This window comes from Podarcis vaucheri (assembly GCF_965113315.1).
Source record: "Podarcis vaucheri genome assembly, chromosome: 12".
Classification (NCBI taxonomy): Eukaryota; Metazoa; Chordata; class Lepidosauria; order Squamata; family Lacertidae; genus Podarcis; species Podarcis vaucheri.
Genome location: NC_138750.1, coordinates 11,424,537 through 11,484,485, shown reverse-complemented (window position 1 = coordinate 11,484,485; position 59,949 = coordinate 11,424,537). Strand labels below are relative to the sequence as shown.

Below are 59,949 nucleotides of genomic sequence, written 5' to 3'. Positions count from 1 at the left end.
GGGTCACCTTCAAAGTTGCCCCCACGTAGAGCGCATTGCAGTAGTCCAAGCGGGAGATAACCAGAGCATGCACCACTCTGGCAAGGCAGTCCGCAGATAGGGTCTCAGCCTGCATACCAATGCATAGGGTCAGTCTGAGGAGTTTGAGGCGGCGTTCGTCAGTCTGAGGAGTTTGAGGCGGTGCATGTTTTAGTACAAAGCACCTAGAACAGAGATATCTCGTAATCAAAAAGATTATTTCGCTGTTGCTTCATGTGTGAAGGGTGGTATAGAAATTTAATAAATAAAAAAATGCTGGCTCCACTGAAGTGTGTTATTGTCGTGCGGAGGAAAAACTTAAACACGTTGCAAGATTCCCAAACCGTGGACCAGAGGGAGAGGCCATTGTATTTCATCCAGCAGAGCTTTAGTGCTACTGAAGGCAAATGAGCATAATGGTCACAAATCCAATACATTCAGGATTGGCACTGTCCATAAGAAATCCAGTTGCAGTAGACTTAACTTAAACGTAAAGGGACCCCTGACCATTAGGTCCAGTCATTACCGACTCTGGGGTTGCGGCGCTCATCTCGCTTTATTGGCTGAGGGAGCCGGTGTTTGTCTGCAGACAGCTTCCGGGTCATGTGCCAAGCATGACTAAGCCGCTTCTGGCGAACCAGAGCAGCGCACAGAAACACTGTTTACCTTTCTGCCGGAGCAGTACCTATTTATCTACTTGCACTATGACGTGCTTTCGAACTGCTAGGTTGGCAGGAGCTGGGACCGAACAACAGGAGCTCACCCCATCGCAGGGATTCGAACCACCGACCTTCTGATTGGCAAGTCCTAGGCTCTGTGGTTTAACCCACTGCGCCACCCACGTCCCTAACTTAAACTTACAGTAACTTATAATAAGACTAAAACCTTAACACTAAGCAATACAGAACGTCACACCAGAGCAAAGAGATAGAAAGAGCAAGTGTGAAGACCCAGGCTCCTTCTGGCCTTACTATTATAGCCAGCATTACCTTGATAGAAAGAGATAACAGAACCAGTTTAGACCAGCTGTAGTCAGCTTCCCAGAAAGAATAACCCAAACATCAGAAACCTTCTGCTGGTTTCTTTCACACAGAAAGAAACCTTCCAGAACCCTCTTGATCTAAGCAGAATAGGAAAGATCACTGCACATCAGATCAATACTTTCTGCACTAAGAAATGCAAACTGCCAGTTACATGAGTAAGAGGAGCCAACAGTGAACTGTGACATACAGTAAACTCCACTGAATAAATGCTCTGTGTTTATTTTAACAGACTGACAAAAATGGATAGACTCTCCGGGTTGCCTTATTGTTTCTCTCTCCAAGTGCCAAGCTATAGTTGGCATCCAGGTGATGCAAACAGTTCCTACATATTTTACAGGGGCTCACCAGTCAAAAGGAATTCAACAGCCATAAGATGAAGCATGCCGATTCTGTGTAAACTCTCATGCTTCCTATTCCTCAGGCAGTGGTAGAAAGCTCTGAGCAACCTTCGCAGAGTGTTTTGCCTTCGGAGGAAGAGTGCCCAGGGGACTTTTGCCGCTTTTGATTGAACTGTTTATCTGCAAACCTTCGAGCTGATCAGGTGCAAAGAAGCAGGCATGTTCGAAGTTTCATAGCAGAAAGCATGCGTCCATCCATATGTTATTGAATACCATAAACACTTTTTTTGATGTATAAGGGTTTATGCATGCAGATAAAAGGGGTGTGCTGGTTAATTTTGAGTGTGTTTGTCCTGCACCTGCTACTAGTTAAGCATGTGAGAGGGAGTCAGCAAACATGTGAGAGTGACTCAGCACAATCTTAAGTCTGAAGCAAGTTTGCTCTTGACCCCGGCCCTTGGCTAGAGTCTAGTCTGTGTTGGAACCCTGCAAGTATGCTGCTGGAAGGAGTGTACTGTCATACCTCAGGTTACAGCCGCTTCAGGTTGCATTTTTCGGGTTGCGGACCGCCGAAACCTGGAAGTACCGTAACAGGTTACTTCTGGGTTTCGGCGGTCGTGCATGTGCAGAAGCACCGAATCGTGCTTTGCGCATGCGCAAAAGCACTGAATCGCAACCCATGCGCGCGCAGATGCAGGTTGCGAACACTGCGGGTTGCGAACGTGCATCCCGCACAGATCACGTTCGCAACCCGAGCATCCGCTGTATATTACAACTGTATGTAACCTATAAGCTGTGGGGCTGCTTTCTGCTATCAGTAAAGGCACTGACCCTACCTAGAACTGTCTGGTGTTTTTCTGTTCCATTGCCACACTTCACTGGCGTGTTGAATAGGAACTGTGCAAACACCCTGAGATTGTGAGCATGCTTAATTGATGTGCAGAAACAAGCCCACAGGCAGAAGGTATTAGTCCCCCAATCACGAGTGTCTTGGAATTTCCAGACCTGCTTCCGCCTGCATCTGGAGCACTTTCTCTGGACAAAGCTGCTTTTAAACCCCTCCTTTGGCAGGCAGCAGGGCCTTGTTTTTCCATGTGCTCAGAACAGCCAACTGTTATTTAGTGTGTCCATGGTCTACTCGTGAGACGCTGCCAATCTAGGGATTAGATTTTGGTTACAATAACACAGCTGCACTCATTGCAATATAACCTGCCTTCCAAAATATATTATGGTAGATGGAAACACTTGTTAGCATGGTAATGAACTGTCTTGCAGCAGCAAAAATTACCGTATTTTTCGCCCTATAAGCGCTCCGTCTCCCTCTTCTAGCTTGGGGATGGCTGCGCAAACCTGGGGGGGAAATAAATTTTTCCCCTTTATTCCCCCCCCCCCAAAAAAATAGGTGCGTCCTATGGGCCGGTGCGTCCTATAGGGCGAAAAATACGGTACTACTGCAGGAAGGAGATTGCTCCACCTTCGGAATAATTATTTTATGTGACATGAAAGATTGGCATATCAGCGAAATCAACTTCTTATTCAAGGCTTCACGAGGGTTACATGTCTGGTGCCCCTTTTATTCAGCATAAGCCTTAGTTTATCAGACTTTATTCTTCCAAAACATTGTGAACTAACACATAGTGGGTGGCATCTAATAAAGTTTTACTTAGAATAGATCTATTGAAATTAATGGGCCTACCTTAGTCATGTCCATTAATTTCAGTGGGTCTACTCTGAGTAAAACTTCATTGAATACCACCCCATGCTGTGTTCTCTCTCTTGTAGCAGAATTAAGGAATTTGCAGTAAATATTTATAACAAAAAGGGGGGAAGCAGTAGCTGCACTCAACATTCCAAAGAACTGCCAAGTATTTCCCAGGACAGACAAAATTATGCTTTTTGTTGTTTTTTTAGACACCTCCCTGCATCTTCCTGAAATGGAGAAGCTCACATCAGTAATTTCGGCCACTGAGAGACTTGTGAGGAAAGTGCCATAAGCAATCTCCGTTGGGCTTTCTCGCTCTCTCTGTAGATAAAGAGATAGATCAGAATCTGTTGCTACGACCACAGCGTAATGTAGACACCTGCTTAGCTTGGTTAACACACAAAATCTATTGGTCATGGTAATTTGAATTCAATTAAACTGCCTCCATTCCTAGTCCTTCAGGGAATCTGCCTGTTTTGAAAGCTTTTAGCTCACTAGATCGCTTAATCACAGACCATCTGCATACTCTGCCTGAAGTAGAATGCCTTCCATATCATCACAGAAATAATCACAACAAACTAGATTTCTAAATGTAACAAGGGCTCTTGCTCTCTCAGGGGTGTGTGTGTTTAAAGCATACGTCATCACTACTCAAAATAGACCAGTGGTCAGCAATCTTTTTCAGGCATGGTCCAGTTCACTGTCCCTTAGACCATGTGGTGGGCTGGACTATATGGGGGGGGGGATGAACGAATTCCTATGTCCCACAAATAACCCAGAGATGCATTTTAAATAAAAGCACACATTCTACTCATGTAAAAACACCAGGCAGACCCCACAAATAACCCAGAGATGCATTTGAAATAAATGGACACATTCTACTCAAGTAATAACACACTGATTCCCGCAGTGGCGTAGCGTGGGTTGTCAGCACCCGGGGCAAGGCAAGTAATTTGCGCCCCCTAACCCGTGGATTTGCGCCCCCTAACCCCCAGATGTTGCGCCCGGTGCGGCCGGCCCCCCCTGCACCCCCCACGCTACGCCACTGAATTCCCGGACCGTCCACAGGCGATTGGGCCGCATCCGGCCCCCAGGCCTTAGGTTGCCTACCCCTGAAATAGACCACGTCCCCTGGAAATCACCTCAACTTAGAGGAAAGAGTGAAATGAGACATTACAAGGAAAACACCTTGGCTCCAATTTCATCTTTCTCTCTTAAAGCAAATAGCCAGAAAGCATATTGAGGGAACAATTTACAGGTGAAAGGAGGGGCCTAATCCTTCCCTCACCTGCCCTGGCAAATGCCTCTGGTTGTAAAATCCAGTGATGTGACCTCATTTAATGCCACAGGTACCTGGGAGCAGCAGGATCTGGCTTCATTTTACACCTGGATGATGTGCCAAGTAGAACACAGCTCGGTCCATGCCTTTCAATTCAAAATTATATGTGCATAAAATTAAAACCACTGTATAGAATGATAAGGGACCATAATGACCATTAGGTATTGGGGGTTAATTCTCAGCTCCTTATTTAATTATTGTTGTACTTCATATTGATCAGGGTAATGAAAGGGGGAACAAATATATAATCCAAGCAACAGGTTAAAGGGTAGAAAACTCACTGTATATGGTGACAAAGTTCAAATTCTTGTCTCTTATTCCAATGATTAGACACTTAGAAATCATAGGTAGCCATGAACTAGGCTAAGGTCAAAGCGCCAAATTCAAAGTCCGATGGTCGATCCACACAAGAGAAGCAAAAAGCCTGAAGGTCAGGAAGGGAGGTTCGGGGTCAATCCAAGTAGCCAAGTCCAAAGTCCTGCAGTCAGCATACAGTCCAGAGTCAAACCCAAAGCAATCCTGTGGAGATCTAGAAGTATCCAAGCCAAGGTCCATCAACATGGGCAGTTGAGCCAACACAGCCCCTCAGCTCTGCTTCCAGTTTGTCCTTTTCCTGCTGGTTGCAGCTTCTGGGCTTGATGAGGCAGGTGACCCTCACCTGTGGTGAGCCTACTCCAGCTGAGGAATCACCACCCAGAGCTAGCGAGCCACACCTGGCAGGCTAGGGAGATGGGCTGTGGGCCCTTGCCTGTCTCAGCCTCCTGGAATACCCTGCCCACTGCTGCCTATGCCCCAGAGCCCACCACATTTGTGGAAGCAGGGGTCCCTCTGGCTCTGGTGATGGGTCCTGCTGCTCTTGTTCCTGTGCACTGACCCCCCCCCCACTGCCTCACCATCCTCCATCACCCCATGAGTACTTCCTACACCAGCCTCTCCTTCCCCATCCCCAGCTTGCCCCAGTGTGTCCCAGTCCCGGCTACACCCCTCACCGGGATCCTCTTCCTCCTCCCCGTTGCCCTTCCGGTTCACAACAAGTGCCAGCATATCTGAAATGATATGTCACCTTTTATATAGCCAACCGATCACTGTGTTCTGTAAGGAGAGGGCCTCCTGCAGATACCACCCTATCTTCTGAGGAAAGGTAGTATATAAATGAAAAGCAGCCTTTAGTGTGACGGCATCTACCCTTTGGAACTCCCTCCCACTAGATTATCAGACAGGCATCATCTGTGTTGTCTTTGTGGCGCCTACTGAAGACCTTTCTAAGTGAAGGTTTTCAGCACAGTTAGTATCTGTGTTGAATTTGACATTGTTTTGGTCTATGAAATTGCTTCAATGGGTTTTGCATGCTTCACTGTGGATGTTTTTATTGTCTTTACTCTTTGTCGTGAAATTGTTTTGAGATGCTTGATAGGAGGCGGTTCATAAATGAAATAAATAAAATTAATAACACGTTTCCGGAATAAGTGTCTTCAGGAGTGCCAATAAACTGTTCATATTTACCAGGTACCCAGTAAAGAACACTCCACAGCAGGTGATTTATATAAGATTTGGGAAACAATCCAGATGCTTGAACTAAGCAATACAGAAGTCTGTTTCTTGGCAAATGTCCTCATGACCATCTGGCAGAAGCTGCTGCCGCAAAGGAGATGCTGGCCTTGACAGAGCATTGATATAACTCGTGATTGTTTCTGTGCTCTTGATAAAACAGGAGCTGTATCTGACAAGGTTTCCCTCTCCCCACTTGATTAGATGACCACGGATGAAGTGAATCCCATCAGAAACCTGAAGCTTTTCTTTCAGGGATTATAGGGACAGAAGTTCCAAAAAAGATGATTAGTCAAAAAACAGTGTTTGGAATGAGTTATAAACATGTAACACCAGATGGCGCTGGAGAGCACACAAAAAAGTAAGCAATTTTCCATAGCGTTTTTTCCCTTTAGTTATAATGATTTAATTTCTGACTTATTTATAGTGGGGGGTTTTCCTGTGTGTAGATCTACCCTAAGTTGTTTACAGTGGTGCCTCGCAAGACGAAATTAATTCGTTCTGCAAGTTTTTTCTTCTTGCGAGTTTTTCGTCTTGTGAAGCACGGTTTCCCATAGGAATGCATTGAAAATCAATCAATGCGTTCCTATGGAGACCGTCCGGGGACAGAGGGGAAGCGCCGCGCGCCTTCCCCTCTGTCCCCGGACCTGTTTTAAAGCAAGGGAAGGGGCAGCGGGGAGAATCGCTTCTCCCCGTTGCCGCCCCTTGGTTCAAAAGGGGTCCGGGGAGAGAGGGGCTGGCAACGGGGAGAAGCGATCTTCTCCCCGTCGCCCCTTGCTTCAAAAGAGGTCGCCCCTTGCTTCAAAAGACGCACTGCGCTTCCCCGCTATCCCCGGAGCTTGCGGGGCAAGCTTCGTTTTGCGAAGCAAGCCCATAGGGAAACACGTCTTGCGAAGCAGCTAAGAAAACGAAAAATTCCTTCGTCTAGCGAGTTTTTCGTCTTCCGAGGCATTCGTCTTGCGGGGCACCACTGTATGTATGTTACAACTGCAGCTAGGACTATGCACAAAAATGGAAAGAAGCAGAAATTCCTAAAAAAGAATGGATAAGTAAGGTGATGGATTATGCAGAATTGGCAGAATTAATTGCTAAAATAAGAGAGAACTAATAATGAAAGTTTTGTGGAAGAATGAAACCCTTTTCAGATTATTTAAAGAAATATTATAGGACTAACACGTGATCAGGATTTGAGCTATGAGCAACAGAATGGATTAAAGATTCTAATAGTTTTGTTAAGGTTTAAGAGATAGAAGATGGGGAGCAGAACTGGGAAAGAAACAAAAACACCATGGAAAAGGGGGTGGGAAGTCGGGAAAAGGTTTTTGTTATTTATCGAAATGCCTGTGTGAAATTTTGGAAAACTTGATTTTTAAAACTTCACACACAGAGAAATGAAGTGAATCCCATCAAGTCCTTTGCTCTCTGGTTAACTGAAACCTGTGTAATTGCAGCATTGTGAGAAAACCGTACAACTTCAATTAGGACAGAATCGGTGTCAGACAACACAGCCCACTAATTGGCCACCAGAGTCTATCCCAGTTGAAACTTGAACCTGGATCCGTGAATCCCAAAATGAAAGGCCGCAAGCACTTGAAACAAAAGAAGAATTCTCACTAGCTTTGTTGTTCGTTTTTATAGCATTTCCCTCTTCCCGAGCCTCCAGATTTAGGGTGACCTAATGTACAGGCACCAATATCTGTATGCCCCCCACCCCACCCCTCAGGAGGAATCAAACTCATGACCTCTGGCACCAGAAAGACCAGTCCCTGTTCTGCAAGAGCAACAGCTTTAGCAACACACTCCATAGAGAGAAGCAATTAATTAGCAGAACAGATGGGAGATTCAGACTAAGTAGCTAGGGCCACACAAGGTCATATCCCAGTGGAACTGACTCAGCCTTTTACCCTTCTGAGATAAAATGAACTCTTTACAGGCTTCTGTGCGTAGATCATTCAGAGAAGGCTCTTGAGAGCTAAAAAGGCACACACCAAATTCTGCACACACTTCTGTACCTCAACAGCCACTCAGCTGATGGTTCAAAGGCCAATTTGGTGAACTCCGTTGTGTATCCTCTCCTCCTCCTCCTCCTCCTCCTCCTCCTCCTCCTCCTCTTCTTCTTCTTCTTCTTCTTCTTCTTCTTCTTGCACCCAGCAACTTCAAAAAAATTAACCACAGTGGTACCTCGGGTTACATACACTTCAGGTTAAATACGCTTCAGGATACAGACTCCGCTAACCCTGAAATAGTGCTTCAGGTTAAGAACTTTGCTTCAGGATAAGAACAGAAATCGGGCTCCGGCGGCACAGCGGCAGCAGGAGGCCCCATTAGCTAAAGTGGTGCTTCAGGTTAAGAACAGTTTCAGGTTAAGTATGGACCTCCGGAACGACTTAAGTACTTAACCCGAGGTACCACTGTAATCCATTCCATAGTCAGAAGTATCTTTTAGAATCATAGAATCATAGAGTTGGAAGAGACCACAAGGGCCATCGAGTCCAACCCCCTGCCAAGCAGGAAACACCATCAGAGCACTCCTGACATATGGTTGTCAAGCCTCTGCTTAAAGACCTCCAAAAGAGGAGACTCCACCACACTCCTTGGCAGCAAATTCCACTGTCGAACAGCTCTTACTGTCAGGAAGTTCTTCCTAATGTTTAGGTGGAATCTTCTTTCTTCTAGTTTGGATCCATTGCTCCGTGTCCGCTTCTCTGGAGCAGCAGAAAACAACCTTTCTCCCTCCTCTATGTGACATCCTTTTATATATTTGAACATGGCTATCATATCACCCCTTAACCTCCTCTTCTCCAGGCTAAACATGCCCAGCTCCCTTAGCCGTTCCTCATAAGGCATCGTTTCCAGGCCTTTGACCATTTTGGTTGCCCTCCTCTGGACACATTCCAGTTTGTCAGTGTCCTTCTTGAACTGTGGTGCCCAGAACTGGACACAGTACTCCAGGTGTGGTCTGACCAGAGCAGAATACAGTGGCACTATTATTTCCCTTGATCTAGATGCTATACTCCTATTGATGCAGCCCAGAATTGCATTGGCTTTTTTAGCTGCCGCGTCACACTGTTGGCTCATGTCAAGTTTGTGGTCAACCAAGACTCCTAGATCCCTTTCACATGTACTGCTTTTTGAAAAGTAAGTTATTGTAAAAGGATGTTTCCTAAGTTTGTTGCCCCATCTCATAAAGGAAACACACTGCTTCGTCTTGCCAAGCAATAATGTAGGGTGGTTGAGTCAGACCACCCATCGGGTCCGAGCAACTGAGCATCATCTACTAGAGCAGATACATCAGAGTCCAAGTGAGTATCCCATCATGCTACTCGACAAACGAGGTGTTATATAACATCTGCAGCATTTTTAAGCCTTTTTAGTAAGCAATCCAGATTCTGAACTTCAGGCTCATTCTCAAACATCACATTCATTGCAAAAAATTTTTGTCAACGGAAATACAGTGGTGCCTCGCAAGATGAAATTAATTCGTTCCGCAAGTTTTTTCTTCTTGCGAGTTTTTCGTCTTGCGAAGCACGGTTTCCCATAGGAATGCATTTAAAATCAATTAATGCATTCCTATGGAAACCGCTTGCCAGACTAGCGGTGCGGGGAAGGGCTTTTCTCCCCACTGCAAGCCTTCAGGACAGGTACGGGAACAGAGGGGAAGGGGCGCAGCGCTTCTCCTCTGTTCCCGGGGCTTGCGGTGGGAGGAGGGTTTTTCCTCCCCACTGCCAACATTCAGAACAGCATTCTGAATGTTGGCGGTGGGAAGGAAAACCCTCCTCCCACCCCAAGTCTTCAGGACAGCCATCCGAAGGCTGGCGGCGGGAGGAGGTCTTTCCGCCCCACCGCCAGGCTTTGGAGCAGGCTTCCGAAGGCTGGCGGCGGGAGGAGGTCTCTCCGCCCCACCGCCAGCCTTCGGAGGAGGTCCGAGGACAGTGGGGAAGACGCGCTGCGCTTCCCCGCTGTCCCAGAGATTTCCCTATGGGCTTTCGTCTGGCGAAGCAAGCCCATAGGGAAATTCGTTTTGCGAAGCGCCTCCAAAACGGAAAACCCTTTCGTCTAGCGGGTTTTCCGTCTTGCGAGGCGTTCGTCTTGCGGGGTACCACTGTAATCCAAGTCAAATCCACAATGGATTTGAGCAGAATTTCTTCAATTTATTTGTCAGGATCCCAGGGGAGTTGGGAAAAGAACATGAGGCTTGTTGTTGCTGTTCCTTAGATTAGTTGCTTGTTACCCAAAAGTCTTCAAGTGTCTTACAACACTGTTAAACACACGCACACAGCATAAAACAGAACAAAGGCAGCCCCAGTAAAGCGCATTGCAGCAAGGATACCAGTGTTATCCCTGTGCAGATAAGGAGCTCCAGCCTAAGCTGATGGAAAGCTCACTGCACCATCGAGGCCACTTAAATCGCAAACCGCTCACCCCCAGGCTGGCTGAAGGCTCCAGCAACGTTAAGCCATGGGGAGCAGAAAAACAGGAATACAGAAAGATCTTCCTGAAGTGGTAAAGGGGGAAAAAGAGTCCAGACTGGATAGATGGATGGAAGAAGAAGAGGAAGAAGAAGAAGCTGGACCATAAAGAAGGCTGATCGCCGAAGAATTGATGCTTTTGAATTATGATGCTAGAGGAGACTCTTGAGAGTCCCATGGACTGCAAGAAGATCAAACCTCTCCATTCTTAAGGAAATCAGCCCTGAGTGCTCACTGGAAGGACAGATCCTGAAGCTGAAGTTCCAAGACTTTGGCCACCTCATGAGAAGAGAAGACTCCCTGGAAAAGACCCTGATGTTGGGAAAGATGGAGGGCACAAGGAGAAGGGGACGACAGAGGACGAGATGGTTGGACAGTGTTCTCGAAGCTACCAGCACGAGTCTGACCAAACTGCGGGAGGCAGTGGAAGACAGAAGTGCCTGGCGTGCTCTGGTCCAGGGGGTCACCAAGAGTCGGACACGACTAAACGACTAAACAGCAACAACAAAGGAGTCTCAAAGCGGCTAACAATCCCCCACAACAAACACTCTGTGAGGTGAGTGAGGCTGAGAGACCTCAGAGAAGTGTGACTAGCCCAAGGTCACCCAGCAGTTGCATGTGGAGGAGCGGGGAAGCGAACCCGGTTCACCAGATTACGAGTCCCCTGCTCTTAACCACTACACCACACTGGAAGCCAACACTAAGTTAACAGGACTTCTTTGTCTTAGAAAGGGGTGGGGCATCTATGTACCTACAGATCTTCCTGGATTATAAATCCCATAAACCCTGGCCACTGACTAAAGGCATCCCACTCTGGTAAAATGTTAGCCCTGTTTGCCTAGAGAGGGTTTTATTTTACTTTTATTTTATTTTTTATAAGCATTCTGACGATTTGATGAATATTATGTTCGGAGAGCTGTTTACCACAGCCTCACATTTTGAACTCCAAAATGCAAAACTAGTATTAGTTAAAGCCACTTCCCTGTTTGTGAATCCCATATGGCTCAGCCTCATCAACGACCATATGGTGGCAGCAAGATCTGCTATGCAAAAGCTGCCATGGGATGCCCTTGCAGGTTAGTTATGGTCCTTCTTTTTAAAAATTAAATAATTATTATAACAGTATTCCTGTCAGGTGGCAGTGACCTGCCTCTGAGAGTCTCCATCTGGATTTCAACATGTTCCGGCCTTTTAATTCCCGAGGCTTGTAAAGCAAATTAAATTTTACATGTAGTTTTCATCCCTATTGTATGCATGTATTCACAAAGGCCTCTCTTCTAAGACATTCTCAGGGATGCAGCCTCATCGACCAAGACATTTCTTTGTTTTAAAAACTATTTTGTGATCTTCCAACTCATCCACATCACATTCAAGCTTCTCAGGCACCAGCCCCCTGCCCCCCAAAATAAAAAGGCGGTTTTAATTAAAAAGAACCGCATGGATACACCCATTATGCAGCCCAAAGAATCCCCCTTCATGGTTATATTTGTTTTCCCGTTACAGCCAAATAAAATTAAATTAATAGGAATTGGCAATTTTTGATATTAATTTATTGGTTATCTTTTTATCTCCTCACCTTTCCCGCATCCCCCTAAGGTTCAGTCATCCACCACTAGGGACCAAGACTTTACTGTGGCAGTCTCTGCCCTGTGGAACTCCCTGCCACTAGAAGTTTGGCAGCAACCACCCCTCCCTCCCTTCAGATGTCTTTTGAAAACTTTGTGTGTTCAGACAGGCCTTCCTTTACAACATGGTTTCTTCTCTTTAAATGTATCACTATTTATTGATATTGGTGTTTTATTGACATTTTTAGAGGTGTTTTTCTGGATCTTTTCTCGATTTTATCCTTATATGCTATACTCCACCTTGCTATATTTTTTTAATGAAAGTGTATTATAAGTTCATAAATGAAATAAAGGATTTAGATGTGGCATACATTCATTACTCCATTTTGTCATGACAACAGCCCTGTGAGGTTGAGAGATAATGACTGGCCCAAAGACACCCCGAAGAAGCTAGCACGAATGTACAAAAATGTGTCAAACAAATGTTGGAAATGTGAGGACTGTAAGGGGTCATTTTATTATATGTGGTGGACCTGCAGGAAGGCAAAGGCCTTTGGGGACATGATCTATAATGAAATTTGGGGGGGGGATTAAAAGTGACTTTCCCCAAGAGTCCAGAATCTTTCCTGCTGGGGATACTGGACAGCAAAATCCCAAAAGAATCCTCAACGGTATTTCTGTATGTGGCTAGAAAAGGATGCACAGAAATGGAAGGGGGAGAGAACACCCTCAAAGGAAGAAGAATGGTAGATGGAAATCTTGGCATAAGCAGAGATGGCAAAACTGACAGCACTGATGAAAAAATACAAATGTAGAACCTTTTAAAGAAGACTGAAAACCCTTTCTTGTCTATATAAAGAGTTATGTCCCTTATGCGAAGACCACAGTGGGGTTGGAAATGTAAGAAAACACTGTAGCATAATATATTAAGAAACGTGTTCAAGAGGATGAAATTAGATAGGACTATTAGAATGATGATATGGTTTTATTTGTAGATGTGTGTTTTTGTTTTTTGTTGTTCTTTTTTCTTTTGTGTTTTTTGTTGTTGTTTGTACTGACTGTTTTATTTTGGATTCAATGTTTGTAATTTTTGTGGTAATTTTGCATCGAAAATAAAAAATTAAAAAAAGAAAAGAAATTAGATAAGACGGAACTTTAAAGCTCAATTGTATGTAATTTGGGTTATAAACATGGGTGTCGGGTGAGCGGAAAATCATGAGTTTTGTTGAACTGGAATATAACCGTTGAGTAACACATATGGAAAAAAGAATAAAATGTTATTATTTTGAAAGAACCCTAACATTAGGAGGCAAGTAACATAGATAAATGAATAACCTAGGCAATATGTGACAGAAAGCAGGAAAGACATTTTGGAGTCTCTCTCTCTCTCTCACACACACACACACACACACACTTCTATATGAATTCATGCCCGAGGGCTGTCTAAAACCCATGCAGGACAACAATACGATGCTACTGCCACGAAAAGATAAGTACTTGCAACACATGTACATTGTTAGAAGGTGAAGGCCTCGAATCCATTACAGCGAAGTGCTATTGTCCAGGCCTGTCAGGCGCTGGCAGCTGAGTATTTATTTGGAGGACAACAGAGCCTGCTTCAGACAAAAGCCATATAGGCAGCACGGTGTTCTCGCAGTGCTGGCTGTCTCCTTATTCTAGCCTCATTCATTTCACAGGCATTGGCATGAATGTCCATTCAAGGTATGGCTGCTGGCCTAACGCATTCTCGGCAACAAACCGACAGCAGGGGACGTCAAGGGGTTAGAACTGAAGGCGGAGCGAATGTTGGGGAAAGCGTGCTCAAAACAGGCTTTCGGTCAGCATTGCTAAGCCTTTGCACCGGTTTGCCAGCTGACGTCTCAGAGCATTTGCCGACACTTTGCACCATAATCCTAAAGTAACATTCTCACCTGGCCAAAAGATATGCGAACCTGTTTGCTTGCCTGCGTCTACCAGGTCCACTTTGCTTTCTCCTGAATTGTATTCGGGGGAGGCCTGCCGGCTGCAGCCAGCGTTTTGCAGAGAAGCAACATGGCTACAAAACCGACATAGAAACGTTGTACCTATTGAAAAGCAACTGAATGTTTTCTCCAACAGCAACCAACTGGTTCAGTAAAGGACAGCATTTTTTGGAGAAAATGCAACTTACATTGTACAGTGGTAAAGGTACCCCTGCCTGTACGGGCCAGTCTTGACAGACTCTAGGGTTGTGCGCTCATCTCACTTTATAGGCCGGGAGCCAGTGCTGTCCGCAGACACTTCCGGGTCACGTGGCCAGCGTGACGAAGCTGCATCTGGCGAGCCAGCGCAGCACACGGAAACGCCGTTTACCTTCCCGCTGGTAAGCGGTCCCTATTTATCTACTTGCACCCGGGGGTGCTTTCGAACTGCTAGGTTGGCAGGCGCTGGGACCGAACGGCGGGAGCGCACCCCGCCGTGGGGATTCGAACCGCCGACCTTTCGATCGGCAAGCCCTAGGCGCTGAGGCTTTAGCCCACAGTGCCACCCGCGCCCCACCCGCGTTCCTGTTATATTACTTTTTATTACCGTATTTTTCGCTCTATAACACGCAGATTTTTTCTCCTAAAAAGGAAGGGGAAATGTCTGTGCGTGTTATGCAGCGAATGTGTGGTCCCTGGAGCCGAAAAATAAGGCAAAAATCAAACCGCGCTTCAGGGAGAAGGGAGCTCCGTGAGACAGGAAGTTGCTGCTTTCCTGCATTCTGCCTCAGGGTCTTACTGCCCACCCGCTCTGTTACGTTGCTGTGTTTGCTCAAACGGAACAAAGAGCAGGGAAAGCCCCTCCCCTCCAGGCAAGCAGAGGGGAAAAGCAGACTGTCGCTCCTTCCTCTCTGTGCTCCGCTCCTTCCTCTCTGTGCTCCGGTGCTGCTGAAAACATGCAGGTGGGAGAGAGAGAGAGAGAGAGAGAGAGAGAGAGAGAGAGAGAGAGCTGGCTGGCTTGGGTGGGTGCGTGGGGGAAACTTTTGCCTTCCTTTCCTCCCTCCCGTTATACCCCACTCCTGCATTCTTAGCCCTTCTGTGTTTTTCCTTCCCTCCCCACTTAAAATGTGGTTAAAAAGCATGGATCCACATGGATCCTAAGGATTTTTGCACTGGGTCACCCCAAATTCACCATCAGAGCACATAGCATGTCCATGGCTACAGCCTGCCCCCCAAAAATCATGCACCCACTGTTGCCTGGGGCTGCAATGGTGCAAAAATGTGGTTAAAAAGCATGGATCCACATGGATCTTTGCATTGGGTCACCCCCAAATTCACCACCAGAGAACATAGCATGTCCATGGCTGCAGCCTGCCCCCCCAAATCATGCACCCACTGTTGCCTGGGGCTGCAACGGTGCAAAAATGTGGTTAAAAAGCATGGATCCTCAGGATCTTTGCATTGGGTCACCCCCAAATTCACCACCAGAGAACATAGCATGTCCATGGCTACAGCCTGCCCCCCCCCCAAATCACGCACCCACTGTTGTCTGGGGCTGCAATGGTGCAAAAACGTGGTTACAAAGCATGGATCCACATGGATCCTCAGGATCTTTGCATTGGGTCAGCCCAAATTCACCATCAGATCACATGTCTGTGGCCACAGCATGAAGCACAAAAATGATACATCCACTGTTTCGTTCAGAATATTTTTTCCCTTGTTTTCCTCCTCTAAAAACGATGTGCGTGTTATGGTCAGGTGCGTGTTATAGAGCGAAAAATACGGTAAATTTCTATGCTTCCCCTCATCCCACAGGAGTCCAGTGTGGCCAACAACGAAGTGGTAAAAGAATACAGTTAAATGTACAGTGGTACCTCGGGTTAAGAACTTAATTCGTTCTGGGGGTCTGTTCCTAACCTGAAACTGTTCTTAACCCATAGCTGTCAACCTTCCCTTTTTTTGCGGGAAATTCCCTTATTCCAGCACCGTTTCCCGCTGCTTCCTGCTGTTATCCCAGATTGTTAGATATCGCGTAGACCAGGGGTCTGCAACCTTTAAGACAAAAAGAGCCACTTGGACCCGTTTCCGAAGGAAAAAAAACTGGGAGCCACAAAACTCGTCATTATAAAAATAACTTTTTTGTCACTTTTTTATTATTTCTTTGTTTGACCCCTCAGAATTACTCCTCCTCATAGAAATAAACGTTAAATTAACAAGTTACCTTTTTGTGTGTGTGTGTTCTTCACTCCCCTTCAAAACAGTGACCAGCGTACATGCCCCCTTTCAATGCAGTGACCAGCGTACATGCCCCTTACAATGTAGCGGGTGGGTGGGAAGGTGACGTCGGGACGGTGCATGACTAACGCACACACCGCCCCCATGCGACGTCACAGCCAGTACAGCGCCCACCACAGTGGGGAGTGTCGGGGCGCACAATGCGCTTCCTCCCCTCGCTAGTATCCGCCCCGCAGCCGCGGCAAAGGTGTAAAAGAGCCACATGCGGCTCCGGAACCGCGGGTTGCAGACCCCTGGCGTAGACTGTCCCCGGGACAGGTGAGGCTGCTGATCCCTTATTTTCAAATCTGAAAGAGGAAAATGTCTGTCTTTCCCCCTTTTGGGGGGGGGTCAATCAGTTTTTCTCCATATTGCTTGCTGGACTAGGAGGAGCATCAGGCTGTTCACTACATATGAGGCAGCCAAGAGCCATGGACGATGTGATTTGTAGTCCACAATGTCCCTAGATAAGGATCATGCAGTGCAGGGGTATTCAGAATGAATCTTGGGAATATCCCCCCAATGTGGATTCAGTAAATATAAGGTAGAGGGGTTGGTGAGTAATCGTGCCAAGCAGTAGCAGACTGGGAGGGAAACGGCAGTGAATAGGCTTTGGGAGAAAGTGAACATCATAACCATTCGGAGAGTTTCAGTGACATACTGAATGCTAGAGAGAAAGTACAGTTTTCTCCCCAGAAATCAAAATGGGAGCCGCATTCATAAACACCAAGCCTACGATAGAAAAGCAATTTTGTTCTCAGAAATACCCAGCTAGAAAAGCAAGTTTTCTTTTCCTTTGCCAACGGCTCCATCTGCCGGAAATAACTGAGAACTGAGAGTGAGTTTCACCAGCAAGAAACCGTCAGATAAATCGAGAGAGGGTGAAAGCCTTCACCAATAGCAAGGGCAATCGCTGTGCTACAACTCCTACTCTGACCGCTTATCCTTGTCCCACCACCAATCCCTGGACTCTGAGCCTTCTTCCCTTGGGAGTTCCCCGGCTAGTGCCTGACACCATTCCTGCATCCAGCCAGTCCTTGACAACTGATACAGAATAAATGGGAGAAAATGGCAAGTGTGCGTGAAGTGGGCAGAGGGGACGTTGTGATAGGAATTTTGAGGTCTTAGATATATGGTAATGTTCATAAGCGTACCAACCAAGCACGGACATAGATCAGCACAGGAAGACAAACCTGGAACCATTTTGATTCCTAAACTGAGCCAATGTTTTCTCTGCAAGGTCAAAGTGGAAAACCTCCCCATTGTCTCTTTCCTCACAAATCCTGTCTTAAGGGCACATTTAAGATATGAATAGGGTGTGAGCCTGTGACATGGCCCAGGAACTAAGTATTTATAATTACAGAAGACTAGCCAGGCTACCCAGGCAATCCAATCAAGTAACCTGCCAGACAGGAGATAAACGACAGGAGAAAAACAACATTCAAATTTCTGTTCTAAGACTGCCTTTTCTGTGACGTAGGTATGATGTATCTGAGGGGTGGTCTTAAGTTACACCCCTTCTGTGATGTATGTATGATGTTTCTGTCAGTATATGGAAACATCACCACTGCGGACACACAGATTGTTGACATCAAATGATGCGCCTATCTGTGGGAAAGAAGAATTTCCCAGGACGTTCACAGGCTGGATAAGTCTCTGTGAAGAGTGTAATCTGAAACCTTCCATTTGCGCATGTTCAGGAAGTTTGTCAGACTTGCTAGAAGAACTGAACTGAAAGGATGCGTTTTTCTCTAGTGCTGTAATGTCAGAAATAAACATCATGTAAATAGATTTCTGACTTATTTTCTTTCCCCCGCGGAAGCAGGAGAGAGGGGTTGTGCATTTTACCCACTCTTGGGAAAATTATTATTATTATTATTATTATTATTATTATTATTATTATTATTATTATTATTTAAACCCCTCCCATCTGGCTGGGCTTCCCCAGCCACTCTGGGCGGCTTCCAAAAGAATATTAAAATACTATAATACATCAAACATTAAAAGCTTCCCGAAACAGGGCTGCCTTCAGATGTCTTCTAAAAGCCTGGTAGTTGTTGTTCTCTTTGACATCTGGTGGGAGGGTGTTCCACAGGGAAGGCGCCACCACCGAGAAGGCCCTCTGCCTGGTTCCCTGTAACCTCACCTCTCGCAATGAGGGAACTGCCAAAAGGCCCTCAGCACTGGACCTCAGTGTCCGGGTAGAACGATGGAGGTGGAGACGCTCCTCCAGGTATACTGGGCCAAGGCCGTTTAGGGCTTTAAAGGTCAGCACCAGCACTTTGAATTGTGCTCGGAAACGTACTGGGAGCCAATGTAGGTCTTTCAAGACCGGTGTTATGTGGTCTCTGCGGCCGCTCCCAGTCACCAGTCTAGCTGCCGTGTTCTGGATTAGTTGTAGTTTCCAGGTCACCTTCAAAGGTAGCCCCATGTAGAACGCATTGCAGTAATCCAATGTCGCCTATCAAAATCTCCCTGGTCTGTCTGGATATCAGCCAGAGGAGGTTACTGGTAAGCAAGCTCCGAGGACAGTGAGAGGAGCCAGCCTCTATGGAGGGGGCCTGCAAACTAACAGTTTCTGGGGGTGGTCTTGATCTACAGGGTGGTAATTTCAAAAGTCTTTATAAGGCCTTGCACGCCATTTTTCTGGGTTCCTCCTCCTCTCCTGCAGGTAAGGGGAGCACCCTGTTGCAACAGATCAATAAAGATCAAGCTTACTAGCTGCTTTGCATCTCAGTATTCTCTAGTTGGCCTCTGTTATTCTCTCCTACCAATAGGGAACTTATGTAAGGACTCTATATGGGCTCTTGGATACCCCATAAGGGAAAAGGGAAGATTTTTGTTTACAACAAGGTTCAGGATCTGGCTTCCTGGATCTGGCCCCCTTTATTCTAGACCTTGGTATTCAGAAGCATTTATCTAGAATCATAGAATTGTAGTTGGAAGGGACAACAGGATCATCTAGTTTCAACCCCCTGCGAGGCAGGAATCTTTTGCCCACAACCCTGTGATTAAGAGACACATCCTCTACCTTCAGAGCTATCCTTCATTAACAGGACAGTAATCAAAGCAACGGGGATGCGGGTGGCGCTGTGGGTTAAACCACAGAGCCTAGGACTTGCCAATCAGAAGGTCGGGGTTTGAATCCCCGTGACAGGGTGAGCTCCCATTGCTCGGTCCCTGCTCCTGCCAACCTAGCAGTTCGAAAGCACGTCAAAGTGCAAGTAGATAAATAGGTACCATTCCAGCGGGAAGGTAAACGGCGTTTCCGTGCATTGCTCTGGTTGGCCAGAAGCAGCTTAGTCATGCTGGCCACATGACCCAGAAGCTGTACGCCGGCTCCCTCAGCCAATTAAGCAAGATGAGCACCGCAACCCCAGAGTCGGTCATGACTGGACCTAATGGTCAGGGGTCCCTTTACCCTTTTTAATCAAAGCAACACTGAAGCCTCTCTCATTTTCTAGCAGTTTTCTTTCTAGCTTTGGTCCATTCTCCCAAGTGTTCCTTTTCTATCCATCACCAAACATCCAAATACAGCATCCAGCAAATTATACGTTCCCCGCCCCCATTTTCAGAGCCAGAGGAACTTCTATATCACATTCTGCTCCTTTTGTCTGGCATACCAGCCCTTTGAGAATTAAAAGTGACAATCTTGCAGGCACTTAGAAATAAATGTCAATGGAATTATTGCTCGGCTGAATCTTTATTCATTTATTTATGTGGTAGGGCAGTGGCAGTTTTATTTTTGATAAAGTGGGGTTGTCTTCCCCTCTCCCTACCTCACATTTAGGAAGCAATGATCTCCAAGGAGTAATGCCAGGGTTATTAAGAGTGTTTACGCAAAACCACCCTTTTCCCCAAAGCCCGCACAGCAAGAACTGGCAAATGGCAACTGGAATCTTAACCGTGCAAAAGAAAACATTCTTTTATCTCACCCGCTAAAGACTCGCTTCAGTTGTTTACAGCATCGATTAACGCAAGAAATTAATGGCGTCATGGGGAAAAGAAAAGGCCACTTGCCTAATTACTTAGACTTTGATCTCTTCCGCTTGGTGTTGTCAATTGTCTTCAGATGCCTCTTCAAATTTATATTTTAAAGCGCAGTAATCATACATCATACCAAAGTGCTTACTTGTGAATGTCTGCCATGGTTCATATATTTGCTAGAGCAGGGGGGCATCTTTGCATGCTGGTGAAGGAATGAATCTACCACTCTCCCCTCCACCATTCAGATCCAAATGTGGTAGAAAAATGGCCCCTGTTATTTCAGTCTGTAGGTACCATTTTTGAGCACAGTGCGGCACATTAAAACATGAGAAAGTGGGGGGTTTAACTAGGGATATGCGCGCATCAGATTTGGCCGAATGCTGAATCCAGAACCAGGCCAATTCAGGGGAATCTGGGCTTCAGCCAGGTTGGTGGAAACATCCCTGGATCAACCCTGTTGTATCAGGTGTCGTAGAACAACTCCGGGAATGTCAGGGAGCAGCATGTTGGGTGGGAAGAAGCTTGGCTGCCCAACATTCACACATGCAGACAAACTGAGAAAGATTGGGGAGAACTGCAGGATTAACTGGGATCACCATCATTGTGTCTGTGGCTTCCTCTTCTGCCTCAAACAGAAACCTAGCGCACAGAAATTAAGCAAGAAAAGCTTGACCTGGTTATCTTATGTGTAGCAGGGTGTTGTTAAAGGCACAGGAGCAGCCAGTAGATGCTAACCCACGCCACCTACCGGTAATTTACAGACTAGTGCATGGCTCATCCTTGAGATTTTGCACCTCTCCAAAGATTGAGGTGCGGTTGTCAGCTGAAAATAGAATACCAAAAATGCACATCAAAATGCTTATTTTTAGAAATGCATTATGAGACTATATACTTTTAGAATTCATGTTTTGTCGTTAGAAAACAAGTTTAGCACAAAAGATGCAGAAACAGGACAAAATAGATTTATAAAGGAGCATATGCAAAATTGACACAGTCTGAAAACAGACTGATGTGTCCACCGCAGTGTGGCTGCTGAGTTTCATTAACCAAGGGCTTGTTTGCTTCCCTCCTGTTTCTTTTAATCAAAAGTGGAGCTTCTATAACCGTCAGCATTAAAGATTATACTACTTTCTCTTTGCAGGGAGCAAAGAGACTGGTGGGACAGCTTTATATCAAGGTTCAAAACCCCACTCTTGAGTACATAGTCAAGATTGTTAGTGCAGTCCTATAAATCAGGGCAAAGAACTGCAGGATTGCTGTCCTGTTTGTTTGTTTGTTAAATCTGTATGCCACACGTCATCTGTAGATCTTGGGGAGGTTCACAAAAACAAAAAAGCACAAAATTAGACCCGCAAGACCTCTCCATTTGGCCCACCAAGCCATTTCATCCAGATCACACCCACGTGTTTTACACCTGATGTCATATGAACAGCCTGCTGGATCAGGCCAATAGCTCATCTAGGCCAGCATCCTGTTCTCACAGTGGCCAACCAGGTGCCAGTGGGAACCCCACAAGAGAAGAAAAGTTTGGATTTGATATCCCGCTTTATCACTACCCTAAGGAGTCTCAGTCCTTGCCGCTCTGATTCACCAGAAGCGGCTTAGTCATGACCCGGAAGCTGTACGCCGGCTCCTTCGGCCAGTAAAGCGAGATGAGCGCCACAACCCCAGAGTCGGCCACGACTGGACCCAACAGTCAGGGGTCACTTTACCTCACTTTAAGGAGTCTCAAAACAGCTAACATTCTCCTTTCCCTTCCTCCCCCACAACAAACACTCTCTGTGAGGTGAGTGGGGCTGAGAGACTTCAAAGAAGTGTGACTGGCCCAAGGTCACCCAGCAGCTGCATGTGGAGGAGCGGGGAAGTGAACCCGGTTCACCAGATTACGAGTCCACCACTATTAATCACTATACCACACTGGCTCTCAACACAGGAGCACTCCCCACTCCTGTTATTTCCAGTAACTCTAGGGCTGCCATACATCTGGATCTTCCCGGACATTAACAGGATTTCAAAAGTGGAACTGACATCTCGGGGGGGGGGGTCCAAAAGGTGGTGCTTTGTCCAGGATTTTAGGCAAGTCAAATGAAAAATCACAGGTGTTGTAGGGGAGGGGGTTGGCATTTTTTCAAAAAGAAAACACCTCTACAATTTCGGTGGTTTCCTTAGAAAAAGCTCAACAATTTTGGGATGTTCCTAAAAAAGAAAAAGAGGCTGAGCAACTGGTATTATGTGGCACCAGGTGTGGGGCTCGGCCAAAAGCAGGTTTGCAGAGATCACCAAACAGTGGTGCCATAAGATACCACTTTGGAAAGGGCTCACAAAGGCCGTAACCCCTTTGCAAAGGACAAGCTAGTGAACCTTTTTGAACCTGGCTAGTGGAAGGGTGGTGGACATAGCAGCCTGGCCGACTTACCAGATCCAAGACTACAGCCCTGCTATATGTGTTTATGCAAAATATTGCGTTCACTGGAGTTTAAAGGTAAAGGTAAAGGGACCCCTGACCATTCGGTCCAGTCGTGACCGACTCTGGGGTTGCGGTGCTCATCTCGCTTTATTGGCTGAGGGAGCCGGCGTACAGCTTCCAGGTCATGTGGCCAGCATGACTAAGCCACTTCTGGCGAATCAGAGCAGTGCACAGAAACGCCATTTACCTTCCCGCCGGAGCGGTGCCTATTTATCTACTTGCACTTTGACGTGCTTTCGAACTGGTAGGTTGGCAGGAGCAGGGACCGAGCAACGGGAGCTCACCCCGTTGCGGGGATTCGAACCACCGACCTTCTGATCAGCAAGTCCTAGGCTCTGTGGTTTAACCCATAACGCCACCCACTTACGCTCAAGTAAATGTGCAGAGAATTGCACCCTAAAAAAAGAGTGTATTTTAAGAACCGTTACTGACTGGCAGTCTCTGTTGATAAGAGTGACTATACTTACTATGACGACGACAGTGTTACTGAGAAATCATCCCATCTGATCTGAAACCCTTCTTTGAGAGATGTCGAAACTGACCCTGTAGAAATTATTTTTCACAGCAAAAGACTAAATTTCATAAATTGCTTCAATGGTTCAGAAGCGTCTAAAGCTTCTGTCTTCACCAAAGCAAGCTTGCTACCCTCCTGTTTAGCTGTATCCTCATTTCATTTATGGTGGTCGCCACCAGCTCATACATATTTAGACCCAGTCTTAACATCCAAATTGTTGCACTGTTCTGTGCGTTTGAGAAGTGGGAGCAAAAATAACACATTGCATTGTGAAATCACCCTGCTCAGGGTTCTAGACAGCCACACTATTTTCCAAGATAGTCCGTTCCACCAGTGTTAAGTTGTGGGTGAACATATCAGACGACACAGCAATTCTTCAAACTGCTCTTGTTTATTCACAGGCCAGAACTGAACTGAACTGAAGGGTTCAATCAGTCTGCTTATATAGAGCTCCACTACAATGCAACAGTAACTATCCAATCACTGAACGTCACTTTCAATCCCTTATTTGCATATGTGGACCTGAGTGAAAACAGTATCCCCCTGCTGGCCCAGGGTGAGAACTTCAGTACATAACAGCCAGCACCTTCCCCACCTGGCAGTCCACATTCTGTGGCCTCATTGTGACAGTCTAGAAACCCCTCCCTACAAATTAGGGGTCGTCCCCCCAGGTTTTTGTACTTCTGCAAATTTCAGGGTTCTCCCAAGACTGCCACTACTCTGTTGTGCATAAATGACCTTTTTGCTACACTCAAACAATGAGTTCACTAGCTAGAGAGAGTTAACAGGAGCTGCAGGAATCAAGAGAAGCATTGGCTGGCTGGCTTCAGTTTTCTCCCCATGATTTTTGCTTAGTGTTCACACACACACATCACAATGTGAGGGAAACCAGCTCAGCTCTCCCTGGCTGCAGGGACCAGCGAATCACAAGAGCAGGCGCCAGCAAAAATGAGAGGCGCAGACAACTTGGAACTGCAAGCAGTGGCGTAGTCGTAATTTTTGAGGAGCAGAAGCCTGCTGTAACAGAACCCACTAATATACTCTGAAGTCCTAAATGGTTGGATATAGGATCCCACGGAAAGAGAAAACAGTGTGCGGCATAATATATATTTATCAGGATCAAGTCACATGACTTTTTTCTATGCTAATCTGATGCAATATATAGTAAAACATGAAGGCCCCGCTATCACCTCACTCACTTCCCAGAGCTAAGGGTTCATCTGTTTTAACAGATTTTACGTATGTATAGCTAATTCATTTTAAAAAAATAAAAATTATACGTTTTAAGTGGGCTTTATTTTTATCTGTAAGCCACCTTGGGTCCTGCCAAGGTAAAACGCAGGATATAAATAAATATATTACAATAATATTCAGTTGCCCAGGCCCTTCAGCAGATGGTATCATTCCAGCTTAAACGTAAAGGGACCCCTGACCATTAGGTCCAGTCGTGGCCGACTCTGGGGTTGCAGCGCTCATCTCGCTTTATTGGCCAAGGGAGCCGGCGTACAGCTTCCGGGTCATGTGGCCAGCATGACTAAGCCGCTTCTGGCGAACCAGAGCAGCGCACGGAAACACCATTTACCTTGCACTTTGATGTGCTTTCGAACTGCTAGGTTGGCAGGAGCTGGGACCGAGCAATGGGAGCTCACCCCGTTGCAGGGATTCGAACTGCCGACCTTCTGATCGGCAAGTCCTAGGCTCTGTGGTTTAACTCACAGCGCCGCCCGCGTCCCTATTCCAGCTTAGCAGTGTTCAATTTGGATCAAAAAGTCTTACTATTTTTCAAAGTACGTGAATAGCAGATCTATTCACGTGTATGGCATTCCCACTGCCAGCTATACCATGCCCACTTGTTATAGCCAATAATGAAGGTAGCTACCAGAAACTCATCCCTGTTGGCTGCCTTAAATTGAGAGTCTCAAACCTGTTAAAGAGGGCAGGATCACATCCAAATCAGACACAGAATGAGCACGTAGGCAAGGAGAATGAAGAGCTGTGCAAGTGTCAGGTTTAGCTCTGGTTCCTTAAGTCTTTTGTCTGCCTAGTTCCGCCAGGAGTTAAGCAGCCCAAGAGAATGGCCGGGTCCTTTCTGGGCTGCCGGTGATACAAGGCACATTAGTCAATAATTGATTAGACAAAAAGTCTTTTCCTCCTCTGCGCTATGAAAAGTCTCAATAGGGTGCTTCTTAAAGGACAACAGAATGCAGCCTGCGCTCCAGACTGGCAGCAGCCCTGAACTTGAAAACCTGCCTTCGTCTTGCCCAACTATGACCTTTCAAAATTACCATGGCACAAAGCCGCCCACCTCCTTGGATCATTCACAGGTCTGAGAACTTTCATAAGCAGCTGAACTCTGCCGCAGACATCTAATCCACACTTAATTAAGGCAAGGCAGCTAGGAATCCTCTCTTAATACTGGAGGCAGAATTTCCATTTCAGGTCCATCCTAGCTTTCAAAGCTTTATTCCCCCACAGAGCAGGCCTGGAAAATACACCATCACAAAAATCTCGTTCTTTATATTCTTGCTGTACGAAGATGGGGCCGTTATCAGCAGTAGATTATCTTGTTTAGTTGTTCCACTTTCATAACCTAGGGTGAATAATTCTCTCTCCTCCCAGTCCTTTCTCTTTGCGTGACCAGGAAGCGATAGCCCCAGTCCCCAGGGATCATAAAAAAGGAATAAAGACTCTGGCAACGTGTTATGGAATTAAAATTAGGCCACAACTTTATTAAACTTCCGAATGTAGGAAGACCTTGGCTTAGGCCTTGGGCATGTATCCCTCCCAGCCCCACAGCTGGGGGAACTGGGGAACATCAGGGTAAATGGGATATGGGGGTGCACTGTGAGACACGTGAACCTCCAAATAATAACACTGAGAGGCAGGCCAGCCCCTGTTTGCCATTAAGTTCCCTGGGAACTGTAGCACCGCGTGTGATCCCGCAAAGGGCACCCACAATGTAAAGTGTGAGTGCTCATTATAGTTATGCAAGATGCTGATACTTTGTGCAGAACTTCAGGGGCCACACTTAAAAGTTTTTTGCATGAAGGACAAAACTTACACTTCTCGATGGAAAAAAGTCACTTTTCAAACAATCCAAACAGTCAAATAGGTGAAGCCCCATTAATAGCTTTCTGAAACAAAAGCTTAGAAGCAGGATTAGTCTAGATAAACTGACACAGATTGCCACTTGTGGGCCGAATAGATCATTGTCTCTGTTTTCAAGATAAGCAAATATGGCTGTTTCGTCATGGAAAACAGATGTTTTTCATTCTTAACTAAGATGAGGGGTAGAGTTTAATTTTGACACCAAAAGGAACACTCAGTGTATGGAGCTATCTCTCCTCTGCTTTAAATTATCACTTCATATTTCTTCCAGGTTGAGCTGGTACAAGCATTGAGCTGGGCTGGCAAGTTCCTGGAAAGATGGAGCAGGTAACTAAAATCTGGCAGGGGTAAATATTCACCCACACACGCTTTTCAATGCACTACAATAAACTCCCCATGTACTATATTTTGGACATGACTACGTCAGGCACATGAAGAATGAGCCTAGCTCTCCAGGTCAGGGCTTCCCAAACTGTGGTCTGCACATCACCAGTAGTCCATAAACTCGATTCAGGTGGTCCACGGTGTGTCTCTAAAAATACAACAGAGAGGAATGAAATATTAAGTGGTCTGCCAAAACTCTAAGCATTTTTCAAGTGGTCCATGGAGAGAAATGCCTGGGAACCACTGATCTAGCTTGTTTGTGAGAAGTGTGAACTGTCCCATTCTCAAAGTTCAAACATTAAAATCTAGTGGAAAGTATTTATATTATTAACTATCATTCGTGTTTTTAATCCCATTGCTATAAGTAATCAGGAATGTAAATCCATGTTGGCTTGATTAAGGCCCATAGCATTTACTATACACAGCTTCCTTCCTCAAAGTTCCCAAAACAAGCTTTCCCCACCGGAGGCTATTCCATAAAGAGAGAGAGAGAAGGGGGGGGGGGACTATTTAACAAACAGACACCACCAAGGAAGATATTCCTGAGTTTTTGTTTAATTTTTCAGTGTTACAATCTAGAACAGAAAAACAAGGGGTGAAAAGTTAAAGAGACAAAAAGAGTGCCGGCAAATTTGCAGCAGAGACCTGGCAACAGGCTTTGATTCCTCCCACCCCGTGAAACTGAAGATGGAGAAGGAACAAAGGCGAAGCTCTGGAGGAGTTGTATCGCAATCAGCCACTTCCATGCTCCATATCAATTACCACCCATTTCCATGCTCTAGCTAAGTCTACACATGTGGACCTGTTTCCTTTGTAAGTAGTAACCAGAGTTGCTGGGGAAATTGGAACTTTGTTCTGGAAACATGAAAAATTGGTTTCTCTAGAGTGAACATCAATTTGATTGATTGATTTGATTGATTGATTGATTGATTGATTGATTGATCAGTCTTCTTATTTCTCCCTGCATATCACTAGCTTCTCACAACATTATCAGAGATACAGACAGTCAAAACCAGGGACGGCTCAAGACATTTTGGCACCTGAGGCGAAAAACAAAATGGCGTCAACCTGCCCACCTGGGAGGAAAAGGTGAGCAAAGATCTACACCGGGAACAAGTGGGGAATAAATATCTACACCAGGAACAAAAGGGGGAGGGAAGATCTGTATTGGGGGAAAGCGAGGGAATCAAATCAACCATACTCAAAGTGGGAATCAAAGGCCATAATGGGGGAGAAGGGGGCCTGCTCTTAATCACACGAGGCAGGTACAGACACCCCCCCAGGAGACCCCAGAAGGCAGCCCCTGGTATTTCCTCCATAGCGGTGGGAAGAGACCTATTTGCTGAGGCCACTTCTATTCAACAGATCCGGCCTCCAAAGACCATGCTGCAGACATCGCTGTAAGCGATGCATTCCTTGGAGGCTGGATCTGCTGCCCTGCAGATACTGCCATCTGAGGCAGTCGCTTCCCCTTGCCTCATAGGTGGGCTGGCACTGGTCATAATTCAGTTAAAGGTAGAAGCTGGAGCCTGACGTGAAGGAGACAGAAGTGAGTGAGCAGGGCAGGGCAGATGGCAAAGCGTTTTTACCGAATCCAGCAACCCCAGTGGCGTTAGATGCTGATGTTGCAAACCCCCAGGGCTGGAATATAAGCAATATAAGAATTTAAAGTTTCCTGGTTGAAGTGCCAGACTCACTGCTAAAGTTTATGTTGAAGCAAGAAACACTCATATTGTTTTTTCTCTCATGGGATGTACAGAGCAACAACTTAAATATGATGTTCCAAAGAAAGTATGAGTAATTAAAGATTTGACTTGCATAATATTGGAAATATAAATATCTGTTGCAGCATAGATGTGTGGACTGACTGTGTTTGATACCATATCTAAAAGAAAAGGAATCTGGTTCTTATATGTTCCAACTCTTCACTATTTATAAGGGGATAAAATTTCTTAGGCTATGAAAATAATTCACATCCTATTAGCACAATATCCTATTAACCTTTCTCATATTTTCTATTAACGTGTCCAGAATATTATATTTTTATGTGTGTGTATTTGTGTATATCTATATATATCTATATATATCTAAATACACTTGAAACAAGGTTCCCCCATCCACAACACGTACAGGAAGAACTATCCCAGTTTGTCAACAATAAAGGATACGAATGCTTTAAATCTACAAAGAAAAATATAACACCAAGGCTGAATTCAATAGCCAGGATCCAAAGAACACGCAGCTCATTCTAGATTCCACGGAAGCTTTGTGCTTATGATTCTCAAACAGCCAATTGTGCCCCATGGCAGGCCTGGGAAACTGTATCCAGCTGGGGGCAGGGTCCTTAATAACCAAGTCACTGACAGGTGGGCAGGGAATTTCAAAGATAGGAACCAAGAGTGCTCTCTACGTGAGCTCCCAATGCTTCATTTATAGCCTGGTTTGAATTCAGGCCAGAGATACAAAGGAACAATGTCCCTGCAAAGGAAGAATTGAGAGCACACTCCCCTTATTTGTCTTCCTTTTCACCATAGCTTCTGCTTTAGCCGAGTTTCCTGCATTGCAGGGGAGTGGACTCCCTAAAAACTCCAAATCTTACAATTGTATGATTCTAGTTGCTGCTTGAACTTGCCCTTGCCTGACATCATATACAACATCAGACCAGGGGAAGGTGGTCGTGGCTTTGCTCCCAAAAAACTGGTAGGTTAAGCTCTGAAGCCTGGCAGATCTAACTAGACCAGAAAGTCGGAAGTTCCCTATCACTGCCCCTTGGCCAGCTGCCTTTGTAAATTGAGGACACTTTCCAAAAGGAAATACAGTGGTACCTTGGAAGTTGAACAAAGTCCATTCGACTTCCAAAATGTTCAGAAATCAAGGCAGGGCTTATGATTGGCTGCAGAAAGCTCCTGCAGCCAATCAGAAGCTTCAGAAGCCACATTGGCCATTTGGCTTCCAAAGAATGTTTGCAAACCAGAACAGTCACTTCCGGGTTTGCAATGTTCGGGAGCCAAAACGTTCAATTTGCAAGGCATTCGTCAGCCAGGGCACAACTGTATGAACATTTACTCTTTTAAGTAAAAAAAATGCCATTGGGCGCACACATTCACAAGTCCTCATGCACACTTAAAAGTAGTTCTTAGGATCCTGACCAGTATGTAAACTTATTAAAACATGTGGACGGATTACAAACAGAATCAATCTTATCCATTTAAGTTAACAGTTCAACAAGGACTTTGCAGGTAGCATTTTCCAAGTGAGTTCTATTTAAAATATGCCTCCACCACCACGCCGTGGCGTCTTCACTCCAAAGAAAAGGTGTAGGTGTAAAAGTTGGAAGCATTCAGAGAACTAGATGAACATTAAGGCAGCCTTTTGGTGCACGCAGACATACCAAAAAGAAAACAAGAACAAAAATCGCATATTTCATGGGCCAGAAACCGAAGAAGTTGCCTCATCCAAAGTCAGACCCACAGTGGATCTAGTTCAGTACTGAACACAATGACTGGCAACATCTCTCTGGGGCTTGAAGTCCTACCAGGAGATGCTCTGGGTTGAATCTGGTACTTCCTGCGTCCAAAGTAGATGTTCTGCCATGAAGCTATGACCAGCCCAGCTTCCTTCTGCATCTGGAGAGCCAGTGACAAACGTGCTAACCAGAAAACTGAAGGCCAATTCAGTCCTCCGCCAAAATATTTCAAGGCTGGGTTCCCAAGGTTGCTCAAACAGACTGTTCACCACCACCCCTGCCCCAAGTATTTTTTTAAAAAAAAAACAACTGTAGAAAGAAGGAAAAGGGGCACATAACATCACAGGAAACTAGCCAATCAGTTTGGGGGCACAGCAGGCTTTGTCTTCATACAGGAATAATGGATTTCCCCTGAGCTCAGTCCTTAAGAGTATATGATAAGTGTGCTTTTACAGTGGGCTCGTTAAGTACACCTGGATGCACCTTTTACGAGTCTTTGTTGCTAGCTTCAGCCTTGCGCTGGCTCAGAAAGTGGCGCTCAAGATTGATGGTCACCTCCCTCTGGAGGTTTCTGCTGCTGTTTTTCCCCGCTGTGTGGATCCACAGGTGCTGAAGAACTTGCTGGGCGGTGTAGCGCTTCTGGGGGTCAGTCACAAGGAGTCTGCTGATCAGGTCCTTTGCGGCTGTTGGGGGCAAGAACAAAGCAGTGAGCATGAGGTGGTTTGGAACAAACTGGAGAAATGGGTATCTGAAGAAGTGTGCATGCACACGAAAGCTCATACCAAGAACTAACTTAGTTGATCTTTAAGGTGCTACTGGAAGGAATTTTTTTATTATGGAGAAATGGGGTGACAGTTAACAGTCAGTATATAATAATAATAATAATAATAATAATAATAATAATAATAATAATAATTAATAATAATAATTTATTATTTGTACCCCGCCCATCTGGCTGGGTCTCCCCAGTTACTCTGGGCAGCTTCCAACAAAGATTAAAAATACACTAAAATGTCACACATTAAAAATTTCCCTGAACAGGGCTGCCTTCAGATGTCTTCTAAATGTCAGGTAGTTGTTTATCTCTTTAACATCTGATGGGAGGGCGTTCCACAAGGCGGGCGCCACTACCAAGAAGGCCCTCTGCCTGGTTCCCTGTAGCTTTGCTTCTCGCATTGAGGGAATAGCCAGAAGGCCCTCAGCGCTGGACCTCAGTGTCTGGGCAGAACAATGGGGGTGGAGACTAGCAGGTCTAATTCAGGCATCCCCAAACTCTGCCCTCCAGATGTTTTGGGATGACATGACAACTCCCATTACCCCTAGCTAACAGGACCAGTGGTCAGGGATGATGGCAGTTGTAGTCGCAAAACAGCTGGAGGGCCGAGTTTGGGGATGGCTGACCTATTTCATCATTCAACAGATACGGTGGCTGCAAACTCTACCACACCGAGTGAGACTTGTAGGCAGATCATGGGAGAGGTTTTTGCTGCCCGTGGCAATGTTAAGAGTAGTTCTCAAGGCAATTTTAAATACAGCATTTTCTTATCAGATCTAACCAAACTCATAACGCTAAAGTTTAATGGTATGTGCCCAAAAGACCAATGCAACTAAATTCTGCACTTCTCGAGAAAGACGGATGCCAACAACATAAATCACAGAACTGTCCAACACACACAGTCCTGGCTATCAACTCCCCAGTCTGCTTTTAAGAAACTTACCAGCCGAAATGTTGTCCCAGTATGGTGAGAGAAATTCATAATGCCCAAGTTGTATGATTCGAAACAGCTCCTCTTGATCTCTTTCGTGACTCCGGAAGGGGGGGAATCCACAAAGCAAAATATAGAGTATAATGCCAGTAGCCCACATGTCCACCTCTAGTCCATAGCCTATGGGAGCAGAAAGATAAATCCAGAATTTTTAACATATGCAACTAGTTTATAGGGAACAGCCGCTTTCATTAAAAAATGTAAATGAAATATTGGAGTAAAATGAAAAATCTCCTTTCAAATGGCACTGAGATTATACTCATGCAGTGCACATACATGCCTAGTTAGATGTAAGCTACATTGGTCTTCAATGGGACTTACTCAAATGGAAAGGTGCATAGTTGTCAAGGACTGGGCAAAGGAGGAGTGGTGGAGCAGGGCAGTGAGGAGGAAGAGTAAGACAGTATAGATTTACAACAGGGGTTTGAGGGTGGTTGCAACTCAGAGGCAGATGAGGGGGAAAGTTGGGAAATCATGGGAGAGCCAGAGCAACAACAGGCTGACATGTTGTCATTAGAAATCATTCCAGACGCTCCATCTCCCAGAACCCGGCGAGCCTTAAAAGTAGGAGAGCAAAGAGCTCAAAGACAGAGGGCATGTAGCAGCACCAGTAGAGGAGGTGATGATGATGATGATGACGAATAATAATAATAATAATAATAATAATAATAATAATGAGGAATCAGGAAATGGAAGAGAAGGGGGGTGGAGATCCACTCAGGACAATGCCATTATCCAAGAGGCTGGGTTCTACAGCCTCTCCCTGCAAAGACTGAAATAAAAAAGGACAGTAAGAAACTTTTCCTTGTCTTTATACTTTCCTGGGCAACCAGCCGGGAGCCGATGACAGCATCCTGACAATAGTAATGCAGTCTGTGTACTTCTTAATCTTTTTAAACTTGGGAATCCCCATTAAACTTTCTCTAGCTTTTCTCTCATCTCCCATTCCCGGGACAGCACCAATAAGAAGAAGAAGAAGAGGAGTTTGGATTTGATATCCCACTTTATCACTACCCGAAGGAGTCTCAAAGCGGCTAGCAATCCCCCACAACAAACACTCTGTGAGAGACTTCAGAAGCTGAGAAACTTCAGAGACGTGTGACTAGCTCAAGGTCACCCAGCAGCTGCACGTGGAGGAGCAGGGATGCGAACCCGGTTCACCAGATTACGAGTCCACCGCTCTTAACCACTACACTACCACACCACACAATAACCTGTTCTATAAGTAAACATACACAAAAGTTGTGTGCAAAGAATTTGCTGATGCTATATTGAAAGATTTACTAATACCAACACCACCTTTAGCAAAGAAATAGGATGTGCAGGGAATCATCGTAAGAATAAGCAGCAGTTTTTAAAACTCTCTTTTTTCCAAATCACATTAGGGTGATGGAGCAGTGAAGGTGCTGTCACTTCCGGCGGGGGGGGGGGGCGGTATTCAGTGACTGCATTCTTCCAAGATGCAATCCACCCTGGACTTTGCTAGAAAGCAAGGAAGATACGACTTGCTTCAGGTATCTACCCTTTCTTAGAACATCACATCATGCTACAAAGCCAAGAGGGAAGATTGCCCTACAGCTTACAGAGCAGTGGTTTTCAAGCAGATTTTCAAAAGAAACCCAGTACGGCCTATCCATCAATTCTAACACTATTAAGGAACTGAATATGGAGAAGTGGGATACATAAAAAGGTAAAAATAAGCTAGTGGTGATCCCAATATCCTAGAGTATGTTTATCTGCCCTGTACAAGCTCTCATCCAGAAGACAGCAAACTGTTGGAAAAAATAATGAGAAGCCCAATTATATTTCTTGTTCAATACTGCATCTAACAAATATTTGGATAATAGGACAATGCACTAGGTTACTTGGAGCATATTAAAAGAGTTAAACTTTATATTCACCAGTCTCAGCCAGTATTTCAGGAGCAACGTAAGTTGGAGTTCCACACACGGTGAATATGGGTTTGGTCACCTGTTTTGCAAGGCCAAAATCTGCTAGTTTCAATGTGGTAGTTTTGTCTGGATTACGCTGGACCTGTGAAGGAACAAAAAAAATTCAGAACAAGCTGCACCTTAAGAATATAAGAAAACAAATAACTTTCGCCTTAACACAAACTTAACACGGGCTTTCCAAATGAAGAGCAGCATTTATTTTTACAGCACATGGAGGTGGGAAAAAGCACATCATATATACGGTAGCTGGCTGTCACTTGTGAGCTTTCCCTTGCCACACACTGTGATGTCATGAAGTGGTTATAAACATATTTGCTGGTTCACAAAAAGTCCACAGATAAGATTCCCCCCTGCCCATTTATTATTATTATTTATTATTATTATTATTATTATTATTATTATTATTATTAACACTGACCCTGTAGTTTAAGTAAGCGACTATACTTCATCAGGCCTTTCCAAGCGGGGGTTTTAATACCTTGGCCAGTGTTCTGGAGCAATGATCATAGCTTAGTGGTAAAGCTTTGAATATGAAAAGGTCCCAGATTCAGTCTCTGGACTCCAGATACAAAGCATATTGGGGAAAACATCTCCCAAGGATTCTGCGGAGATTAATTTCAGTCAGAGTAGGCTATAATGAGCTGCTAGATGAATCATTTGTACAAGGCAGGTCCTTGTAACTGTTATAAGAATTTTAACGTCTTCTATATAAAATAGATGTTCATAAATGTACCAAGCAAGCACATACAAATATGTAAACCACCGGTCTGAAACCCACAGAAAAGTCCTGAAACCATTTTCTCTCTCCCAAAATGACCTCAAATATTTCTCTGCAAGGTCGAAGGAAATGGGAAATCTCCCCATGGTCTCTTTCACAAATCCTGCCTTAAGGGCACATTTAAGATATGAATAGGGTGTGGGCCTGTGACTTTAATTCAGAACTGGGTAACAAACGAGTGGCCAAAACCCAGATAATGCAATCAGGTAACTTGCCAGACAGTAGACAAACATTGCACTCAGATTTCTGTTGTAGACCGCCTTTTCTGTGATGTAGGTATGATGTATCGGGGGGGGGTGTATTGGGCTACACCCCTTCTGTGATGTATGTATGATGTTTCTGGGGGTGGTGTTGGACTCCAGGCCGGGCAATTAAAAATGTCTATATAAGGGCTTGCGCGCATGGCTTGGGGTTGTTGTTCCTCCTCCTCTCTCCTGCGCATGGGGAAACACCCTGTTGCAACTGTTAATAAAGATCAGGCTTACTTGCTGCTTTGCTTCTCAATATTCTCTGGGTGGTCTCGTGTTATTTTCTCCTACCGATAGAGAACCTTCAAAAAGGACTCTATATGGGTTCTTGGGTACCCCATAAGGGAAAAGGAGCAGTTTTTTTTACTTATATCATAACTATATCTCAAATGACAGAATTATATTCCAAATTACAGTATGAATTTATGTGCGAGTCCTTACAGTTACCTGGTTAGCAGGTCACTAGTGATTTCAGGGAAAGAACAAGTGCCCACAGCTGCACGCTTCAAATATTTGCATTTCTCTATGCTGTATCTCTTTACAACACAAGATGGCAATACTACATTATTATTTCAAAACATTTGCAGGAACTAGACTCCCTCTATATTCCCAGGCCTGCATAAAAACAATGGAACAGCACAAAGCCTTGTCAATACAGTGGTACCTCGGGTTACATACGCTTCAGGTTACAGACTCCGCTAACCCAGAAATAGTACCTCGGGTTAAGAACTTTGCTTCAGGATGAGAACAGAAATTGTGCTCTGGAGGCGCAGCGGCAGCAGGAAGCCCCATTAGCTAAAGTGTTGTTTCAGGTTAAGAACAGTTTCAGGTTAAGAACAGACCTCCGGAACAAATTAAGTTCTTAACCTGAGGTACCACTGTATTCTTTTCTCTATAACCGCTTAAGCTTCTATTAGCACCTAGGTGTAATCTCCATTTCCAAGCTTGCTATTGTCAAAGAAACTGAAGTGTGTGTGTGTAATGCAAATTAATCTCAAGTGTGGAAAGTGGTGGATTCTCCTTCCTTGGAGGATTTTAAGCAGAGGTGGCCATCCGTCCTGGATGCTTTAGTTGAGATTCCTGCAATGCAGGGGGTGGGTCTAGACGCCCCTCAGGGTTCCCTTCCAACTCTACATTTCTATGATTCTATAACTGGCAATGTGTTTCATCCTTTGCATTCTCTTTTGCACAATTTTGCGTGGGCGAGGGGCTGAAATGCTGTGCAAAAGCATTATCAGAACGTTTATTAAGCAGGTGGTGTCGGGTGATTCAAATTCAAAGGAAGAATCAGGCAAACTAGACGGAAGGAGGGACTTTAACTAGCAAATATATTCATATAACGGAGAGAAGAACTACAGGCAAATGCCTCATCAGAAACAACTGGTTCCACTTGTCAGCCTCTGCCCATCTACCCACATATCCATGCCCACTCCCATCACGGATGGACCTCAAATACCTTGGCCTTCCCAGTTCTACACCAAGGGTGCTTTTACTGGGATGAGGCAGACTGCTGGTGGTGGTCCTTGCCTCCTGTCTTCCTTTTCCTGGTACCCAACCGCACATCCATCTTCGCTGCTAATCACTAGAAAGGCCCCACCACCTCAATTTACCTATGTGGCCGTTTTCAGCAGAGAGGAGGGGGAAGCCAGCCTAGATGAGAGCTACAGACTACCAGAATCTGCCTGCTCTGCCTCCTGTTACAACAAACAGTTAAATCAACATTTCTTACTCAGATGCATCAGGTATGTGTTTTGGATGGGGGACGTTCAGGTTTCTGGTTCGCTAGGAAGGCTTTCTGTCTGAGGGAGGCTATAAATCTGCTATTTATTGTTTCAGCTTCCTTGAATTTTCAAGCCCTGGGTACAGAAAATCAATCTCAGAGAAAGGGGGTGGAAGAAGAAGTACGGCTGCGAGTTTGAGAGGAGATATGTGGGAGGAAAAGAGATGTAATCACTGAACTTCAGTATCACAGACTAAAAAGAAAGAGACAAAAACAAATGAGGTGCCAGTACATAAGGTATCTGTTCTTGTCAGTATATTTTTCCTTGCAAGTACGAGTTATTCTCTTATGAAACTTGTGGATTTTTCGTTAAAGAACAAAAGCAAAGCCAGGGAGCCACACAAAAGCTGTTTAGTGTGCCTATTTACCTTTAAGTTAAACCTTTAAACACCACCAAGGGCCTTCTAGTGGTTCCCACACTGCAAGAAGTGTCACTACAGGGAGGGTCTTCTGGGTAGTGGCACCCACCTTGTGGAACGCCCACCCAACAGATGTCAAGGAGATGAATAACTGCATAACTTTTAGAAGACATCTGATGGCAGCCCTGTATAGGGAAGCTTTTTAATGTATGTTTTATGTTTCTATATACAGTGGAACCTCTACTTACCACCATAATCCGTTCCAGCGGCCCGTCCTTTACGTGAAATGGGTCACTGGTAGAAGTGCCGTTATGCGCATGAGCAGATGGTGGCAGCTGCTTCTGCGCCTGCGTGTATCGCGGCAAACCTGGTATTTACTTCCGGGTTTGCCACAGTTCACGACTTGGATCGGGCCCAAGTAGAGGCAGTCGTAAGTAGAGGTTCTACTGTATGTTGGAAGCCGCCCAGAGTGACCAGGGCGACCCAGTCAGATGGGCAAGGTACAAACAATAAAATCGTTGTTGTTGATGTTGTTGTTATTTAAATTTCTATGTTGCCCTTCGTCAGAGGATGGCAGGGTGATTTACAATATAAGAACACAAATATATGTAATATGGTAACAAACAAAAACTGTACCCCCAGCATCTAGTATAGCTAGGCAAGACCTAGAATAATGTGCTCTGAGGGAGTCTTCACATTATAGGGCCCGAAGACTTAAGAATCTCTCCATATGTGCACAAACTAGAGAGAACCACAGCCGGTCAGAATCTCCATGCAGGATATACCCATATCAAACAGGTATTTATAGCAAGCTTGTAAAAAGCCACTTGCCTGAGAAAGGTACAAGTTACCTACCGATGAGAGGGCACAGAGGAAGTTTTGTATACTGAAAGAGGGTTGATTATTGTTAATGTTCAAGGTGTCACTATAGCTGACACTAATTAGCAACAGAAGGATGGATAGGCAGGCCAGTAATGGTGTTGTGGGATAGTAGTTTTTGTGGACTTATTTGCAAGGGTGGTTTATAAGCATTGCACGTTGCATTTTTAGTACCATCAACGTACAACTCTGAGTGCAAAATGGTGCCAGTTGTGTCCCAAGCAAGGATATTAGTAGTTATTCCACGTCTCTCATTCCAGAAATAGCATCCCAATGTTCACACCCTACAGTGTATCTTCCATTTCCTGAAAATTAGTATTTTTGTCCAAAAAGACATACCCAACAAGTACAACCCCTCAGTTGTATATTTTATTACTATTATTATTATTATTATTATTATTATTATTATTATTATTATTATGATTGATTGCTTGATTGAATTTATATACCACCCTAGACCCAGAGGTCTCAGGGCAGTTCACAGAACTAAATCAGAATATAATACCACAAAATATATAATAATTAAAAAAAACCTATAAATGCCCCCCCACACACACATTTCTCAATACTTACCAGAAGATTTTCTGGCTTAAGATCTCTGTGGACAATGTTCTTGCCGTGAATATAGACGAGCGCTTCGCACAGATCAGTTATCATGAGAGCAGCATCACGTTCTGTGAATTTCACACTCTCGATTATGGCATCAAACAGGTCCCCACCGGGAACGTACTCCAAGATTAGGTATATTTCTGCATCGGTTTCAAATACTTCAATCAAACTGACAATGTTTGGGTGGGAAAGGCTCTTTATGATCAGTATTTCATTTTCAAGCATGTCTTCCTTCCCTTTCAGCTTGGACTTATCGATGATTTTCATAGCATAGTTCTGATTAGTGCTGCGGTGATGACACTCCATCACAACAGCAAAGTTCCCATCTCCAATGGTTCTGCCAATCTCATAGCTCTTCTCCACATCTGCTCTGCTTGAGACATCATGTCTCAGCTTCGCGTCACTGGCCCTACGCGTCTTGTTAATCTCTTTGACGACTTTATGTTCTTCCTCCCTTTCATGCCTAATCAGTTCAACCTCACTATGACCTACTTTCTCTTCTCCTCCATTAGCTTCCTCCTTCGGTTTCCGTACCTCTTCCTTATTCCCCTGAATTTTCAATGGTTTTTCAGTATCTGTCCGAGAACCCTTGATCAACCAACAGCTTTGGTTCACTCTAGAACACTTTCGGTGCTCCTTCTTCAATTCATAGGCATCTCCTACTATGGTACGCTGACTTTCGATGGGCTTCATCTTTCCCAGTTCTTCATCATGATTCTTATGGCTTTCCAGAGCTTGCTCTCTGTCAACGCTCCTTTTTTGCTTCTCCGAGTCTTTTTTGGCATGGCTGAGAGGGGCTGTCCAGGTACTTTGACAAGCAGAGTCGTTCCATGTAATTTTGCCCTCTTCTGCTGAGCTTTCTGACAATTTCCTGCAATTTCTCAATTTCACTGGCCTTTCTACATGATATCTCTGACATGTTCTCATACTCAAGTCCCTGCTCTCAAATGGAAGATCAGTCTGTCTTTCCTTCTGCAATTTTTGCCTGAGTTCCCTTTCTCTTTGGCACTTCTCACACCTCACTATCATGTCCAAACTCTTTTCTGCTTCACTTTCAAGGCATTTCTCTTGATTAAAATATCTCTCGCATTCTCTCGCTTTTCTAGATGGCTTTGCATCTTGCTCTTCATTCCAGTTATCTCTGACCCACCTCTTTTTGGTCCTCACCTTCTCCTCTTGCCTGACCTTGGTCTGAACTTTCACTTCATGCCTATTAATTAGTTTAGGAGATATGGCATCCAGACAGTTCTTGGCAGCTATGGGCTCAAGGCTCTTTTCCAGTTTGGAAGACTTTTCATACAGCCTGTTTTTGGGTTTCTGAGTTTGTTCCCAGTTTTGTGTGGTTCCAGTGCGGGGTGCATAGGGGTTGTCAGGGAAAAGCTCTTGGATTGCTGCCTCCAGGTTCTTCGGGGTTAGCTGTTCCTTTCCCATAGCTATAAAGGCATCGCCTTCTCTAAAGAAGTCAGAAACACTTCTGATTTCCCTTCCCTTCAAATTATACAGTTTTCTCACACGGTCATTCTTCCAGCGTGGAAACCCAAGGGCTTCTGAGATGTCAGCGATCAGTTGTTCAAATGTCTGGACAGATCGGCGATTTAGGAGCAGCGTTATCTTCCTCACTGTGTGCCCACAAGGTTTTACGACAGTGACAATCCTCGGCTTCACTGGGCTGTTCTCGGAATGAATTGTGTGGAAACCAGTCCGGGAATTAATAAATGGGGAACTGAAACAGTTTGTACCAAAGAACGGCTTCCCAAAACTTCCACGGCCAATTGGTGGGCAAGTGCCTTGTAGTCTTCTCTCCGTTATGCAGTTTAAAGAGTGGTCAAAAAATCCTCGAGGTTCTGCAAAAGAAAAGATAGCCATTCAACTTTTGTTCCCCACGAACTTCTAGTGAACATTTTCTGCAAGGTGGGTGGGCCTAATACACAAAAACTAAGACACTCAGACCAAAGAGCTGCTGTTAACTGATCCCTATTAGCATATTCATATCACTTAACATGTCCCTTTATATCAGGAATACGTTTGTCCAGTTTGGAACCCCAATTTTCAAGGGAGATATTGACATGTGTTGTCTCGCACCCAAAATAGACTGTGAGGCATTTGAATGGCACAGAGAGATCCAAAATATGTATTAGAAAGCCAGTGGTGTGAATTTAAAGTCTGTTTCCAAGTGTTTGTGCCATGTTGAGCTTGGTGGGTTTTTTGGCTAACTTTCATTGGAATATTTTCTGGTGGAGAAAAACACACTATAAAACCAAGTACCATAGATCTGAACAAACAAAAGTTGTCCACAGAGGACTTTTGGAACACTTGTAAGTTAAAACCCAGTGGCCACAACACGGCAATTGGAGGTTTAGGGAAACAAAACACATTTCAGTACCCTGTTCTACTTTTAAGGCTATTGGTGGGAGGCAGCCCTCAAGACTTGCTGATTTTTCCCCAGCAGCCTACATCAATATAGAAAAGATATTTCTCCCAAGAAAAGGAGTCAATTCAAACAAAGCATCCGCTCCCAAAATAAAAGGCAGGAAGGGAATTCAAACTCTTCTAAAATAGAAACCAGCATGTTTTTGGATTTCAAAGAACGTCATGCACATCTCTAACTCAGAAGTTCTTATAGGCAAGGTCACTGCGAATATCACAATCCCCTCTATGGAAACAATGCAAAGAAAAGTGATAAAGTCATTTTTCTACCACAGCATGACTTTGGTGCTGCAGTAAAAATACAACTTAGTCATTCTGGCCTGTGATTTATATAGTTATAAGCAGTGCTATTTTTCTAGAAAAAGAGGTGCTGGAAATCGCTTGTTCTTTTATAATGGCAATGGCACCCACCTGAGAGAGGCCGGAACTGAGTTTCAGCAAGTTCTGGCTGAAAAAAAGCCCTGGCTATAAGCATATAGAGTAGTTCTTCCAACTCCAGAGATACTATAGTTGTAAAGTTAGGACATGGACTAACTGATTGCTTCCAGTGATTTCTCTCTTTTCCTAATCTAGTGGAACCCCTTGGCCTACCACAGTCAACAGGCTAGCTACATATACAACTGAAACACCCATTATTTGAGCTGGAAGCACCGAATGCCTCTGAAACCCCAGTCTTTAATAACTTTTGACAACGTCCTAAGTCAATAACATCTTTACATTGAACCTTAATGGACAAGACAACTTGACCTCAATGAAAAGAGAGAGGATTGGTCAAATGGAATATCGGGTACCTGGAAAGCAATGCTGGCATCCATGAGATTGATCTCTCTGGGTATCAGGCTGGGCCTTATACAGTGAAGAGTCATATTCAGAGCTTACCAAACCCCACAATGGCTTTCCCAAAAAGATATGAAGCACAGGCAATGTTGCCCATGTGCTACCCACTCAGAGATCATGTGTGGTCCTGCCCTAAAATTACAGACTTTGGGGCAGAGACTGTCAGCCATTTTAATATATCTCAGATAAATATCTGAAGTTCAAGGACATCAATATCTTGTGAAATTATATTCCAACCCTATGGAACCTGATGGAGGGACAAAAGGCCATTATGGTGGATAAGCATTCCGGTACTGTAAAAAATCAATCATCCTCTTCAATTGCGCAGTGATCAGAGAATATGACCACCCTAGCTCCATAAAAGAAAGTAACTTTTCAAAAATGGAAACAGGAAGGGAAATTCTTAGATATATGCTATGTTTACATAAGGTTGTATAAAAGGTGTTCTGTTAAATTGTGATTGCCAACTGAGGGTCCCCAAACCTCTTATTTCAGTATATTAAAAATGTAAATTCTAAAAAGTGATGCTGTGAAGGACTATGTAATTGGTCAAACCTGCCAAACAGGTCTTTCTTTGTTCTTTTTTTTAAAAAAGTGGCCAAGTACAAGAGACTTGTTGGAGACCCTTCTGGCAGGGAGAACAATTTGGAAATTGGCTGCAGAATGCGCAAACTCAGTGTCTGTTTGGAAGAAGCAGTTTAGTTAAATTAAGATGAGAGAAAAAGGTGGACTGCTTTATGCAATGATCCGACAGGAGTTTGTGGTTTCACTTGGAATTTGAAGAGGGAGCAGTGAATTTAGGGCATTTGCTTGTGTTAAGTGGTATATATTCCCCTATGCTCAGCCTGTATATATGTGTATATAAATCACCAACACAAACGCCACAAACACTAGAAAGTCTCCTCCAGTGACCTCGTTCCAAGGGAATAGGACCTGCGTACACTGTGCCCCTTGAGTTCTCATCATTTGGAGAACTGGGACACATGCAAAATATTATGAACCCAGCTGTACACTGGTATGTCAGTATTAGTCCTGATCAGAACACACTCCTATTTAAAAGGGCTAACGACAAAAGTTTAAGAACATTGCCCATGGAGGTAATGCTACATTTTCACAATAGCACACACACAAAAACCGGTAGCCTCTTTGTTTGTGAAGTTATATCTGAGAGAGTTTCTGTAATGCCTGGAGACGTTTGAAGCCAGGGAAGTCTGTGTAACTCTGCTTGAGATACACATTGACTGGTTTAATAAATTAATTGAATGTAAGTTGTTGAACACACTTCTCTACAGGGAGGGTGAGGTTTTACTGTCTCTTATAAATTATTGTTCCTACACATGACCAAAAGAATAAATGGTGCCAAGCAGCAAAAACTATGGAATAGACAATGCAAAATCAGAAAATTCAAGCAAATCCATGTGTACGTTTTATACTGGCTGCAGAATTTGGCTTCTCTTCTCAAATGTAGTGTAGTGTATATGATTTTTGTTGAGGGGGATACATGCAAAAAAACCTAAGAATTCAGAGTCAAAATTAAAAAATTCCTTCCAGTAGCACCTTAAAGACCAACTAAGTTAGTTCTTGGTATGGGCTTTCATGTGCATGAATCATACCAAGAACTAACTTAGTTGGTCTTTAAGGTGCTACTGGAAGGAATTTTTTTATTTTGACTATGGCAGACCAACACGGCTACCTATCTGTAATAAGAATTCATAAACATGGTTCTCAAAAGAGAAATACTTTATCCCTCACAGCCTAGGCATAACACCCATATTTGAATTACATACCCCAACTTTAATATGTGCTAAGTCAATACATGAACCCTCTTCAGATTTTCAGTGTAGTCTGACCAATGTGCATGGGTTGGAGAAGAGGAATATGGCGGCAAGACTCCACCTCGCACCTAAGCATGTACATTTAAAAATCTGAAGAGCACCTGTGAGCACACAAGTAAATGCAAGTAGGTACCTCTATACACAATCGGGAGCTTTGACTTTCACCAAGTTCCCGATTACGCAGAGAAGTCCGAATGTACAGTCTTAAGGGGTGAAACTTCTTCATCCCGCATGTTCATTGTACGTATGTTAAAAGGTCCCAAAGAGGGCCTTAAATTGAGGCCAAAAATATCAGTTCACCTAGGCTTGCCAACGTTTCTCACAAAGAGTATAAAAGTTTGAAAGACATACCCAACAGACAGAGGAAGCCTTACAAACAGGAAGACACTCTGGGCATTTCTTGCATGACTTTCTTGAATCACTTGAGACTCCTGCTCAAATACATGCAAAAAATTCTACCAGGTACTGGGGTGCCATCGGGGGGACTGGGGAGATTGAGGCACCCCCAAAAATTCAAGCAGGGGAGCAGGTCCCGCATAGCTGCGGTAGTCTCCGCTGGGCCCTCCCACAGCGGTCCCCATCGGGCCTTCCTTGTGGCCACAACGGACCCTGCTGGTCCCCCTTCCAACACGTGACATCACACATGTGCAACAAGCCCCCCAAAAGTTGGGTGGAACCCAGCACGTGCGCTGGGGCACAAGGATAACTATTTTGAGCCAGACATGCCATTTTGTTTTTAAAACAGCGAAGCCAGTCCTTTATATTCCTGCTCCAATTCATTGAAGGTGGGGTCAGGGGAAGAGAGGCTTTGTTAGATTTAGAGAGGGGGGGAATTTCTATTACTAATAGTTTCTCAGGTAGAAAAACCCTTCAAAACACATTCTTATTATGCACAAGGCCTTTGAAAGAGCATAGCTACCAAAAAACGACGTTTGAATTTATATCACCAGTGGTCCGTTATTTATTTCCTTATCATGCAAAAGACCTTTCATCGGCTAATTTACGAGGCTGGTGACTAAATTGCAAATGACTTTGATTCTTGCCCCTTCCCCAACTAAAGTTAGTGCATTAATCCCAACGATACTAAAATTATAGTACACAAAGGTATGCAGTATGACAGACCCACAAATCACTGCATACAAGTATGTGTAAAAGCAGGCTAAAGGAAGGACACACTGGCATATGTATGCCTCAGCTGAGCACAGTTCAGAACAGCCCTTCTTACGACATGGCTCCCTTGCGTAAACGTACACAGGTTTGCAATGCGCAAGTAGCCATTATCTGTAAGGTGTAACTTGAGTCTTTTAGAACTGTATTGACTTCGATCTCTTGTTCCTTAAAGTAAATTATTCACAACGGCAACTTGCAAGGCCAATGTACACTGTGTGTGCACGAGACTGTACAGGAAGGGGGAGCAAAGAAGGCAGGACACTACACAGCAAGTGTATTGAATTAGTCAGATGGAAACAAAATGTGACCACAGGCATCCTTTTACAGCACGTGAATTTCACACTGGCATTGTTTACCGGCACCTTAGAAATGGAATCCTGCCTTCTTAGCCTAGGTCAGCAAGCAGAAATAAAAGCCAGCAATGAGGGACTTAAGGAAGCAAAAATTAAGGTTTTAAATTTTTAAATTTAATATAAAATTATTAAAATGGAGGGAAATGCACACAGGAGCAAATCTGAGAGCTCAAATATACTTTTATCCATCTAAGAATGCCCTATTTAGTATGCAGATACAGAATTAGTACAACTGGTTTTGCAGCAGCTTATGAACACAACCAAGACATCAAGATTTCACGCAATGTGGGGCTTCCCACCTAACCCACAGTTTTCCAAGATCAAATTTAAGATAGATACTTCCCTGCACGTATTTACTTACCTAAGCTAACCATTCTGCAATGGATAAATCCAGATTTGTCCAGGGTCTGGAAGGCGGGGGAAACCATCTGTGTTGAGAGCTTGAGAGGTTACTAGTATAACCTGAGACTAACTCCTGTCTGAAGAAGAGTTCATTGTAACCTGAACCTGCCAAAACAGTTCAATTCACTGCTTCAGTCTTGTCTCTTGTAGCTCTGTACCAATTTAATGCTGGGTGTCAATCAAATTTAAGAAACCGGAGCAGACCAGAGAGTTGCATCCACTTCCTTAACTGTGATTAAAGCAGAAGGTGGAAGCGCATCTGCTCTAACTGTGGTTAAGGCTGCCCAAGGGCAAATGCAGATGTACCAATTTGCCACATGGCTGATGCTGGAGAGCAAAATCCCATCTTTAGCCTTCCCCTCTGTCCTGCATATTTCAGCAGACATCTCCTCGGTCTGAAATGAAGTCTAGACTACATTTACATTTTATGTTATTATTGAAACAGGAAAGAATAACTGAATGTTACAAGTGCTAGACATAAGCAAATATTTAAACCTTTCAATACACACACACACACCCCATGTGCAACACTAATCTGAAATATTATTAAACTTCTAATCTGAAAACCTGGTTCTTTAAAGACAACTCTACTCACAAGACTCTATAGTTCAGGGAATATACCTCCTCTGTTCTTTTATCATGTGTCCTGGATCGCTAATGCAGATGACCAGTTTACAAGTGGTTAACCCCCAAGCCTTGAGCACTCTTCAGAATGCAAGTGAGGCAAGAAAAAAATTCAAGTGACCAAGCAAATTCCATGGTTGCCAGACTGCTTACAGTGGTACCTCGGGTTACATACGCTTCAGGTTACATACACTTCAGGTTACACACTCCGCTAACCCAGAAATAGTGCTTCAGGTTAAGCACTTTGCTTCAGGATGAGAACAGAAATCGTGCTCCAGCGGCGTAGCAGCAGCAGGAGGCCCCATTAGCTAAAGTGGTGCTTCAGGTTAAGAACAGTTTCACGTTAAGTACGGACCTCCGGAACGAATTAAGTACTTAACCCGAGGTACCACTGTATTTTGGCCACAAGCTTGCTGCGTAACCAGTATAGCTCAAAATCCTTGTTTAAGAATCTTAGGATGGAAATTTGATCTGCACAGGTAGTGAGCATGTGATTCTGCGGCCCATTCAAGATTTCTTGTTAAGAGAGTCCCAACTACATCACCCTTAAGAGACCAAAGCAAGGCATTCTTGTAATACCTGCTGAGAACTGAAGTGTAACTCCCAAAATAAATTTGTTTCTAAGTGGACTAAGTGGTTAAATACTGGAGATACAGATCAAACGCTGCTAAAAAGGCAGCTTACAAAGGGAAATCAATGTTATGCATTAACTTGCAAAGCGGTCTTAATACTCCCCCAGATCTATCAGCTCCTTATGCACTGAACAAGACCGACTTAATTTTATACGACCAGGACAAGTAATTGATCATTTCTGCAGGGGGAACAGATTTTATCTCAAGGGACAGCCTGAATAAAAACATCTGCCAATATTGAAAACAGGCTTTAACGTTAACATATTTGTACACAAAAAGAACGCATTTGTTAAAACAGGAATATTCATATTATAAGAAAACTATAGATTGTGCCTTCTACCCAAACAGATGATGTTTCCCAGTTTTAAGGCCTTTTCAGTAGCAGCCCCTCAACGATGGAATGCGTCCCACAGCAAAGTTCCCCAACTGTTGCCTTCTTAGCACTAAGCTAAGACTCTTCTGTTCTCCAGGGTCTTTTAAGAACTTGATTCTGAAGTCCCCATGATACAGCTGGCAGTTTTGATGTACACATTTCATGGGTGTTCTTCGCCAGATTTAGGATAGTGAAAGTGGTTCGCACACACAGGGCACCCAGTCAAGGGGGTGCAAAGCAAAGCAAAATAAAATAAAATAAAATAAAATAAACAACACCACCTATATTTATCTGGGTACCTATTAATATGATCCTTTTTAAAAGCAACTGAACCGAAAGGAATAATTGTGAAAATAAGAAATATTGGTAGGGGATGCAGGACACGCCAAATTTTGTCTTCTCAGGACACCATATTACCAAAGTCTGTCCCTGCAGGTGTTTTCAGTTCTGTGCTGTACACAGTATTATACTGAGCTTGTTTTATTGTGCTGGGTTTGTAATCTCTCTCTTAACTTTGTGGTTTTATTGTTGCTAGACCTCAGAATTCTGCAAATAAGCTGCTTGAGTGACAGATCATTTTCACAAGGATTACTGAAAGCCTCCTTTATGCATATAGGTAATTGCTCACATTAGCGCCATAATTGGACTAAATAAAATTATACTAGGAACAGAAGGAAGTCAGGAAATGTTCTATTTTAATTTACAGTGAAGCAAATTATTCCTAGGTAAGATAAACAACTTTCAGACACCATAGACTGTATATAATTCAATAAACTATTTAAGTAAAGGGAACACAGGAAGCCTGCCTTGAGTCAGACTGCCTCTCTGGCTTTGGGGCTTTGGGTTTTTTTTTGTTAAAACAGGAGCAGTGAGTCTGTTCAGCACCCTGCATTGTTCTATGGCTAATTACATTTAAAGGGTGATATAGACCACCCCTCAAGGGATACAAAAATTATTCAGAGATCACAAATGTTAAGTGAGAGATGGGGGGGGGGCGCTAAGTGGCATAATCTTGCTCTTGTGACGCCAGAGGGAGTCAGGTTGTGATTTTATTTTTATTTTATTTTACTGACTTCCATAATTTTCTATTACGTGGGTGGCAGTCAGCAAGAAACAAGCACAAAGTCTGTTGCGTTAAAATGCCCAGGTTAAGGAAAAGGAAGAGAACCAACAGGCCCCAATTGCTGTGCCAACAGCACATTCTAGCAATCACATTTATTCTTCGGTGTTTGCAGAATATGGCTACATATGCATATGCAGAAAGGCACAAGCCCTTACTTCATATTTATTTATACCTTTAATCATAAGGTGTGGGGAAAGACCCCATAACGGAGAACATATTGTGCATGCAATACATTTGGTTTCTAATTCAATTCAATTCAAAATCCTTTATTAGGCATAACACACCACACATTAACAAACAAACATCATATACAGACTGTATAAAATACGGGCTCAGCAAACACAATTTATCCTAGTCTTATTCTTAACTCCAAGAAATGAATCGATGTACAAAGATAATATAATACAACACAGCAACATCACCTACCATTAAAAACCACTAAGTCTCTTTATCATGGCCCATACATTTGGTTTCTGTCATCTCCAGGTAGGGTGGTGAAAGACAAGGTGCTGGAGTTGGTACTAGGCATCATTCTAAACCTAGCACCTGTTTGGCTTATCTCTGCACATCTAAGGTAATGGCCAAGCCACCACTATTTATTCTGAAAGCTTTCCTCCACTTTTTTATCAGCCCTTGTAAACAAGGTCAGATGCTAGTTAAGGCACAATTATTTTGGTCATTCACTCTGCACTCAGCTCTCACCTGTGGCTCTTAGAAGCTGTTAGCATGCGACAGTGGTCACATCTTGGGAACGGCTTCCACTGGCCAGCTAAACCAGGTGAGCGTAGCCGATAGGTCTCAAACCCTTACTGAGTCAGGGACTTTCCCTGCATGCAAAGACAGGCTCTGGAGAATGAATAGACCAAGTGGGTTCAATGGTCAAGAAGGTGGTTTCTGCACGTTATAGAGGGAAGTGAGGGGCAGGTGGGGCTCATCAACCTGGGAAGGGAGTCCATCTAGGAGAAGGAAAACTCTGATCCTAAGCCTCCGCTGCCTTGTGGGATATATTTGGGAGGAGGAGAAGAGGCTAAGGTGAAAGTAAAGGGACCCCTGACCATTAGGTCCAGTCGTGACCGACTCTGGGGTTGCGGCGCTCATCTTGCTTTACTGGCCGAGGGAGCCCGTGTACAGCTTCCGGGTCATGTGGCCAGCATGACTAAGCCGCATCTGGTGAACCAGAGCAGCGCATGGAAACGCCGTTTACCTTCCCGCCGGAGCGGTACCTATTTATCTACTTGCACTTTGACGTGCTATCGAACTGTCAGGTTGGCAGGAGCTGGGACTGAACAATGAGAGCTCACCCCGTCATGGGGATTCGAACCGCCAACTTTCTGATCAGCAAGTCCTAGCCTCTGTGGTTTAACCCACAGCGCCACCCGCGTCCCAACACAGACAGATGCCAACAACAAATTTTGGAATAACAGATCATGTAAAAAGCCATCTGCAAACTGATCTACTACAACTTCTTTTTCTTCAGATTTCCCTCTGTCTGCCTCAACAAATCTCAAGCACCCTCCTACTCAATCCATTATGAGTGAATTGCCATTCCTTGCATAGCTTTTTCCGAGAACAAAAAAAGGAATGTGTTGGTATATTTGAAAAGGCAAGTACCTTGCTGAGAGGGGGGGGGGGAGAGAGAGAGAGAGGTGAAAACAGTGGCAACTCCCACCAACAAAAGCAGGACACAAAGTAAATATCCGGGCTTGTAACTAGAAATTGATTTGACTGGGTCATCAAACTTCAGTGCAAAACAGCAAGGGTAATTTTTTTTATATTTTAAGGTAATAAAACATTTTAATTCAAAACCACTTTAAACCATTGCTAATCATCCCAGTCTTTTCACATGCATCAGAAACAGCCAGGAACAATGGGGTGGCCAACTGCCTTGAGTGTCCGGTCACTTGTTCTTCCAGAAACATAAGAACAAGACACTCCCCCCCCCCTGAAATCAAAAGGAAGAGGCCTGGGCCACCTCTAAGCTTGGAGTCTAGGGGTGAAACCCCAAAGCTTTCCATCCCTTCAAGCTACAACTGAAGCTCATTATACATTCGCAAAAGTGGATCATTCTAAGATTCTGATAAGTTTGTGGACTCTAATCCACAAAAAACTTATGCCATACAACAGTTCTTCTTTGTTGTTAATTGAACTGTCTCAAGAGAAAGGAGTCTACATAGACTCCATCCTTCTTCCTGTCCCACATGCCAATTTCTTCTTCCATTTGTTCTAACCATAGTTTCAAGTGGTGATTGATAAGGCAGCTATGGTCAGTTCCCAAGTCCAAGCCTTGGTTTACACTGCTATTTCAAACCATGGTTTCAAATTGCGTTTTGAAGACTAACACTAATTACTGTTTGTCCAATTCAGCTATTATGGCATTGTTAAAAGAAAACCCAGAAGGGGGAAGCACCAAACCATTATTAGCTTGATGGATCATAACATAGACCCTGAATATAGCCACATCTCTGTCTTGTGGAGAGGAACCCATCCCTTGCTAATTGGCACTATACTTAAATTTTAACATGATACCAAAGTAAATTTCCATAGTGCCTCTTATTATTAAGTACACATTTCTTGTAATGGACTGAAAGAGAAGTGGATAGCTTTTAGAAAGGAGATGTCTTTCTAAAAAGGGAGCATTTTCCCCCTTTAACTCATAGCTCTGAAGTCAAGAGCAAAAATATTCGCACAGCATAAACACCATATTAAAAGGAAGCATATTAACTGTTCACATTGGTTCTTTCATGGTGACATCTATCGAATAATGAAAAAGTTATGCATTTCTTTATGAAGTGTTCGACGGAAATAAAACTCATGTTAACTATCCGCCCACTGCACTAACACAATCCATGCAGCTTGATTCTTTAATGTTCAGGCATCTATTTATAATATTTTAAGCTTCCACCCTCTCCCTACGTCACAGTATCGAGCTTAGCATGTATACATCATACGCACAAGTTGCTAAGGGGCAACTGGCTCCAAAAGAGAGATTCCTTTTCGACTTTTGGAGGACTATGGCAGAAACTAAAACACAACGCTGTCAGTGTTGAGAGATCCAGGCAGAAGTTCTGCAGGCTAAGGCTGCTCGCTCCCAGACTGCACATCGTAGCCGCCTTCCCTTCTTCGTGGAATGCTTTCCCTTTGGTCCCTGTGTACTCCTTTCCAGTCATTCAACATTTAAAACCTAGGCAACCTGAAAGCGAAAGCCAAAACTAACAACCTAAGCTAAGTCTTCCAAAGGCAGATATGCATGACTGACAAAATACACAGCTGGAGCCCTAGCACCTTCACAAAGTCTGCTGTTTGCTTGTTTCTCAAGCAACTAGAACACATTCATTTTATGCAGAGTGGAAATATGCCCCCTCCTTCCCCTCCAAAAATGACTGTAGAGTCCCAAACCTTTTCTCATTTAAGTACACTATGGCATTTTCTGTTCTCATTTGAAACTACTGGATTTTAGAAGTCATGCTTTAAAAACATAAAAATGATTATTTTCAGCAGAATTGAAACCAGTGTTAGAAATATGAAAGCTAGGAGCTAAATGGCACCTTAAACCTAGGTTAGGGGCATAACAAGGGAATGTCTAGGCACACTTTTTAATATCAAAAATATAAATCTGAAAATGAATGAACTGCAGCTAAAATATTATGTTCATTTTCCACGTCGTCTAGTCCTTCCCCTGCCCACGCCCTTAATATTCTTAAGAGGGTCTCTTCTCCAGTCTTCAGAGAGTAGCTGGAAGTGGGGAGGCAGAAAAAGGTCCTCTTTTCCTTCCACTCTGCAGTTTTAATCTGAAATCTTAGCCGCAGTGCTGCGCCCAGAACTCAGAAACTGCTTGTGCTAATTCTCTGTCGCAAAATGCACCTAGAACAATGGGAGTTTCAAACACTGATTGAAACATCAAGATAGCCTTGATTTTCCCTATAACGCTAAAACAACTTGGATTTTTGAAAGGTTTGGTTGTTTTTCCAATCCACCAAATTCCTGCAAATTGAATGACACCTGTCTGAGTTTTATCAAAAGTCTTCGCTTTGTTCTTTCTTAACAAAAAAGGATGGATAGCAGTATGCACTCAACCAACAGTATACACAAACCAGATTCTATTTGTCCTACAATAAATTATTTGCTCATTTGCTAAAAGGGTTGTTAACATGAACTCCAATGAACTCCCATCACAGGCCATGGGAATGTGTACCATGAAGACAAGCCAAAACAACTTTTTTAAAAAGTTGTTTTTCATAAGTGTTTTTTTGTAGAACACATCAATACAGTGGTCCAATTCTCATATCACAATAAAGCATACAGTCGTTTGCAAATTCACATTAAAAGGTATTTAAAATCTATGTGTTCGCCCACCCTGCTAAAAAGTTCTCACTCTGTTCTTCTCCCAAAACCTGGCTTGTGATGTCTGAACCCTGGCTCATGGTTTGTTTCTCTTCAAGCTACAAGCAGTAAACCAAGAACAAACTGGTGGTTACCAGTCATGATTTGCTTGGAGAGAAACAAACCATGAGTCAAGGTTTAGATATCACAAGAATTCAGAGTGGCTGTTTCTTGGTGACACAGCAAGAAGGGAGGACTAGAGTGAGAACTTCTGAGCAGCATTTATTAGCACTAGGCACATTCATATTAAAATAACAACTTTAAACAGTAGTTTAATGTGACATGTGAACTGGGCCAACTGTCCCTGGCTCAGATTTGCCACACACAAAAAAGAGTTTTAATACAGCTGTTGAATTCAAAACTAGGCAAAATGAGAATACTGTAATGCTTTTCATTGAATGCAAACTTAACTAAAAAAAAAAAGTCTCTGAAATAATATTCACCTCATTCTCCTACCACAATTATTTCACCCTCCACAGCTATAGCCGACTTCAAGATTCTCTAATTAAATATTTTCCAAGTTTTGAAAAGGATGATATACAAACGTTTGGAAAAAGTAACTCATTAAGAAGCACAAAGCTGAACACAACCACCATCATTAATATCCATTTTAACATGCAAGCAGCTGGAGGCAACATAAAAAGGACCAGCCTCTTAACCACTTTGCTGATAGATCCATGCGATATATCCATCCCACACAAACTACATTCACTATCCTGCAAAGATGGAGTCCTAGGCCTGCATTTCTGACAGAAACAGTCCCTGCCCTTCACAACATGAGAACAACTTTGCCACCAAGGCAATGGCTTTCAGGCATGACCTCTAATGATGAGAAATAAACTCTAGGACAGAGCAGGATCCTGCAGCAAGCTCTGATTCGTGCCTCTCCCAGCCCACACCTAGTTAGTAAGGCTGAATATTCCCAAGCAAAGGGTCCTCATTGATTCACACTTTGCAGAAGGCCCATCGCTTAGTAACAGAGCATCTGCTTTGAATGTAGAAGGTCAGTCATTGTAGAAAGGGCCTGCCAGTGTCGCTAGGTAGATCAAGGCAGCTTCTTTTTTTTTTTTTTTTTTTAATACATTTTTATTGAAGTTATACACGGAAAACAGACATATATGAAAATACAGAGAAAAAATTACAAAAGAAAAAAGAAAGAAAAAAGAAAAACCACACATCCGAAAAAAGAAAAACACACAATCTGAACTTCCCTCCATCCTTTTGATAAGTATCAAATATCTCCTTCCATTACGTATTTGATTTTCAATCTATAGTCTTAAATTCACTCGCTGGTCGTATTGTTCTAACCCCGTCAATTCACTTTAAGCATTTATTCCAATATATTTCCAAAATTTACTCCAATTTTTCAGAAATTTCTGTTCATCCTGGTCTCTTATTTTACCTGTTAGTTTGTCAAGCTCAGCATAGTTTACCATTCTAATCTGCCAGTCCTTTATGTTGGGGATGGATTCCACTTTCCAATATTGTGCCAACATAATTCTCGCTGCTGTGGTGGCGTAGAGGAATATCGTCCTATCTTCCTTTTTAATTTCTTTATCCATCATTCCCAACAGGAAGGCTTCAGGCCTCTTGGGAAAGGTATACTTAAATATTTTTTTAAGTTCATTATAAATTAATTCCCAAAAGCCTTTCACCTTTTTACATGTCCACCATAAATGATATAGGTCACCCTCCACCTCGCCACATTTCCAGCATCTCTTATCCTTTAATCTATACATTTTGGCCAATTTCACAGGGGTGTGGTACCATCTATATAGCATCTTCCAGATATTTTCTCTCAATGCCATACATGCTGTAAACTTTATGTTACAATTCCAAACTTCTATCCACCTTTCAAAATCAATATTATAACCAAAGTCAATTGCCCATTTAATCATTGCCTCCTTCACCTCCTCATCTTTGGTGTACCACTCTAGTAATATATCATAAATTCTGGACAGGGTCTTATTATTGCCTTCTATTACTTCTATATTAAATTTTGATTTTTTATCATCAAAACCCGCCTTCCTCTTATCCTCTTTTAACAAATCATTCACCTGGTGGTATTGCAGCCAACCAGTGAATAATTTTTTTATTTCTTCATAAGGTCTGAGTTTGGGCCCTTGGTCAGTTTTTCTTAACATTTCTTCATAGGTGGCGTTTATCTCCTCCATATTTATTTTCTTAATCGTTAAGGCCTCTATTGGTGAAATCCACCATGGGGTTTTTCTTTCAAGGAGGTTTTTGTTCCTTTCCCATGCTTGATATAATGGTCCCCTAAAAATATGGTCTAAGAAACTCTTGTGAACTCTCACTTTCCCATACCAAAGGTACGAATGCCATCCGTACCAATTATTAAAGCCTTCCAGGTCCAGTAGCTCTTTATTCTCCAGTTTTATCCAATCTTTTACCCAATATATACAAGCCGCTTCATAGTATAAGCTTAGGTCCGGGAGAGAAAAACCCCCTCTTTCTTTTTTGTCTATCAAAATTTTCATTTTTATCCGTGGCCTTTTCCCCTGCCAAATATACTTTGCCAAGGCTCTCTGCCACTCTTTACATTGTTTTAGACCTTTAAGTATGGGGATGGTTTGGAATAAAAATAACATTCTAGGCAGAATGTTCATTTTAACAACAGCTATCCTCCCCAAAAAGGAGAGTTTCATCCTCCCCCAAATTTCCATGTCTTTCTTTATACTCCTCCAGGTGGCATCGTAATTATCCTTGTATAGATTTATGTTCTTGGCTGTAACCCAGATCCCAAGATATTTCACTTTCTTAGCTACCGCAATTTTGGTCTTTCTTTCTAGATCTATCACTTCTTCCTTTGTTACATTTTTAACTAACATTTTGGTTTTGGTTTTATTTACCTTAAGTCCTGCCACGGCTCCAAATTCATCAATTTTTTGTAAAGCTTCTTTTACGCTGTTTTTTGGATCTTCTAAGGTTAGTACGATGTCATCTGCGAAGGCCTTGATTTTGTATTCCCTCTTTCCTACCCTGACTCCTGTGACTTCTGTTGCCCCCCTCAGTCTCTCGTTTAATATTTCTAATACTATTATAAACAATAGAGGGGACAGGGGGCAGCCTTGTCTAGTTCCTTTATATATACTAAAATATTCTGTTGTGGTGTTGTTTATTACCAATTTTGCCTTCTGTTCCTTATATATAGCTTCTATGCCTTTTCTAAATTTCTCTCCCATTCCCATCATTTCCAAACTTTTCTTCAAGAAATCTTATCAAGAATGGGCAAGTAGCATAGTCTTAGAAATTTTACCCTATCCTGTGCCTATCACCTGGAAGCAGAATAAGCAGCAGGTAGAGAAACAGTGACCCAAAAAAACAGCAGCCACATAGTCTACTGATGCGTTTTAAATTTTTATAAAGCAGGAAAACATATAAAGGATCTCCATAACACTTAATTTGTGTAAAGCGACTCCTGAGAGTGGAATCTGGCGCAACAAGAGATGTGGCTTTCTGGAACGGGCCAAGACTCATCTGGTCTGGCATCCTTTTGCAAAAATCCCAACAGGTGGCGCTACCCCTATCGGCCATTAAGTCACCGAGAGACCACAAAGTCCACCTTCTGCCCATGCTTACTTACTCTCCTAATTTTGACAACTACTGTATCTCATCGCCACTCACAGCCACCTGGGGAAGAAAGTCAGAGTTATGAACCGACATGCTTTCAAGAAGCAGGGAACACTGGGAGGGTTCTTTTGTTCCTCCTATCCCAGGATACTAGAGATCCCAAGACCAAAAAGATACAAAACTTTTTTCCAACACCCATCCCAGCCAGTGAAAGGAAGCGGACATTTAGTTCACATCACAATTTGCTGTTGTTGCTGCTGTTTTGCAACTGCACCATACTTTTCACGGGCAATAAATGGAGAAATGACAGCAGGACAGTGTGCTCACTTCTTGCTAGCACAGGAGGGGGCTACCCCCCCCCCAAGTTGATGGGCATTGCCATTCAAATAGTGTGTGTGTGCTGCGTCATGCAATCGATTATGCCCCAACCCCCAATATTCTATTCAAGCTGACACTCCTGCTAGCTAGCTATCCCACGTTGGGCAAAAATATTCGTCCGCTGGAGGGGGTTGGACTAGATGACCCTCGTGGGTCCTTCCAACTCTACAATTCTCTGATTCTGTTAACTACAGTGGTACCTCGGGTTGCAGACACTTCAGGTTACAGACTCCACTAACCTAGAAATAGTACCTCGGGTTAAGAACTTTGCTTCAGGATGAGAACAGAAATCACGCAGCAGCGGCACAGCGGAAGCGGGAGGCCCCAGTAGCTAAAGTGGTACCTCAGGTTAAGAACAGTTTCAGGTTAAGAATGGACCTCCAGAACGAATTAAGTTATTAACCCGAGGTACCACTGTATTGTGGTACCTCTTGCATTGAAACAAGCTCTGCCCAGAACAGAGATCAGTTGATACCCAGCTAAGGCATTGCCTTTTCAGGAGAAGATTCTCCCAGTGACTCAGAAGACAGCCTTACATACTGGATCGTTTCTCATCAGCGGATCTACCAGGTATTCCCCCACCTGCTGAAGCCAAGGATCCCCTTTAAAAAAAAAAAAATCCTCCACCACGCACCTCCCCACCCCCCAGGTTAACCACCTGAGGTAACACAGAATGAGAGCAAATAAATGTGGGGGTGTCAATAAGGAGGCTGATAAGGGGGGGTAGGGGGTAAAGGGTAGGAGGAGGGGTGCGGTGGGGTAGGGAGTAGAGGGGAGGAGGAGGAGGGGAGGGGGTAGAGGGGAGGAGGAGGGGTGGGTAGGGGGGTAGGCGGACGGGTGGAGTAGGGTGAGGGTAGAGGGTAAGAGAGGGTGGAGGTAGGTAGGGGTGGGGGGTAGGATAGGGGTTGGGGTAGAATGGGGGTAGAGGGTAGGATGGGGGGGTAGGAAGAGGGGGTGGGGGTAGGAAGAGGGGTGGGGTAAGGGATAGCGTGCGGGTAGAGGGAAGAAGCGGGGGGCAATCTGGGTCAGTGGCGTAGCGTGGGTTCTCAGCACCCGGGGCAAGGCAAGTAATTTGCGCCCCCTAACCCGTGGATTTTAGCACTCGAGTCTCTTCCGCCCCCCCCAGATGTTGCGCCAGGTGCGGCAGGCCCCCCTCCACCCCCACGCTACGCCACTGCTCCTACCACAAGTCTTCAGGACAGCTATCCGAAGGCTGGCGCGGGGAGAAGGTCTCTCCGCCCCACCGCCAGCCTTCGGAGGAGGTCCGAGGACAGTGGGGTTCCTGCTTCCTTGAGGAGGGCCGGCCAAACGCGCCCCCCAAATGTTGCGCCCGGTGCGGCCGGCACCCCTGGCACCCCCACGCTACGCCACTGATCTGGGTAGAGAGTAGGGGGGCAGAGTGGGGTCTCCAAGGGATCCTGCGCGGGCGGGCGGGCGAGGCTTTCACACGTTTCCCCTCGTCCCGTTTCCCTCTCCCGTCTCAAGTTGGCCGCGCGCGCGGGACAGCCAAACTCCCGCCGAGGGGAGCGCGCGAAAAACTCACGCAGCTGATATAAAACCGGGAAGGGGGGGGAGGGCTGGCAGAGGAAACGGGGGTCCCACAGGGGCGGGGAGGCAAAGGGGTCGCCCCCGCTGCCCTGCTGAGGAAACGGGGCGCGAGGCGGGCACCACTCACCGGGATGGTGTCGGGCGCAGGGGCAGCCGCAGGAGGGCGCCGGCCCGGCGGCGGGGCGCAAGGGGGGCGGCGGCGCGGCGGCAGGCATGGTCCCCGCTGCGCTGGGTCCCTCCGTCGCTCTCCTCCTCCTCCTCCGTCTCCTCGCGCTCTGGCGGCAGACGCGGGCACGAGATGGCGAGGCGGCGCCTCTTCCGCCCAGAGGGCTGCGCCCTTCCCCGCGGAGGCGGCGCCCCGCCCGGCGGCGTCGGTTTCCCCGGAGGCTGCCTGGCTGCCTCCTGCCGCTCTGCTGCCTTCGACGCCCGGCTCCGAAATCTCACCCCGCCTCTCGCTGGGGTTCTTTGCGCAGGATGCCGGCGCCACCCTGCCGGGATTCCAACAGGTGAAGCTTTCCTCCTCGGGCATTGCCAGGAAAAGCTGCCCTTCTGAACCTGTTGAATGTCTGCCTGCCTACACACACACAGATTGCGGCAGCGCTCCAAGGCACTCAGCATAGCCCCGTCGGCAGAGCAGGAGACTCTTAATCCCCAGGTCGTGGGTTCGAGCCCCACGCTGGACAATAAATTCCGACACAGGAGGTCGGTGTTTCCCAAATTTGGGTCTCCGGCTGCTTGGGGTCTACAACTCCCATCATCCCTAGCTGGGAATTGACAGCAGGAGACCCAAGTTTGGGAAGCCCTGATGACTCTGGTGGTTCCTTCCAACTCTACAATTCTATGAATGCGCCCAAGTTAGACTGTGAATGTAACCAGTGATGATAACCAGTGATGAATAATGTGGGGAAGGTACAGGGGAGTACCATACGCCCAGAGAACCTGTCAATGTGCCATGGGTGTGGTTGAGTCCACCGAACACATTCTCTTGACTCGCCCTTCTTATGCTGAGCTTAGACATAATTTTATAGACCCACTCCTATGTCAATCTAGCTTCCTATCCGGAGAAAACCAGGTTTTATACTTGCTGAATAACGTCACTAGAGCTATACCTTCCTTGGTGGCCAAATTTCTTTTTTTAGCTTTTAAGCGTCGCAAGATTATAATTGACTGTATTGATATGGGGCTATCTGTTTAGCCCATTTTAGTGTTGGCTAAGTTCTAAAATTTTCCTGGAGCTTTTAACTGTGTATTGACAAATGTACTTTTTTTCTGACTGACGGTTGAATAAAAAGGTTGATGATAACCAGTGATGAATAATTTCGAGCAGTAGGGTTGCTGCCGTTTCCTTCCCGTTCCTGTCGCTTGGGTCCTCAACAGTTTGTGTGGCAGGCAGAAATTCAACAGGTCTGAAGCACAGCTTTTCCCAGTGCCTGAGCAACTGAGCTGTTTGCTTTCAGGAGCAACTGTTCCTGTTTCCCTTATTCCCTTTCATGGGAGTAGCGCTATGACAACCCTGTGTTTTGAGCCACTGCTCAGCCACGCAGTCTTATTTTAATGCCAAGACTCAAAACCACCTAGCTCCTGGGACACAGTTCACCTTACAGCATTTTCACCTTTTCATTGTGCAACCGGCCAATACTTAATTTGAAATATCTCTCACCTGCCCTTCAACAAAACATACTTCAGGGCAGTGTGTAATAATATAGATGATGCATTAACTAA

The 59,949-nt window shown here is 44.5% G+C and overlaps 1 protein-coding gene across 2 annotated transcripts; it reads right to left on the bottom strand.

Annotated features, from left to right (window-relative positions):
- Positions 1-27,254: 27,254 nt before the first annotated feature.
- DCLK3 (doublecortin like kinase 3) lies at positions 27,255-58,457 on the bottom strand. Of its 2 annotated transcripts, none has more exons than XM_082192797.1 (5): positions 58,355-58,457; positions 38,519-40,398; positions 33,851-33,983; positions 31,902-32,069; positions 27,255-30,866 (listed from the first exon to the last, which is right to left on the bottom strand). In XM_082192797.1, the coding sequence occupies exons 1-5, from the start codon at positions 58,440-58,442 to the stop codon at positions 30,670-30,672; spliced, it is 2,466 nt and encodes an 821-aa protein (XP_082048923.1). In that variant the 5' UTR covers positions 58,443-58,457; the 3' UTR covers positions 27,255-30,669. The 2 variants fall into 2 exon arrangements, with proteins under 2 accessions (XP_082048923.1, XP_082048924.1); XM_082192798.1 differs by lacking the exon at positions 58,355-58,457 and adding an exon at positions 45,538-45,565.
- Positions 58,458-59,949: the final 1,492 nt, after the last annotated feature.

What these genes read in the sequence shown, in the direction of transcription:
- DCLK3 (XM_082192797.1), bottom strand. Translation starts at nt 58,442, where the DNA reads ATGCCTGCCGCCGCGCCGCCGCCCCCCTTGCGCCCCGCCGCCGGGCCG. An exon ending in CTGCGCCCGACACCATCCCG is followed by an intron (nt 40,399 to 58,354) that starts GTGAGTGGTGCC and finishes TTTCTTTTGCAG; the next exon opens with AACCTCGAGGATTTTTTGAC. An exon ending in TTAAGCCAGAAAATCTTCTG is followed by an intron (nt 33,984 to 38,518) that starts GTAAGTATTGAG and finishes GTTCCTTCACAG; the next exon opens with GTCCAGCGTAATCCAGACAA.